The sequence below is a fragment of the Muntiacus reevesi genome, chromosome 9 (genome assembly GCF_963930625.1).
Source record: "Muntiacus reevesi chromosome 9, mMunRee1.1, whole genome shotgun sequence".
NCBI classification, from domain to species: domain Eukaryota; kingdom Metazoa; phylum Chordata; class Mammalia; order Artiodactyla; family Cervidae; genus Muntiacus; species Muntiacus reevesi.
In genome coordinates, this window is record NC_089257.1 from 6,847,719 (window position 1) to 6,906,259 (window position 58,541).

At 37.1% G+C, this 58,541-nt stretch overlaps 2 protein-coding genes and 4 pseudogenes across 2 annotated transcripts; all 6 read left to right on the top strand.

Annotated features, from left to right (window-relative positions):
• Positions 1–3,221: 3,221 nt before the first annotated feature.
• Positions 3,222–6,334, top strand: LOC136174480 (olfactory receptor 5D13-like). The gene is made up of 2 exons (XM_065944669.1): positions 3,222–3,250; positions 5,380–6,334. Exons 1-2 carry the CDS (start codon positions 3,222–3,224, stop codon positions 6,332–6,334), a joined length of 984 nt encoding a protein of 327 aa, XP_065800741.1.
• Positions 6,335–11,476: 5,142 nt separating this feature from the next.
• LOC136174481 (olfactory receptor 5D13-like) lies at positions 11,477–12,915 on the top strand (annotated as a pseudogene).
• Positions 12,916–19,413: 6,498 nt separating this feature from the next.
• LOC136174964 (olfactory receptor 1165-like) lies at positions 19,414–20,362 on the top strand (annotated as a pseudogene).
• Positions 20,363–24,412: 4,050 nt separating this feature from the next.
• LOC136174483 (olfactory receptor 1165-like) lies at positions 24,413–33,406 on the top strand (annotated as a pseudogene).
• A 10,792-nt stretch (positions 33,407–44,198) lies between these two features.
• LOC136174484 (olfactory receptor 5D13-like) lies at positions 44,199–45,149 on the top strand. Its single transcript, XM_065944670.1, has one exon. The coding sequence runs from the start codon at positions 44,199–44,201 to the stop codon at positions 45,147–45,149; it is 951 nt and encodes a 316-aa protein (XP_065800742.1).
• A 6,190-nt stretch (positions 45,150–51,339) lies between these two features.
• Positions 51,340–52,279, top strand: LOC136174485 (olfactory receptor 5D13-like; annotated as a pseudogene).
• The last annotated feature ends 6,262 nt before the right edge of the window (positions 52,280–58,541 follow it).

The following is a 58,541-nucleotide window of genomic DNA, read 5'->3' on the forward strand; positions in this document are numbered from 1 at the left end:
GGAAGCCTAAATTTAAAGGATACATTTTGCAAAGAAGTCATGTCTCTGCCCCCACAAAGTCCTGAATATGATTTGGTAAAATTCTATTTGTTAATATAAAATGTATTTGTTTTTTATACATAAATCATCAAAAATAAAATTAAGAAATGCACACTTCAGAAATAGTTCTGGCTAAATCTAAAATAGTCTTTCATGTCAGTCAAATTACATATAAAATGGTTATTGATGTACAATGATAAAATAACAGAGAACTTCATCAGTAAGTAACATTAATGGTAGATTGAATGGGGGCCCTGTTAACGTCAGTTAGAGCATCTTGGTTAACCTGATTTAATTTTGCCCAACTGGCAAACTCACAGACTTCCCTTGTGGCTCAGATGATAAAGACTCCGCTTGCATTGCAGGAGACCTGGGTTCTATCCCTGGGTGGGGAAGATCCTCTGGAGGAGGGCATGGCAACCCACTCCAGTATCCTTGCCTGGAGAATCCCATGACAGAGGAGCCTGGTGGGCTTCAGTCCATGGAGTCACAAAGATTCAGACAGGACTGAGCAACTAACACACGTCGCGGTAAACTCACGTCCAGTCTATAGAGTGGATCTATTTGACATAAGCTGTGGTGCTTCCCAGCTGGCACTGGTGGTAAAGAACCTGCCTACCAGTGCGGGAGACATAGGAGACATGGGTTCAGTCCCTGGGTTGGGAGGATCCCCTGGAGGAGGGCATGGCAACCCACTCCAGTACTCTTGCCTGGAGAATTCCATAGACAGTGAAGCCTGGTGGGCTACAGTCCATCGAGTGGCAAGGAATCAAACACCACTGAAGCGACTTAGCATGCACAAGCCTTGATATCAGGTATACCAGCCCATCTCCCTAAGTAGACTCTACTATCACATAAGATATATGTTATCTGTCAGAAATTGGGGGAAAACCTAACACCTCTTTGTGAAAGACTATTTTTTTTCCCTGCTAAGCATTTTGCCTAAGAGTAATTCTATGTTCATTCATGTGACAGGAACCACCAACTTATTCTACAGTGTCTGTAGCATTTTAGATTCCCAGGCACAATATATAACTTCTGGTTGCTTCATATCCTTGCCAATCATTGCTATTATATACATTTATTATAGCAAATCCAGTGGATATAAATTGATATCTCATCATGATATTGATTTGCATTTTCCTACTAACCAAATAAGTTGAGAATATTTTCACATGCTTGATGGACATTTGTAAATTTTGTGTTGTATCTGATTTAACTTTTTGTCTTTATTGTTTCTTTTCTGTAGCTTTTCTTTTCACTTTATTGATAATGTTTTTAATATACAAATATTTTAAATTTTGAGGAAGTTCAATTTAGCAATTTATTTATTTATTTATTGTCACTTATGTTTTTGTTTCCCTAAGAATCTACTGCCAAATTCAAGGCCATGAAATTTAAGGCCTATGTTTTTCTTGTAAGAGTTTTATAGTTTATGCTCTTTCATTCAAGTCCTTGTTCACTTTCTGAGTTAATTGTTGTATATAATATGATGTGAGTGTCCAATCCCATAATTTTACTTGTGAACACCCAATTGTCATGGCGTCATTTATTTGAAGAAGAGTGTATGCTTTCTTCAATGAATATTAAGAGATCCATAACCTCAGAAGCACCATGATGATGTGAGGTACCATTTGGGAGAAATCAGAACCCGTATAGGACACAGCTGCACAGTCAAAGTGTATCTTGAGTCTTCCACTAGTGAGAAATGAGCGTGTTGTTATTGCTGTTCAGTCACTAAGTCGCGTCCGAGTCTTTGCCGCCCCATGGGCTGCAGCACGCCAGGCTTCCCTGCCCTTTGCTGTCTCCTGGAGTTTGCTCACACTCACGTGCATTGAGCCGGTGATGCCATCCAACCATCTCATCCTCTGCTGCCCTCTTCTCCACTGGCCTTCTCTCTTTCCCAGCATCAGGGTCTTTTCCAGTGAGTCAGCTCTTCACATCAGGTGGCCAAGGCACTGGAGCTTCAGCTTCAGCATCAGTCCTTCCAGTAAATATTCAGGGTTGATTTCCTTCAGGATGGACTGGTTGGATCTTGCTGGATGAAGGACTCTCAGGAGTCTTCCCCAGCACCACAGTTTGAAAGGACAATTCTTCAGCACTTTGTCTTCTTTATGGTCCAACTCTCACATCCGCACCTGACTACTGGAAAAACCATGGCTTTGACTATATGGACTTTTATTGGCAAAGTGATGTCTCTGGTTTTGTATATGCTCCCTAGTTTTGTCATAACTTTCCTCCCACGGAGCAAGTGCATTTTAATTTCATGGGTGCAGTCACCATAATGCAGTGATTTTGGAGTCCAAGAAAGTAAACTTACTGCTTCCACTTCAGCTCCTTCTGCATCACGTTATTATTATTGCTAACCTGTGTCTTTAAAGCCAAAATGGGTAGTTACCAAAATTAGTGAAAATATCACCCTTTTCATAAACAGATATTTTTAGAAAACATATCATCCAAAATTTCTTTTTAGATTCAGTAATAAACATCTGAGAACATTCTATATTTGAAAAGCCAATGGAAGCTGTTTTCTATCAATAGAATCAATAGTGTAAATATAAAATAAAGTTTATAATACAAATATTGTAAAGTACAAAATAAACAGTATAATTATAGTTTAGCAGCCATACGTTTAGAAACATAAGAATATATATATATGTACCTTCATAAGAAAATTAAAAAAATTAAATATGGATAATAAAAGATAAATCTATTGTGGTATAATTTCCCCTTGTGGATTTATGTATTTTATATCCACATAAAATTTTTTAAAATGGTGTTGTTTATTTTTTAAGATTAAATGAATAAAGTTGATAATACAGCTGCCCTAAGGCTTTAGGGAAAGAATATACAACCAATATACCACCTGAGACAGTGTTAACACGTGATTAGTTGAATTGCAGTCATCAAGGCAGTACTTCAGTTATATTCTCTAGTTTTCACATCCCTAAGGTCATGATGGCATATATTTGTGATACAGCGTGGTGCCAGGATTTACTTTTCAGGCTTCATCTTATCTTTGGTATCTCTGAGTTTTCGTAACAGGTTGGAAAATCATAAGATATGAAATAATTAATGAAAAATGCTGGGCACTTTTACTGCCCTTTTCATGTGTGTTTCTATCAAGTAGCAAGCAGCAGCATTACTGGAGTTCGTTAATCTTGGCTAAGAGGTCTTCACTAATGACTCATTCAAGTTCTTCTGTATTTAGGTGAGTTGACTCATGTCTCCTTTGTTTTACTTAAAAAATAAAACACAAGGATCCAGTAATCTTTGTAGGAGACAAACACATGTATAGAACAAAGTGTCCACAAAGAACCACTTTTTGACTGAGAAGGTTTATGGAGTTATATTCCAATTCTTTCTTTCAAATAGTTTTTATCATAGTTTTCTCATTGGGTATTCATCATAAAGTCAGAAATGGAGAATTCTCCTTTTGGTAAAAGGGAGAATTATAACAAAGTGGGCCTTGTCTTCAAGATTTTCCTGTAATTTTCTAGAAACAAAGTGACAGTAACAACCATATTTGTAAATAATAGGAAAATAACCTACAGCAATTGTGAGTGATAAATATGAAAGTTTGTCTGTATACAGAGGGGATGAAACAAAGAGTCATGTCTATAAAAGTAGGTGGCAAAATAAAGCAAACGTCATAAGAAAGAATAAAATGGAGAAATAAATTATAAAGAAATAGGCGTGTACTACATAGCAGAAGTTGATAAATCCACCTTCACTAAAGAAGGGTGTATTAAGTGATAATGAGGTTGAATATAGATCTAAACAGTTTTTGGAAAAGTCATACTGAATAATGCTAATGTTATGCATTTGCTTAACATTTATTTGGAACCTTAAAGTCACTGTTATATTAAACAATCATGGGAAATTTTTCTCATAGTCTTTCACAGAGTATTTTAAATGGAAGGAATGTGGCTGGAATAATATAGTCATAATCAATCTTTGCAGAGCTGAGAGCTTACAGAGTATTTTCACAGAGGATCTGTTGTGGACATGGTCTTTGGAAGATATCTTTCTTACAAGTTCATCATGTGGGAATCAGAGAAAGCTATAGTGTGGTGAGAAAACCTAGAGGAAAATAAGGAAGTATGCATCTTAAACCAGGCGTCCTAATGAAATTCTACAGTGCTTCTATCGTGGGGCTTCTAGAAGAAGGGATTCCGACATTTTATTCCCCAATGTCACCTCCAGTTGATAGATGTCCATGTTTCTGCAGGATTTTCACAAACATGTCAGGTGTTTGATCTAACAATTATTCATAATTCTAATATATGAAAAGGTAAATATCTGTTCTACCATGTCTTACAGCATTTGAATTCATTATTGAAGTATCTAGTTCCATCCTAGTGATTGAAAGTTTATATTAATATTCTTATCTTGCTGTTGAGGAAATGCCTTGTGATCAGTAATAATCAAGAAACATTCTGGTGTCCCATTTGAAATAGGTGTTTTCCAGCCACTTTTCTTTGGAATTCAAATTCAAATTCTTCTTAATTCAAAATGGCAGAGTATATATTTGATCCATTCTGAAGCCTATTTGCTTTCTCCAGTACTTTTGCAGTTCTTATTTTTGTCACCCAAACTCCAAAGTCTGCTACAATGGAAAAAAAATAACAGTTTTCTGTTCAATACTATTTCAACTATTATCACAGGAAGCATAGCACATATTTTGTTTTGAAACTTCTGATGAATAATACAATTGGCTATGAAGAATACATTTAAATATTTTCAAAATTAATTCAACATAAGTGAAAAAATTCAGTATGTTTTATAGCATAGCTCCAGAAAGGGTTGAGAATTTGGAATAACTAGGAATAAAAAAGGAATTGAACGGAGATAGAACAACCAAGAAAATATTATATTAACTGTTTTGCAGAGATGTTACCATTCTACAAATTAACATATAAGTTAATTTTCTCATATCTCAGGAGGTGAGGCAGGTAAGAAACTGGAACCTAACGATATGTTTTTCTCCAATGCATGTAATTGAATTGTCATATCAGGTGTTTTCACAAAGCTGAGAGTCATGCAAAGACAATGTCTTTTGAAAGCAGCTGATAATAATGAATTTTATTATTTGAAATAAAGCTGGATCTAATCTGTATTAGTTCTTTGTTTCCGAAGATGATACACAATGAAAATTATTATTGGCTATTTAATTGACATATAAGTGGGCATTAGCATCTGAAATAAGGCAGAAGTATATAGCATTTACAGAAACACTGTAAACAGAGACCCACTGAGCTTCTCAACACATTTTCTGTTCTCTCACCTATTTCAAAGTTTAGTTTTTACTTCTGGATCACATTAATATTTTGTCCACAGAAACCAAGCGAACCAGAGTGCTGAGGTCGCTTTCATTCTCTTGGGCTTCTCAGAATATCCTCAGCTCCAGCTGCCCCTGTTCCTGGTCTTCCCGACCATCTACACAGTCACTGTGCTGGGGAACCTGGGCATGATCCTGATCATCAAGTCCAGCTCCAGGCTCCGCACGCCCATGTGCTTCTTTCTCAGCCACTTATCCTTTGTGGATTTCTGTTACTCAACAGTAGTTACACCCAAGCTACTAGAAAACCTGATTGTAGAAGACAGAAGCGTCTCCTTCACAGGATGCCTCATGCAGTTCTTCTTTGTCTGCATATTTGTGGTGACAGAGACATTCCTGTTGGCAGTGATGGCATGTGACCGACTTGTGGCCATTTGCAACCCTCTTCTCTACACAGTTGTGATGTCCCAGAGGTTTAGCTTTGTGTTGGTGATTGCTACATACTCTTGGGGCATAACCTGTTCCCTAATATACACATTACTGTTTTTGACTTTATCCTTCTGTGGGACTAAGTTCATAAATAACTGTGTCTGTGAGCACGCGGCCGTAGTTGCTGTTTCCTGCTCTGACCCTTACGTTAACCAGGAGATCACTTTAGCCTCTGCCACATTCAATGAAGCAAGCAGCCTGATGATTATTCTTACCTCCTATGTTTGCATTTTTATCACTGTCCTGAAGATGCCTTCAACTGGGGGTCGCCACAGAGCCTTCTCCACCTGTGCCTCCCACCTGACTGCCATCACCATCTTCCATGGGAGCATCCTTTTCCTCTATTGTGTTCCTAACTCCAAAAGCTCGTGGCTTATGCTCAAGGTGGGTTCTATGTTTTACGCAGTGGTCATCCCCATGCTGAACCCACTGATCTACAGCCTCAGGAACAAAGATGTGAAGGCAGCTGTCAGGAAGTTAATCAACACCAACTTAAAATGTCAATTAATGATTAATGTAAAATGACTAAGATTTAGTGTGCACTTTCAAGAGGATAGTTGTCCAAGTCTTCCAGAATTTACAGTACTTTCAAACTATTTTTTTTTTCAGAAAAGAAAACAGTACACACTTTTGAAGTGTGAGAGGCCCTGGCTAATACAACATGCAACAACTTTAGTAAACTTCAGAGAATTACCTATAAAATAACAAACAACACATAATTAAAGCCTGGACCATTTAAATTAAGTCTCTAGGTGGTTTTTCATATAAAGATTTCTGAGTAAGCTCACATTATCATTTGGCTGCCAAGGTACAGTCATCGAGCAATGGATTTATAGAGTTGCTCTGAAAATATATAGCTAAAAGTTAAAGTAATTTATAGCTAAATTTATAGAAAATTTATGAGAGAGTTGCATCAACAGAAATATAGTAAACTGAGAGTTGTTCAACACTAAGACACTAAATTGAAAAGACATTTTTATTTAATCCCACACAAGAAATATTGGTACATTATAAGTTCAAAGAAGTCATATTTCCGTCCCCACAAAGTCCTGAATATAATTTGGTCAAATTGTACTTGTTAATATAAAATTTATTTGCTTCTTGTAAATAAAACATCAAAAATAAAATAAGAACTGCACACTTCAGAAATAGTTCCAGCTAAATCTAAAGTAGTCTTCACATCAATCTTAAATTGTGTATGATATAGCTATTGCTATATAAAGATAAAATAACAGAGAACTTCATTGGTAAGTAACATTATTGGTGGACTGAATGGGAACCCTGCTAATATCAGCTAGAGCATCTTGGCTAACCTGATTTAATTTTGCCCAACTAGCAAACTTACCTGCAGTTTATACAATGAACTATCTTTGAATATGTTACACATCTTGTATTTAAGATCCTAATCTTAAAAAATTAGATGACAGATTTTAGGCAAAGAATAATTTTGAAGCTATAATTAGGTTTCTGTCTTTCAAGAAAAGCCAGAACAAATTATAAAGAAAAAAAAAGTCTGGATGGCTGCAGAATCCTTTAGAATACAATGTCTGTTACTTCAGAAAATACTGTGAATAGTCATTTATTTACATGTATTTAAAGCAGAAATTCTCCATAAATTTTGACAGTACAATTTTACAATGAATGTAATGATTTTAAGATTGAAAATCTGTTAATATAAATGATTTTATTGTCTGTTCTACAAAGTTCTAATGATGAGCTCTTTATTTCCAGAAATAAATTATACTCTTTTAACTTTAAAGTCTTCTTGGTGGTTTGCATAGGTGCAGCTTTTTGTTTTGTTTCTAAAGTGTTGTGGAAATATTTTTAATGAAATTGTTCACAAGATAAAGAAAGAATGTACAGAATAGTCTCTTAATGGAGAAAATGTTATAAGTTCAGTGTAAACCTCATTGTGTTAGGTTCTCAGTCTTCTCCGACTCTTTGCGACCCCGTGGATATAGCCCACAAGCTATTCTGTCCATGGAATTCATCAGGGAAGAATACTGGAGTGGATAGCCATTCCCTACTCCAGGGGATCATCCTTACCCAGGGATCAAAACCTGTCCTCCTGCATTGCGGGCAGATTCTTTACTGTCTGAGCCTCCAGGAAAGCCCATAAGCCTCATTGGTAATACTAATTTTCATATCATGTATATTAATAAGTAAGATTTCAGCAAATTTGCTGATGCTGGGCAACTGTCATATGATACACCAACTCCATAGATGGTGGGTTAAATTCTTTATTGCACAGCTGGCCTTCATTACTATTCATCATCCTAAAAAAATATTTTGCCTGAAAGAGATAAAGAAAAACTTAGATGAGCTAGTAGGGGAACAGACTATGGAACACTCTTTCCATGCTATTCTTCCTGGGTACGACTGCCTAGATAAATAGTTCATTCAAGTTCAAGAACAGTCTTGTAGATGAAAAACAGTTTCATTCTAAGCACAAAGATAATACTCAACAGAAAGTAAATAAAAATAACCCTGAGTTTGAAAGAAGGGCCTGAAAGAAGAAACATCTAGGAGTAATTTTCTAGTTATATTTGGTGTTTATTTCCTACTGTTATTATCAAAACTCCAGAAAATTCTTTATAAATATCATAGTCTTATCTTCAAGGAAGATTCCACATTAAGAAGATATAATTGTCAATCTTGCATAAACTTTGCCTCTCTGTAAAATAAGTAGGGAGTGTTTTATAGCTTATTGTCTGATGACGGTATCACCAGACAAGAAATGTACAGAATAATATATCATAAATAAATATGGGCAACCAGTTCAAATAGCAAATCAGTTCATTGATATATAAAATAAGATAATACATCATATCTAAGAGGGATTTAGTACAAAAAAGTGTGCATTTGGCATGCTGCTGTTGTTCAGTGGCTAAGTCCTGTCCGGCTCTCTGCTACCCCATGGAATGTAGCACGCCAGGCTTCCCTGTCCTCTGCTATCTCCCGGAGCTTGCTCAAATTCACGTCCACTGAGTTGTTTTTTAAGATTCAATAGTAAATTTAAACATCTGAGAACACTGTATTTACATTTGAAAAACAACAATGAAAGTAATTTCCTCTTGATAAAATCAGTAATGTAAATATAACATGAAGTTTACAATATAAATGGTGTAATATACCAAATAAACAATATAAGTTACTGTTTAGGTCCTCTATTTTGAAAAACATAAGAAAATATGAGTATTTACTGTCATAAGAAAATAGAAAAATAAATTAAACATAGTTTAATAAAAGCTATTTCTGCAATACTGTCAAATAGATTATTTTTCTCTTGAATAGTTTTATATTTTGCATCCATATAAAATCAAGAAACAGATGCAATTTCTTTTACGTTTTAAGATTAAACAAGCTGATAATTCAAATGCCCTAAGGTTTTAGGGAAATAATATACAATCAAGACACCACCTGGGACAGTGCTAACATCTAATTACTGAACTGCAGTCATCAAGGCAACACTTTAGTGATAATGTCTGTCTCCACATCCCTAAGATCTTGATGGCATATATTTGTGATGCAGTTTTGTGTCAGGATTTAGTTTCCAGTTTGATCTTACCTTTGGTATCTGGGAGTTTTCTCAATAGTAATATATGTAAAATAGTAGTGATATATGTAGAATATATATGAAAATAGCAATATATGAAATAGCTCATAAATTTACTGGTGGGTTGCACTCCCGTTTTCAGGTCTGTTTCTATTAAATAGTAAGCAGCGGCATTCCAGGTGTTTAATTCTTAGCAAGGAGTTCTTTAGCAGACTCATTCAAGGGTTTTTGTATTCAGGTGAGCTGACTCATAACCCTTGTTTTATTTTAAAAAGAAAATGCAGAGTCCCAACAATCTTTGCAGGAGACACATATGTTTAGAGCAAAGTACCCACAAAATGATTTAATTTGATTTTAAAGGTTTGTGGTATTGTGTTCTGATTCTTTCTTTCTTTCAAATACTATTCATCCTGGTTTTCTTGTTGGGTTTCCACTATATAGCTGGAAATGAAATAAACATTTTGGAAAACGAAGAATAATAAAAAAAGCAAGCACTGTCTTCACTTTTTCCTGTAATCTTCAAGAAGCAAAGTGACAGACAGCAACAATCATATTTATAAATAAAACAATACGGCATATCATACCTGTGAGTAATAAACAGGAGTGTTTGTATGTATACAAAGGGGGCAAAAAAGGAGTACTATCTATTACAGTAGGTGGCAAAATAAAACGTCAGAAGCAAGAATAAAGTGGGGAAATAAGCTGCTAATATAAGGAAATGGGCATGTGCTATGCAACACAGTTTGATAGACTCACTTTCACTAAACAAGAATGCGTTAAGTGATATACACATTTTGATAGATACAAGCAGTTTTGAAAAAGTCAAACTGAATGATAGAAATGCCATGCATTCACTAATAACATTTGTTTGGAATCTTAAAGTCACGGAAAGTCAGGTTAAAGTAATCATGGACAATTATTCTGATCTTGCACAGAGTATTTTAAACTGAAGGAAGGACTGAGAACTTACACTATTGTTACAGAGGGTCTATTGTGGGGATGGTGTTTGGAAGATATCTTTCCTACAGGGTCAGAACGTGGCAATCCGAGAAAGCTGTAATGGAGTAAGAAAATCTGTAGGACATTAGAAATATAATTATGCATTGTAGACTAAGTGTTCAAACAAAATACTATAGTGTATCTATTGTGTGGGCTCTAGAGAAAAGGAGGTCTACACTGTCTTCCCAAATGTGTGCTCCAGTTGACAACAATCCATTTTGTGCCTGATTTTCACAACTCATAAGTTTTTAAAAATCATAGCCGTTACTCATAATTCCAATGAACAAGAAAGCTAAATATCTACTATGCATCACACCTTGTCGTATAACCTTTGGATTCATTATTGAAATATCTAGTTCCATTCTCGTGATTCAAAGTTTATACTAATATTCTCATCTTATTAAGGAAGATATGCCTTGTGATAGCAGTAATAACAAGGAAATGTTCCGATATCCCTTTTAAAATGGTTTTTTTCTTGATATTTTTCTTTGAAAAAGCTAAAAACTTAATTAAAATGCAGTAATACATGTTTTTTCTGTATCTTGAAATTTATAGGCTTTGTCCAGTAGCTTCATAGTTTTTATTTTTGTCAACCAAATTCTACAATGTGCTATGCTGGAAAAAGAAAAGCTTTTTGTCCAAGATACTTTCAGCTATTATCACAGCAGGTATGGCACTTATTTTGTTGTTAACCTCCTGATGAATAATAAAATAGGCTATAAAGAATAGCATTTAAACATTTTCAAAATTAATTCAATGTAAGTGAAAAAGTTTAGTGTACTTTCACAGCACGATTCCAGAATGGGTTGAAAATTTTGGGTTACTAGGAGTTCAAGGGCAGAACATCAAAGTAAACTTTAACTATTTTTCAGGGATGTTATCATTTAAAAAATTAATAGTTGTAAGTAATTTGTCTCAGAGCTAAAGAAGTGAGTCAGGTAAGAAATTGTAGAATCTCATATGCTTTTCCTCCAACTGAACTGTTTCACTAAGCTCAAATTCATGCAAAGAGAGTGTTCCAGGAAGTCAGCTGATAATACTGAATTTTATTATTTGATGGACTTCCCTGGTGGTCCAGCGGTTGGAAGGTTGCCTACCAGTGAGTGACACCCATGGGTTCAGTCCCTGGTCCAGGAGGGGTCCACACAGCACGGCAGCGGGGCCCGTCTCCACTGAGCCTGCACTGGAGAGCCGCCGCTGCTGAATTCTGCTTTCCTCTGCAGCAAGGGTGGGGAGTCGTCATCTCAGTGAGAGACCCAGAACCACAGCTGGCGGAGGCCCTTGCTTACTGCAACTGGGGGAACCCTGTGAGCAGCAGCCAGGACCCAGCACAGTGAAAAATAAATAAATAAATACTGAATTTTATTATCTGAGATAGAGCAGGGTTCAGCCTGTTTTAATTCTTTGTTTTCAATGGTTACATTGATATAAAATTATCATTCACTGTGGAATCACTATGTAAGCAAATACCAGCATTTCAAATAAAGTGGGAATCTGGTATTTTTCAACAACACTCTTAACAGAGACCCATTGAACTTCTCAACACATTTTCTTTTCTGGTCTCTTACTATTTCAAATTTTGGTTTTTACTTCTGGATCAGCATTCATATTTTGTCCACAAGAACCAAGCGAACCAGAGTGCTGAGGTCGCTTTCATTCTCTTGGGCTTCTAGGAATATCCTCAGCTCCAGCTGCCCCTGTTCCTGGTCTTCCCGACCATCTACACAGTCACTGTGCCGGGGAACCTGGGCATGATCCTGATCATCAAGTCCAGCTCCAGGCTCCGCACGCCCATGTGCTTCTTTCTCAGCCACTTATCCTTTGTGGATTTCTGTTACTCAACAGTAGTTACACCCAAGCTACTAGAAAACCTGATTGTAGAAGACGGAACCATCTCCTTCACAGGATGCCTCATGCAGTTCTTCTTTGTCTGCATATTTGTGGTGACAGAGACATTCCTGTTGGCAGTGATGGCATGTGATCGAGTTGTGGCCGTTAGAAACCCTCTTCTCTAGATGTCCCAGAAGCTTTGTTTCTTGTTGGTGTCTGCATCATACTCTTGGAGTGTAGCCTGTTTTTTAATATACACACACGTTTTGTCAACGTTATCCGTTTGTGGGACTAAGATCATAAATAGCTTTGTCTGTGAGCATGCTGGCACTGTTGCTGTTTCCTGCTGACCCCCACATTAGCCAGGAGATCATTTTAGTCTCTGCTACAGTCAATGAAGTAAGCAGCCTGATGATTATCCTTACCTGCTATGTTTGCATTTTTATCACTGTCTTAAGGATGCCTTCGACAGGGGGTGGGGGGGTGCGCCACAAACCCTTCTCCAGCTGTGCCCCCCACGTGACTGCCGTTACCATCTTCCACGGGACCATCCTTTTCCTCTACTGTGTTCCTAACTCCAGAAGCTCATGGCTCATGGTCTGTCTTTTACATAGTGGTCATCCCCATGCTGGACCCAGTGATCTACAGCCTCAGCAACAAAGATGTGAAAGAATTGGTGAAGAAATCACTGAATATTAAATTGCTCTGTGATAAAATGTAAAGCTAGAAAGATTTTTAGAGAGTAAGAGTTTCTCAATAGCAAATTGAATCATGAACCTATTTTAACCTTGCAATTGACAGGCCAATTTCTGTTCACTTTTTTATTTTATGAAAGTAACTTTAAAATTACAAATTAAAATAGAAATAAAGGACTACTTAAATTTTTTATACAGATACTGAGCTGTAATTGTTTTGTGTGTATAATATCTGACCTTGTAGTTGCCCTGGTTATATTTCAGTCTAATTCAAGTCAAGTGAACTGTAGGAATTTTGAAAGGATCTGAAGAGCTATAGTCTACAATAAGGAAATTTTACTTCTTAATATAAAAGTAGTATGTTAAAAGCTGCTTAGAGTAAAACTCTAACTATCTTAAAAAAGACTTTATTAATTCAATAAGAAACATTGTGATTTTGGAAGTTTCCCAGGCAAATAAAGACAGATAACAAATGAATTTATCTTAAATAGTTCTGAATATGGCATAAACTATAATTGGTAATATAACCATATTATAAACCATATAAAATATTTCCTATGTACTAGTTCAAGAAAATGATACAAATGTTGGAGATATAATATATACCTATCACCTAAGTTTTTCCACTTGCATCATTGTGGTTGTACATTTTAAAACTTATTCATCTACTTATTTGACTGGAAATTTTACTGAGGTAACTTTCAATTCATTTTAAGTTACAGTATCTTTAAACCAGTTCTCCAATGACAGTACAATATACCAATCAACAAATTGCTTATGATTTAATATACAGATTTCAATAAAGCCTTAGCTATTCCATGATGAAAAAGAAACATTTATGAACTCCAGTAGGTTGTAACAAGAGCTATTTTTGAAAAAGTGACTTTCCTGAGGTAGCTCTGCTGATATGAGGCAGGTCCACTGGAGCTTCAAGGCTGGGCTAATCGGACCAACAAATCAGTCTCCAGACCTGTCTGTATATCATCCTCCTTGGATCATTCTTATGTTGGAAGCAATTAAGCTCCTGTTTGGGTCTCATCTATTAACTTTTTACAAGTCAAAGGAAAAAAAAATGGCTAAGCTAAAAGTCAAAGTTTGAAAAATTTTGCTTCTTGTAGAGCTTTTATGTGTCAGGTCAGGGGTATGGGGTGACATGAAGAATGTGGCTCAATATTTGTGCATGGGTGATGCGTGCCTTCTCAGTCATGTCTGACATTGTGGTGCCATGGACTGTGGCCTATCAGGCTCCTCTGTCCATGGAATTCTCCAGGGAAGAATGCTGGAGTGGGTTGCCATTTCCTCCTCCAGGGAAACTTCCCAGTGCAGGAATCAAATCCAGGCCTCTCAGGGATTGAACCAGAGCCTCTGGCGGCTCCTTCATTGGCAGGCAGATTCTTTACCACTACCACCCCCACCTGGAAAGCCCTGGCTCAATATTCACCAAAGATTAATTAAAACATTTATCTCTTTAAAGATATTCAACCTTGATAATTTCAGGTAATTCTATATCAAATAACAGATAATCAATGACTATGACTGGTTTTACCAAAGGTTTTAATAATTGATGGGTCATTGGACTGCTTTAAGCAAATGGCTGTTTGAGACTAAGAATATGAACTTGACTTTCCTATTTGGGTCTCACGAAGCATTACTAATGTTTATAAGCAGAGGGCAGGGAGGGACCGTGTGTTGTAGTTACAACTCAACATATTAAATATTGTTTGTTTCCTCACATGACTTAGTTTTCCATGAAAATTAAATGTTTACCATAACGCTTTACACTAATCACATGTCTTTAATTGTTTAGGGTGCACAACAAAATTCCCGACCCTCTTGTGTATGGCAATAGTGATAATAATTTAGCGTTTGCTTGTCATCCAAGGGTCATAACCGAATGTTCCTTTCCAGTACAGGGAGCCCACTCTGGTGTTCTGTGATGACCTGAAGAATGCAATGAGGAGAGGGGAGGGAGCCTAGGATGGGAGTGGGTCGCTGTTCTCTTCTCCAGGTGATCTTTCCCCATCCAGGGATCAAACCCACATCTCCAGAACTGTAGGTAGCTTCTTTACCATCTGAGCCACCAGGAAGCCCTCACATAAGGGAAATTCAGAACCAAAAGTTGTAAAACGTTTAAAATATAAAATCTACTAGATTTAGTAGGAAATTAGTAAAAGAGCTCTTGATTCAAGTTGATAAAAAATAGTTTTTTGATCTATGATACCTATCTTCATTTTTCCATATTCTACTAACCATAGCATCCTCCACTCTTAAAGATGGCACATTTCCAGTGTGATCGTTACTGTGCAATATCGTGATTAATTTTTTCAATACTTAAAAAAGAAACCTAATTTCCTAGTATAACCTTCTAGTGAGGTTTATGTTTTCCCAAAGAAATTCAGGTGGTAATTTTGGGGAAGGCTTTCAAAGATGAGTATTTGGACAATATCTTTAGCCTTAAACACAGAACAAGCATCATGTGAATAAAAAAAAAAAAATAGATTCCAATAATCAATGGTCTGTAGTAATATTATAGTTTATAAATTACCCTTTGTGGATACTGTAATGTAACGTCCACTGAACCAAATGTTTTGAAAAATTGGGTGTCTGGTGGAGAATGCTATCATGAAAGTTGTGGTGGCCACAGGAAATGGGAGAAAATGAGGTATGGGTTCTTTTGATTGTCCTGGGGAACTTACAGTAGGAAACTACAAAATTCTGGGCATCAACACTTTGGCAAAATTTACTTTGAAATAAGTTGAAATATGGTAGCCCTAAAAGAATCTTCTTTTTTTATTAAGCCACTAGTAAACTTCCCTAAATTTCTCAGTGGGAAAACTGTGTGTCAGAGACTATATAGTCCTCCACATAATAAAATAATTTTCTTTATCACATGCTCTGTGACATTTTGCAATATTGATGGCATTCCAGTATATTTTGATATTTCCCCCCAATTGCCTGTTTGTGTCTGTTAGGATACAGTCTGATTTTGCATTAGACCAAAAAAAAAAAAATACTTCTTCCTTTGAAAAAGTTTCTTCAACAATCTGTCTGGGTCTATTTACAGTTTATTTTAATATCTCTCTAGTCTAGACTCTAGAACCTCCATATTTCTCCTGACAAATATTTTCCTGTAGTTTAACTTGCCTTTATTTTAATTTCTCTTTTTTTTCCTCACTCTACTTGTTTAAAAAATAGCAAGTTCTGTAAATAAAACCATTTAGTCATTTATTATTTAAATGAGCATTTGGCACTTACTTCTCTCACACATCTTTTCATCTGAATTTGAAATAATTCTGTTTTTTAACACAAAAGATCCCATATCACATATAATTAAAATATTCATTTTTGAAAACATATTTATATAATGCAATCCCCAACCTCTCTGTGGGAGCATTCACAATCTGGGCTTCTCTATTTAGAAGCACTGTCAAATTATGGAATTAAGGCCCTAAAGCTTTAATTAAAACTCCATATTGAAGGATAAAAGCACCATTTGGATCCCTGGTCTGGGAAGATCCCAAATGTCATGGCGCGACTCAGCCTGTCCCCATGAAGACCGAGCCTGTGTTCTAGAGCCCGTGAGCCAAAGATCAATGAATAAATAGTTTTAAAAAGAAACAAGTTCATATCATATACACAGTGCTTGCTTTAACTAAAACTAGCATGCAATTCTGAACAAAATTTGGAAGAAAGGAATTTAGAATTTTAGAGTAATGCTTTATAGAATTAATAAAATTAAAAGTAGAACTTGTTGAACTAATTATCTTTGGTCTACATGAACTTCAGCTATCTTTATCATTTATATTTGACTTACTAATAAAAAGCATACTAAGAAATCTATAAAATAGCAAAGAAGTAAAAAACCAAAAACCTATTTCAAGTGATTCTCTTTTAAAAGGCTCCTTTGGTTGGAATTACAAGTATATTTGGTGATTCAATCTCTGCCCTAACAAACCTTCAGTTGAAATATCAGGCCAACTGCTTTGATGTGGCTTACAATAGATGCTCAAACAAGTAAGCAGATATTTTCTTTATTTCTTCATCATCACATATTAAAAATAGCTTACACTTGTAAATGTCAACTTCAATTAGCTGCTGAGTTGTAGGTTACCCATTTGGCTAAATCTTCCAAAATTAGCTGCACTAGAATTGTCAAACACTTTGAATAACTTGTGTAATCTTTGTTTTCCAATGCCTCTACATATGTGTATATCAAAATTTACTATACAGGAAACTACATGCGTATGTATGTATGAAAGTGTGTATGTGTTTGGTTGTGTCTGACTTTTTGAGACCCCCTGGACTGTAACCCACCAGCCTCCACTGTCCATGGAATTTTCCAGGCAAGAATACTGGGGGGGTTGCAATTTCCTCTTTCAAAGAAACTATGTAGTAACATCTTATTGGGTCAATATTTTACACAACCTTCTTTCTTTCTTGATATGTGACATAAAGGAGTAGGTGTTGGGATCACATGGATGAACTTAAAATATTAGTGCTATGACCTCTATGACTGTAGTACAAAAATATAGCTGAATCTATCACCAGGATCATCAGTCAGTCAGTCAGTCAGTTCAATCGCTCAGTCATGTCTGACTCTCTATGACCTGATGGACTGCGGCACGCTAGTCCATCCTGTCCATCACCAACTCCCAGAGTTTACTCAACCTCATGACCATCGAGTTGGTGATGCCATCCAACCATCTCACCCTCTGTGGCCCTCTTCTCCTCCTGCTTTAATCTTTCCCAGCATCAGGGTCTTTTCCAATGAGTCAGGTCTTTGCATCATGTGGCCAAAGTATTGGAATTCCAGCTTCAGCATCAATTCTTCCAATCAACATTCAGGACTGCTTTCCTTTAGGATTGACTGGTTGGGCCTCCTTGCACTCTAAGCCAGTATCATGACACCTAATAAATCTCCACTCTACCAACCCTTAGCTGATGGCACTCATATTCAGGGCATGACAAATAATAAGCCTAACTGGCTAAGTGCAAAAATATGTATAGTATAATGTTGTGTGTTTTGTGTAGTGTATTGTTAAGTGTGTTTTCATATTAATATATGTAGAGATATATAAGACTAAAAAGCGTATCTTATCAGCCATAATTTGGGTTAGGGTCATTGGAAAATACGTTAATATAATTTTTATGATAAGAAGTATAGCCTCTGTATGGTCTTCCCAAGTGGCGCTAGTGGCAAAGAACTCTCCTGCCAATGCAAGAGACATAAGAGATATAAGAGGGATTGAATTCCTGAGTCAGGGAGATCCCCTGGAGGAGGGCATGGCAACCCACTCCAGTATTACTGCCTGGAGAATCCCACGGCCAGAGGTGCCTGGCAGGCTACAGTCCATGGGGTCGCAAAGAGTCCAACACAGCTGAAGCGACTTAGCATGCATGAACACAGCCTCTGTATAGAGGTGAATTATTTTTAAAAACATCAGCAATAGGTCAATGACAAAAGAAATCATACTGTAAATTACAGAAGAGGAAGTTTCCTTTCGTTATTCTGTTTGTAGCTCATGACAATAAACTCTGTAAGAATTCTTCAGGGTTTGAGTCCCCAGGGTTAGGTGGTTAGATATAAAGCAAATTAAAACACCATCATGAAGTATAATTTCTAAGTCTGTCTATTCCTCAAGGGTGTGTTCATTCTCCTTCTGCAATTTCTTGACTGTTGCAAAAATGATAGGTGATATTTCTTGCTATCTTTATTAACTATATTATGCAGGAATCATCAGCTTTCTGATTAAAGGACTGGAAATATTTAAACCAAAATTTCAATTTTGATACAAAACGTGTATGCAGCATATTAGTGTTAGCAAGGAATCCATCATAAAAACACACCAAGGATATCTGGCATTTGGTGAGTTGATTCAACCTAGGATCATCCTTTCATTCTGAGGGATATAGAATCCAGAAGGTTTTTGGCAGAGGAAACCTATATGAGCTGAAAACAGCAATATACAGGCTAACTTCTATTTTTATTAGTCCCAGGACCATCATGCATGTGCAGTTATATGTTTAATCCAACAGAAATTTACTATTATATTTTTCTTTATGTATTAAAAGTGTTTAATCTTTCCCAAGTCAATTCTGCTTTTATCATGTGACTCCCATAATCCAACCAATGATTTGTTTAGTTCTTTTTCTTTTTTTTCTGATTTCCTTCTCTGCAACCTGCATTTTCACAGAATTATATTCTGTCTTGGGGATATTTAATGCTCTAAGCATCACATTCATTTAAGAATCATTTATGTATAATACTACTATTGATAAATACTATTCTTTCTTATTGAGAAACTAAAATTCTAAAGGATAAAACTAATTTCCCATAATCACATTCACTTAAGTTGTCAAGTAAGGACTTCAACCTGACACTTCAGAGCATTCCTGAGTATACGCTGATCACACTGCCTTCACTAGCTTAGGTTGAGCTATCTTCAGTTTCTTTCACTCCACCTTCTCATGTTCCACTGCTCAATTTTAATTCTTCTTCATTTTTATTTTTTAAATCAAGAGCCATGGTACTGAATGGAGGAAATCAGAGCTCTGTGACCATATTCATCCTCTCGGGCTTCTCAGAATACCCACGCCTCCAGGTACCCATTTTCCTGGTGTTCTTGACCATTTACACAGTCACTCTGGTGGGGAACCTTGGCATAATTGTGATCATAAGGACCAGTCCCAAACTACACACACCCATGTACTTTTTTCTCAGCCATCTATCCTTTTTGGATATTTGTTCTTCCAGTGTATTTACACCCAAACTTCTAGGTGTCTTGGTTGTGGAAGACAGTTATCTCTTTCAAAGGATGCATGGCACAGTTTTTCTTTGGCTGCGCATTTGTGATTACGGAGATGTCCATGCTAGCAGTGATGGCCTATGGCCGGTTTGTGGCTGTTTGTAACCCCCTGCTCTACACAGTTGCTATGTCCCCTAAGCTCTGCAGCTTTCTGGTCGCTGGGACTTACACGTGGGGTGGAATGTGTTCCTTGACAATCACATGTTCTCTTTTGGGGCTGTCCTTCTGCGGTTCTAATGTCATACATCACTTTGGCTGTGAGTATTCTGCCCTCATCTCTACTTCCTGTTCTGACACCCGTTTCAGTCATCTGACATGTTTCATCATTTCTACACTCAATGAGGTGTGTAGCCTCCTGATTATCCTCGCCTCCTATGTTTTCATAGCTGTCACAATCATCAAGATGCCTTCAGCCGGTGGACTCCAAAAAACCTTCTCCACCTGTGCCTCACACTTGACCACCATCACCATTTTCCATGGGACTGTCCTGTTCCTTTATTGTGTCCCCAACTCCAAAAGCTCATGGCTCCTGGTCAAAGTAGCCACCGTGTTTTTTACTGTCATGATTCCTATGCTGAACCCTCTTATCTATAGCCTTAGGAATAAAGATGTGAAAGAGACAGTCAGGAGTTTGATAACTATGAAACTGCTTTCCCCTTCAATATAATTCAGAAGTCCAATGGAACTGAAAAGTCACTTGAATTAAAGTCAAGTTGTGTATAACTCAAATATGTTTATGTTCATATTATGCCTAATAATTTTCATATATATTTCTGATGCTAGCTTATCTTTATTTTAAGTAAATATATGGTTATGTTTCAAATAAATTGTATGTTGCATTTTGCATTTTTTATTTGGTGATCAGGATGAGCTACAATTATTTCTGAATTAATATAGAAATAATACATTGTGGAAGTCACAGTGACAAAAAGAGATATATTGTTAGGGACTCATTCCTTATGCTACAGTTTATGTTGTGATTTGTAACACTGCTGCAAACACAGATGATAACTATGTTTAGTGTCAGGGTTAAGGTTAGGGTTAGTGTTAGGGTTAGGGTTAAATTTGCACTCAGGTTCTCATAACTAACTCTTTTGATTCAGTTCTATAAAATGCAACTTTTAGCTTTTCTCAAAACTTTATTTTACTCCAGGTAAAATGAAGACTTTTGAGTTTGCATGATAAAAATATTACCTGATTTTAAGCAAGAAGATCCTGAAAATAATAGCTAGTATCTGTAGGCATCACTCATTTTTTGAATACCAGTATAATATAGTTCAACAAAAGGTATTTAAGATGATACTGAATGTTGAGAAAAAGTTAAATGTATGTCTAAGGAGTTATGATGATTACTCAGTGATAAAGCCCAAGTTAAGAACTGCTTTATTTTCTCTTCTTCTGACATATACTCATTCACGTCTCAGGTTTGCACTCATAATCCAAATGAAAAGAAATGCTCTTTGTCAATAATGAAGTATGAAAAAATTATAATGAGATTAACAGAAATGCTTCTGAATAACTGGACTTAATCATGAATCTACCTCATTCAGTATAATAAGTCTTTCTTTTATTCCTTTGAAGTACCTGCCATTACCATGTATTCTTTATGATAACTTTGAAGTAAAGCTCACTATCTATTAGAGCAACTTCTGACAGCTTTTCTTCCCTATAAGTGGATCCCATTTATCCTTGACTGTTTCATTTTCATACAGACTTCAGTATTTATTTTGTTCATTCTTTTAAACCCTGAGACTCTTAGGGGCTCTAAAATCTACGTCACTTTTTCTTTAGCTCTGCACGTTAACACATTCTCGGCTGTAGCCAGGCCCTCTCGGCTTCATTCGTCTATACTCCTTCATAATTATAAGATTATATTAGCTGGTTTTATTTTACCATTGTTTAAATGTATTGATTTTTAGTTTTAGTTTTGGCTGTGCTGCACGGCATGAGAGATCTTAGCTTCCCAACCAGAGATAAAGCCCGTGCTCCCTGCAGTGGAAGCAAAGAATCTTAGCCCCTGGACCACCAGGGAAATCCCACCATTGTTTTCATTGATGGGACTTTGCCATTTGATTTATTTCTCATTATTATTACTTTGATTGATTTGGTTTCTGAGGGAAAAGAGACAACAAAGGCATGTTATATATTGAGTTTGACATGCTGAGTTAAAAACAATCCAAACTTTATCTCTTTCTTTACTGATTAGGGGAAAAAATGGGCATAGGTAAAATTCTACAGGCATGGCAGATAAGAATATATTGTGAAGAATCATTGTTAAGAAATTGCAAATCTTAGTGAAATGAACACCTTCCTTGGGAAAACATAGCATTCAATCTTATACAATAAAAATAGAAAATCTAAGTAAAGTCTTATCTATTAAAGTAATGGATGTCTGTGTGTGCTCAGTCATGTCTGACTCTTTGTGACCCCATGGACTTTAGCCTGCCAGGCTTCTCTGTCCATGGGATTTTGCGGGCAAGAATACTGGCGTGGGTGGCCATGCCCTTCTCCAAGAGATATCCCTGATGCAGGATCGAACCCCCATCTCCTGTGTCTTCTGTGTTGCAGGTGGATTCTTTATGACTGAATCATGGGGGAAGCCCAAAGTAATGGAATTTGTTTTCAAAAACTTCCTAACAAAGAAATCCTATGCCCCTTTTATTATGTTATGAATTTCTCCAAACATTTAAGAAATATTTTCAATCATGCACAAATCTTTCTAGAGTATAGATTAAGAGGATACTTAATAATACATTATATTCACTGAGTTTTTAACAATCAATTCGAACAAAGCTATTATAAGAATAAATTTATAGATCAATGTTTCTAATGTGGTTATATAATGAATATTCAAGACAGAATATTAACACACTGGATTTTATTCCAGAAACTGAAAAGTGGTTTAACCATCATGAATTAATAACCACAAATCAACATATTGAAACAAAAGGGAAGATATATCATTCTTGCAATTTATAATTCTAGAAAAATTATTTCATTAAATACAAAACTCATTGCACTTTGAATGGATGATTTTTCTCAACTTGCATTTAATAAAATTGTTATTAGTTACAAGAAACTTTAAGTAATACTTATATTAACTATTGAAATTACAGTGATTAATTTTAAAATACTTTGGCTGTAATACTATGTATATACCTAGCTAACATTTTCCCAAGAATGTACAAATCCAAAGGCAGTCCCCTAGAGTTGTAATTGAAAAGTTCATACTTCCTAGATGGCTGTGACAAATATTTCTAGTATTCATGTGTTGAGTAGAAATTAACCTCTTCCTGATAAGAGAGCAGTCTTCTCTGGTGGCTCAAATGATAAAGAATCCACCTGCAGTGCAGGAGACCCGGGTTCAGTCCCTAGATTGGGAAGACTCCCTGGAGAAGGGAATGGTCAGCCATTCCAGCCGTCTTGCCTGGAGAATTCCATGGACAGAGGAGCCTGGCGGACTATAGTCCATGGGGTCCCAAAGAGTCAGGCATGACTGAGTGACACACTTTCACTTTCTTGTTAGAGTATAGAATGTCAGAAATAGGTTATCATTGTGAAAAGCATGACCTGCTGACCATGAATACTAGAAAAGGCTTGCCTTTGGTGTAATTAAGGTACTCAGGGATTACAGTTTAGCTATCAACAGTTTATTGATAATCCATATGCTTGCAGACTTGCGTTGGATCCCTGGGTCGGGAAGATCCCCTGGAGAAGGAAATGGCAACCCAGTATTCTTGACTGGAGAATTCCATGGACAGAGGAGCCTGGCAGGCTACAGCCCATGGGGTCGCATAGAGTCGGACATGACCGAGAGACTAGCGCACACACACACATGCATGCATGAATAAGTCTTGCAAATTATACTTTTAAAAGTCATTTCTACTTGCTCACCATTATAATACAATGATGCAATTGATATTTTTAGATATACTCATTTATGCAGCACTACTGCATTCTGTTATTATTTTCCTGTATTTTGGTTGCAGATTCCTTAGAGCTTTCTATATACAGACTCTAGCTGGCAAATAAAGACAGTTTTACTTTCTACTTTTCAGTAATTACAATTTTCTTTCCTTATTCAGCAAAAGTCTAAAATAAGATGTTGAATAAAAGTGGTTGAGGACATTATTTTTTTGGTTGTTGTTATACCCAGGGTTAGGAGAAAATCAAGTTATTTTACTTGGTGTAGGATTTTTTTTTCTGTTTTCTGTTTTTATATTAAACATAATGCTAGCTAGAGGTATTTTTGTAGATGATCTTTATCAGATTGAAGGAATTTTCTTATATATCTTGTTTGCTGCTCTGCAGGCAATTGTTTTGGTTCCTCCCCCTCACGTGAGTCATTAATTATTTTTCTATCATATACTGTGATATTTTATTTTCTAATATTTTTTTCAGTATTTCTGTAATGAAGTGCATTAGTTATCTTGATTTTTTTTTTACAACATCTTTGTCTGGTTTTGTTGTTCATGGTTGTTGGTTAGTTACTAAGTCTTAGCTCTTTTACAACCCCACGGATGGTAACCTGCCAAACTCCTCCATCCATGGGATTCTTCAGGCAAGTATGCTGGAGTGGATTGCCATTTCCTTCTCCAGGGGATCTTCCTGATCCAGGGATAGAGCATGTGTCCTCTGCCTGGCAGATGGGTTCTTTACCTCTGAACCACCAGGGAAACCCATGAAACACCAGAGGTGTCCCAAAGCTCAGAAAACGATGAGAAATACTGGCGGTGGCTCCTCCTCCCCCTCGGAGACCCTGCGCCCTCTCTCCTGGTGTGCCTCTCTGCCTTGCTCCGACCTTAACGCTTTCTCTGTGCGCTCGCCCGCTTGCTGTGCTGTGTCTCTAAAAGTAAGCTTCGTAGCTCATTTACAATTTCTGCCTCACTGGGAAATGCATTTTTTACTGGGGACAATATATATATACGTATACTGATGGCTGCCAGTAACCCGCATCTCAGCTATCAGTTTTTAAACTGTGGAGCTATGATTCACACATTCTAAACTAATCATTTTCAGGTTTTGCACATTGCTGATTGAGTTGTCGTTGCCTCTTCAACCGAATCCTGGGCTCCTGAAGGTCAGGAAGAGGCCAAGGAATTCTGTCATTGTCCTTGCACAGCGCTGGATTCTAGATATTTGTGCCTGAAAATCAAACCCAGAAATCTTTGGTTTCTATCATAGAGGTTTCTTAGAACCGCTGTCAGAATCACCTGGAAAATCAGTTGAACTCCCGGATATTTGGCTGAGAAACGCAGGAATGCTCATTTTAAACAAGTCTCTTGGAATATTCTTATGTACACGGATGTTTGGGAATCAGAGAGCTGTCACATACAAATAAACACAATCCTAAGTACATGTTTCACACAAGGTATAGGTAAGACAGTAACAGCATCAAGTTTAAATAACATTCCCAGTCTCATTTCCTCCTCTAGTCCCTCCTCCCCCTCCCATCTGAATCGTCTTCCTGGAGTAAAATTCCGATCAAGCCCTTCCTTCAACCAAAACCTTCCCAACTATGAGAATATAAAACCCATGATCATAAGCTTATCCTTTAAGAATCTTTATGGCCCAGTTGCAACCAAATGACATAACTTTTTAACTAAGAGCACAAACTCTAGGGTCAGACTGACTGAATTCAAATCCCAATGCCTCCAGTTTGAGAATGAGCTATATTAATAGGTGAAGAAAAAGTGTTGCATATACGTCTTATTGCTCTGTTTGTTCAAATATCCATGCACGTTTTTTTGTGCTGTTTATTAGTTAAAAGCTTGACAGAATTTACCATTTAATAGTATGGGCCTGGGGTTCTGCTCATGGGAAGATTTTTAACTGAAAATTCAATTTTATAAAAAGATAGAGGCTATTCATATTTTGTATTTCATCTTTAGTAACTTTATTTGTATGGTTCAAATGATTTTTCAACATCAACTAAATAGTTAAATTTTTTGGAAAAAAATTATACATAATACTGCCTAATTATTTTTTCTACATTGACAACGTTTGTAATGAAGCTCCATTTTTTTTCCCTTGAGTAGCAATTGCGTTATGATCTCTTATTTTTAATCAATTTATCTAACATGATTGATTTTATGTATTATTTTAGACATCAGAATTTTAGTTTTGTTCAATCCCTTATTTCTGTTTCACAGTCCATTTTCTATTTTGCTGATCACCATTCTCATCTTTTCCTCCTTCTATTTATATATTAAAAATTTTTTTTCATTTATTTTCATTAGTTGGAGGCTAATTACTTTACAATATTGTAGTGGTTTTTGCCATACATTGACATGAATCAGCCACGGATTTACATGGGTTCCCCATCCTGATCCCCCCTCCCACCTCCATCCCCATCCCATCCCTCTGGGTCTTCCCAGTGCCCCAGCCCTGAGCACTTGTCTCATGCATCCAACCTGGGCTGGTGATCTGTTTCACCCTTGATAGTATACTTTTTCCAATGCTATTCTCGCAGAACATCCCACCATCACCTTCTCCCACAGAGTCCAAAAGTCTGTTCTGTACATCTGTGTCTCTTTTTCTGTATTGCATATAGGGTTAGCGTTACCATCTTTTTAAATTCCATATATATGCACTAGTGTACTATATTGGTGTTTGTCTTTCTGGCTTACTTCACTCTGTATAATGGGCTCCAGTTTCATCCATCTCATTAGAACTGATTCAAATGAACTCTTTTTAATGGCTGAGTAATATTCCATGGTGTATATGTGCCACAGCTTCCTTATCCATTCGTCTGCTGATGGGCATCTAGGCTGCTTCCATGTCCTGGCTATTATAAGCAGTGCTGCAATGAACACTGGGGTGCACATGTCTCTTTCAGATCTGGTTTCCTCAGTGTGTATGCCCAGGAGTGGGACCATATGATTATCTCAACAGATGCAGAAAAAGCCTTTGACAAAATTCAGCATCCATTTATGATAAAAACTCTCTAAAAGGCAGGAATAGAAGGAACATAACTCAACATAATAAAAGCCATATATGACAAACCCACAGCAAACATTATCCTCAGTGGTGAAAAATTGAAAGCATTTCCCCTAAAATCAGGAACAAGACAAGGGTGCCCAATCTCACCACTACTATTCAACATAGTTTTGGAAGTTTTGGCCACAGCAATCAGAGCAGAAAAAGAAATAAAAGGAATCCATATAGGAAAAGAAGAAGTAAAACTCACTGTTTGCAGATGACATGATGTTCTACATAGAAAACCCTAAACACTCTACCAGAAAATTACTAGACCTAATCAATGAATATAGTAAATTTGCAGGATATAAAATTAGCACACAGAAATCCCTTGCATTCCTATACACTAACAATGAGAAAACAGAAAGAGAAATTAAGGAAACAATACCATTCACCATTACAACAAAAAGAATAAAATACTTAGGAGTATATCTACCTAAAGAAACAAAAGACCCATACACAGGAAACTAAAACACTGATGAAAGAAATCAAAGAGGACACAAACAGATGGAGAAATATACCATGTTCATGGATTGGAAGAATCAATATTGTGAAAATGAGTATAGTATCCAAAGCAATCTATAGATTCAGTGCAATTCCTATCAAGCTACCAATGGTATTCTTCACAGAACTAGAACAAATAATTTCACAATTTGTATGGAAATACAAAAAACCTTGAATAGCCAAAGTAATCTTGAGAAAGAAGAAGGGAACTGGAGGAATCAACCTGGCTGACTTCAGTCTCTACTACAAAGCCACAGTCATCAAGACAGTATGGTACTGGCACAAAGACAGAAATATAGATCAACGGAACAGAATAGAAAGCCCAGAGATAAATCCATGAACCTATGGACACCTTATCTTTGACAAAGGAGGCAAGGATATACAATGGAAAAAAGACAACCTCTTTAACAAGTGGTGCTGGGAAAACTGGTCAACCACTTGCAAAAGAATGAAACTAGAACACTCTCTAACACCATACACAGAAATAAACTCAAAATGGATTAAAGATCTGAATGTAAGACCAGAAGCTATAAAACTCCTAGAGGAGAACATAAGCAAAACAATCTCTGACATAAATCACAGCAGGATCCTCTATGACTCACCTCCCAGAATATTGGAAATAAAACCAAAAATAAACAAATGGGACCTAATGAAACTTAAAAGCTTTTGCACAACAAAGGAAACTATAAGCAAGGTGAAAAGACAGCCCTCAGATTGGGAGAAAATAATAGCAAACGAAGCAACAGACAAAGGATTAATCTCAAAAATATACAAGCAACCCATGCAGTTCAATTCCAGAAAAATAAATGACCCAATCAAAAAATGAGTCAAAGAACTAAACAGACATTTCTCTAAAGAAGACATACAGATGGCTAACAAGCACATGAAAAGATGCTCAACATCACCAATTATCAGAGAAATGCAAATCAAAACCACAATGAGGTACCATTACACGCCAGTCAGGATGGCTGCTATCCAAAAGTCTACAAGCAATAAATGCTGGAGTGGGTGTGGAGAAAAGGGAACCCTCTTATACTGTTGGTGGGAATGCAAACTAGTACAGCTGCTATGGAAAACAGTGTGGAGATTTTTTAAAAAACTGGAAATAGAACTGCCATATGACCCTCCTTCTATTTATTGTGAGATTAAAAACTATGTTTTCTTTTTTATCTTCTTAAGATGGAATCACAGGTCATCAAGTTTCTTCTCTTAAGTAAAACATTCAAGCAAGTAGGTGCTATGTTAGAGCGAATGAGTTATAAATCGAGAGAGTACAAAAATGTTGACCTCGTAAGTGACAAGTAGAAGTCTAAACTAGTCCTTACGATTCCCCACCATTTGGTGTACACATATCTTCAACTAGCCATTCAATTAAACATTAAACTGGGAGCTAATGACAAATAATTTTAAATTATAACTAGTTTTAAATCAGTTGATAAGAAAAGAAAACTATCCTGATTGGTGGCCTCATATAATCCAATGATTTGTTAAAAATGCTTGAATCCCTCTTTAAAGAGATGTATGAATTATAAGAGGGTATTGAAAGAGAAATTTGAAGTGCAAGAGTGACTTGAGTGGAGAAAATAAAGTGGATGCCTAGGAGTGATTTTTAGGAACTGTGAATAACCCCAAAACAGATGTCAAGGAAACAAGACCCTATTCCTACATCTTCAAGGAACTGAATTATTCCAACAATATGAATGAGCTTGGAAGAGAACCAATTTCTAGATGAGAAACTTGATGACACTTTGATTTCAGCCTTGTGAAAACATGAATAGAGGGACGAGGTGTATTGTGCCTAACTTCAGGCATATGAAATTGTGAACTAATAAATGAGTGTTTTTCAAGTCACTGAATCTGCAGCAGTTTATTATGATGAAATAGACCATTAATATACAGCATAATTGATAGGTTTTATCAATTGCATTATCAAAAATTGTATACTCAACAAAGTTTAATAAAACAGGGAAACATTGGGATATGATAATAACTGCAAATGTCATAATATCATATTTGTATTAAGTGTGATATTGAATGTGTTTTTTTTTATGAAAATGTAGATGTCCAAATAAGAAAACTTAGAGGAAAGACTGAAATAAACATAACACAGAAACAACATCATGTGTGCTCTATTGAACAGTAATTGTGATTTTCTCTTTCTGAATTTTGGAATTCACGTCTTCCATGATGAATATAAACAGTTTTATTTCTAGTGTTATTTTTCTAAGATGAGAAGATAAATGTGCTCAAGCTTCCTATATGATTTAATGATTTAAAATAAATTATACTCTAGATGAGGAGTATGGGATTTTCTTTAAATTGTCTTGTTTGTAGATGGAAAACACCCCAATCAAAATTATCTGGGGTGTGAATCCCCAAAGTCCCTCAGGTAGACATAAATATACAGCATGATCCATAAGTTTAGCTTACAAGTATTGCTTACCCTTAAGAGTGCCTCTATTTTTTAATGAGAAAAAAATGTAATTTTCTTGATGACTTTACTGAAATATACTTCAGAAGAGGTTACAATACTCATTACAAACTACAATAATTTTAATTAAATGTAAGTATTTTTGTTGAATACTTTTTAAGATTCTTATTTAAATTAAAGAAGTCTTCAGTAAATCAATCTATATAGACTATATGGCTTCTGGTGAGTTGTTTAAATTAAGTGACTTACTTTAATTCTGATGTGGGAAACTCTGAAGTTAACAATACTTTTGGCAGAGAAACACCTATGCAACCCTAGTAGCAGTGAAATGATATTCATTTAATTCATTTAAGGGTAAGAATACAAGATATTGAATTTATTTCATATATCTTTAATATTCACAGATGCATTTAGTTTTGAACTTTGCTTATATAGCTGAGTGATGCCCTTGGTGGGCACTCAAGTAGTAGTATTTGTTTTCAATTAAAATTTTTTAAAAAATTTTGGGAAATATTAAAAAGAAATCTATAAAACTGTAGAGAAATATGCCAGACTTTGCATTAATTTTTTTTTTGAGTTTAAAGTCATGCAGGTGAAAGCAAGTTGGAGCAGCACAGCAAATTTGACTTCTGAATTAAACCCCAAAGTAGTCTGAAATATGTTGCCTGGTATTTGATATTAAAAGGTAATAATGCTTTTATATACCAAAATGTGTGTATTTTGTACACAAAAATCAAAATTGCTGCAGTGAGCAAAACAAAAGAAGTAGCTATCAAACAGTCTGGATGATGCAGCAATACAGTGCATGCTAAGTTGCTTCAGTCCTTTCTGCCTCTTTATAAACAACCCCACGGACTATAGCCCTCCAGGCTCCTCTGTCCATGGGATCCTCCAAGCAAGAACTCTGGAGTGGGTTGCCATGCCCTCCTCCAGGGGATTTCCCCGACCCAGGGATAGAACCCTTGTCTCTTATGCCTGCTGCATTGGTAGTTTAGTTCTTTTAGAGATCACAGAAATCCAGACAGAAGTATTCAGATTGCAGGCAGGTAATTTGTATGGAGATGATTTTGAATATGGGTAAGCATTTGAGCATGATTTTAAACTAATATTGAAACAAAATTGGTTCTGAAGAATGGCTGTAGAAAATTTAAATAAAGATAGCTGCTAAGTAGATGGGTGGTAGCTAGTAATAAAGATGGGAGTGTATTTTGAAGAATATGTTCATTTTGCCCTAATTACATTTTTCACAGCCTTAAACTTGAATGGAAAGGAAATCATAGAGATACAGACAAGGACAGGGAAAAATGGACAAAACAAAGCTTATGCCTTGATGGCTTGAGACATTAATGGAAAAGTGCACCTAAGAAGGAAACATTAGGAAAGAATTAAGTAAGAAAAAGATTTCCTCCATGTATGCATTTTTTCTACTTGTTAGTTACTATTTGCACCATTTTAGACTTTGTAAAATTATAGGTGGTGCTACATTGTAGAATGTTTTGAGGTCATATATTTCGAATTCAAAGTAAACATGAAAAACAGCATTAGAAATACAAGAGAAGAAACTAAATTTGGTGAGGGACATTCATCACATGTGAAGTTAAAGTCTTAAATGTTTTAGAAAATAATTAAAGTTGGACTTCCCTGATAGCTCAGCTGGTAAAGAATCCGCCTGCAATGCATGGGACCCTGGTTCAATTCCTGGGTCGGGAAGATCTGCTAGAGAGGGGATAGGCTACCCTCTCCAGTATTTCTGGTCTTCCCTTGTGACTCAGTTGGTAAAGAATCTGCCTGTAATGTGGGAGACCTGGGTTCAATCCCTGGGTTGGGAAGATCCCCTGGAGAAGGGAATGGCTACCCACTCTGGTATTCTAAACTAAATTCGGTGGGGGGGCAATTATTACATGTGAAATTAAAGTCTTAAACATTTTAGAAAATAATTCACTAGTTTAACTTATATTTTATACATAATTGTGTAGTAAAAACAAATTCTTATAATAGAATTATATTCTATAGGTAAGGTTTCAGAGAGTTTAACTTGTCAGAGATATATTAATAAGTGGCTGAGGTTAAATTTGAAGGCAAGTTGACTTGATTAAAGAGTCTAGATTATTAACAAGACATCATTCATATTCTCAAGGAGATACGATATGTGACGTTTTACCAAGGTTTGGCCAGTTGGCGAGATCATTAAGGGAATGTAAACCTGAGGCTTCAGTTGTGTGACTTGTCAGGCTCCTCCGTCCATCAGATTTCACCAGCAAGGATACTGGGCTGGGTTGCCAGTTTTTTCCCCTGGGGATCTGCCTGACCCAGGGATTGAACTCATGTCTCTTGCATCTCCTGCACTATCGGGAGGTTTCTTTACCACTGCATTACCTGGGAAGCCCTCTGTGATCGGAGAGCACTAAGGAAAAGTGAGAGAAAAACAGAAGACATCCTGAGCAGTTAGAATGGCCTGAGCAAACATAAGAATTTGAAGTGTAATCAACAATTTCAATTAAATGAAGCTAAAGAAAGGAATTATCCACGTGGAGAAAAGGGAGACATAGCTGAGGAGGCTGAGAAAATCCAAACAAGGACATTTTCTGAGTCACCTTGACACTCAGTTCTTCCCGGTCCATCCTCTCCTTGCCCCTCCATCAGCAGCTGCCTTGCACTCTCCACACCTTTAGACATGTGGTGTACCATTTGGGCTCCAACTGTGTCTTATTCGCCTTCCTGGGAAATCCCAGACTTCACCACTGCAGACCAGTCCCCTGTCCAGGCTGGGAAAAAAATACCCTCTATTTCTGTCCTGTCTTGTTGCTTAGGGTGAACTGTGATTTTCTCTGCAGGAACCATAGTGATGGATGAGAGAAATCGGAGTGCTGGAATCACCTTCGTCCTCTCGGGCTTCTCAGAATACCCACAGCTGCAGATGCCCCTCTTCTTGGTCTTCTTCGCCGTATATACAGTCTCTGTGGTGGGGAACCTGGGTATGATTGTGATCATCAGAATCAGTCCCAAGCTTCACACCCCCATGTACTTCTTTCTCAGCCATCTCTCCTTTCTTGATTTTTGTTACTCTTCTATAACTACACCCAAACTCTTACAGATCTTGGTTGTGGACGTAAGGACCATCTCCTACGTGGGTTGCATGATGCAATTCTTCCTTGGCTGCACACTTGTGATTACGGAGATGTCCATGCTAGCAGTGATGGCCTATGACCGGTTTGTGGCTGTTTGTAGCCCCCTGCTCTACACAGTTGCTGTGTCTCCTAAGCTCTGCAGCCTCCTGGTCGCTGCAGCCTACACGTGGGGCGGAATGAGCTCCTGACAATCACGTGTTCTCTTTGGGGGCGGTCCCTCTGCGGTCCTAGCATCATCCATCACTTGGGCTGCGAGTGTTCTGCTATCGTCTCTGCCTCCTGCTCTGAGTCTCACCTCAGTCAGATGACATGTTTCACCATTTCTACTCTCAGTGAGGTGTGTAGCCTCCTGATTATCCGCGCCTCCTATGTTTTCATAATTGTCACAATCGTCAGGATGCCTTCAGCCGGTGGACTCCAAAAAGCCTTCTCCACCTGTGCCTCCCACCTGACCGCCGTCACCATTTTCCACGGGGTCCTCCTTCTTCTCTACTGTGTACCCAACTCCAGAAGCTCACGGCTCTTCGTCAAAGTAGCCACTGTGCTTTACGCAGTAGTGATCCCCATGCTAAATCCCCTTATCTACAGCCTTAGAAATAATCATGTGAAGGAGACCATCAGAAAATCAGTCACACCAAAATGTTTTCTCACCCAATGTAATTTTGAGTGAGAAGAGAGATGGAGGAAAGCACTTTCTTAAATGCGCTTTATACAGTGTGTTGGTGGTTATTACATTTTTCTTCAAGTGTGTGCTTATTCACTGATTAATGTCCTACTCTTTGTGACCCCTTCTCTCTCCGTGGGGTGGAACTCGTGTCTCCCAGAAGTCATGTTGATTCTTTAGTGACTGGGACACAATGGGATACAATCTCTCGAGAAAACTATATCTACACATATACATATACATATATATCATATATATATAATATGAATATAATGTGATTTTTAAACTGCACTGTGATTTTAAGAAATCACCTTCAGTTTAAAAGAATAAAAGAAATAAAATTATGTTTATGTCTCACCTTCAGAGTGTTATAAGCAAAATAATGATCATCGAATGTTGTCCATGGGCTTCCCTTGTGGCTCAGATGGTAAAGAATCTATCTGCAATACGGGAGACCTGGGTTCTTTCCCTGGGTAGGGAAGATCCCCTAGAGGAGGGCATGACAACCCAACTCAGTATTCTTGCCTGGAAAATCCCCATGGACAGAGGAGCCGGGTGAACTAGAGTCCATGGGGTCGCAAAGAGTCGGATAAGCCTGAGCGGCTAAGCACAGCCCAGCACAAGGCTGTCCACATCCTAACGTCCTCAGAATTTGAAAATAACTTCTGTTCCATGTCTTCTTTCTTTCTTTTTTTTTTTCTTCTCTTCCTTTCCTTTCTCTTTTTCTCACTCTCAAATTATGAAATGTGATAAATAGGTAGACAAGTAATTTTGTATCATCATCTTGTATGTTAGTTTCTCCAAGAAATTAAAGACATTATCTGCTCTTTATAGCATTTCTGTAAGCATTTTTCTAGTCGCTGTGCCTCTCTGATGCCCCTAGGAGCAAACTCCATTGCGGTGTTCAAAACTTTTTCTTCAAAACAGAGAATAGGTTATGAGAGTTAAAACTTAGCTTTGTAGCTTTTGAAATTTGTATTATTAGAAATCTTAGAGTATATTCCCTTATGTCTGGCTTATTTGGCTCAGAATTTTGTTTCAAAAGAATTTTTAAGTGATTGACTGTAACAGTAGTTCCATTTTTGTTGCTGAAGAATGTTCCACAAAATAAATATATTGATATGATAATGTTTATTCATACTACTATTGCAAGTGGAGTTTGGCTATTTCCTCTTCTTTAATGAAGTATTATTTATTTACAGTGTTATAATAATTTTAGATGCATAGCATAGCGATTCATTATGTTTTTAGATTATACACTGTTAAAACTTTGTGGCTCAGTGGGTGAAGAACCTGCCTGCAATGCAGGCGATGCCGGAGATATGGGTTTGATTCCTGGGTGGGGAAGATCCCCTGGAGGAGGGCACAGCAAGCCGATCCCAGGGGCAGAGGAGCTTGTGGGCTACAGTCCACGGGGTCGCATGGAAGCCTTGTAGCTTACCTGTTTTATACAGAGTATTTTGTATGCTTTACACTCCTGAATTGCCCCGCCTGCTTTCCTCTATGAAGCCTGCAGATAGCGATTGTTGGAGAGAATTAGAGTAAAGAGAAAGCTTGGGCATTGAGAGTGAGGATGTAAATTGGTGTAGCCAATGCTGGAAAGCAGTATGCGGTTTTGCACACACACACACACAAGCTAAAAATAGAACTACCACGTGAGCCAGTGGCTTCACTCCTGGATGTTTCACCTTTTTCGTCTTTAATGGAAATGCTGCGTGAACACGCTTACACAAGTGTGTGCCGCATTGCACGTGAGCACTCACTGTGTGACGTGTGCCCTATCTCTGAATGTTCTGGATTGAAGGGAGCTTGTTTCTGATCTTTTGCTAGATACCATCAAATAATTTTCCAAAATAGAGGGATTAGTTTAAATTCCAACTTTATTGTGTGTGCGTTCTAATTATTGTCCATTCTTGCCCATGTTTAATATTGTCATAGCAGACACTTTAATATTTTCAGGTTGGTGGGTGAGTAGGGGTGCTTCATTTTGGTTATGAATTCAATTCCAATTTATTAATGTGCTTGAATTCCTATAATTTAGTTATTAGTCATTTGACTTGTCTTACTTCTTTGTGACGGGCCTATTCAGAGTTTTTTTTAACCTATTTTTCTATTAGGTTGTTAATATTTACTATGAAATATGTATTTCATTATGCATTCTAAATAAAAGTCCTTTGATATATGTATCATGAATATTTTCTCCTAGATTGTGGCTTGTCTATTCACTCGGTTGGTGATGTATTTAGAGGCACACATTTCCTTATGTTTAATGAATTAATGTTTATCAAACTGTTTCTTTACACAGTGAAGGTGTTTAATGTCTTATTTAAGATCCACTTTTTACCTCCAAAATAATAAACATATTCTCATATTTTATGTGCTAAATTATCACAAATTTCATACAGCATTATATTTTATATTCTACTTCCTCTGTTTTCAATTCGGGGTTTTATTTTCTCTTTTTACGTTGATTTTTAAATTTATTTCAAATTGAAAGTAAATTTTGATAGGGCATGATTATAAGCTAATTTTATATTTTGACTTATTGGTATATATTTACCCCAGAAATACTTATTGAAAAATTCACTCATTTTAACACTGCTCTGTGGTGCCAGGATATTCATAAAGCAAACATCAGTATATCTATAGTTAGTTTCTAGACTTTCTGTATGCTTCTAGGGGTTTTATAACCAGAACTACCCTTTACTAGTAGGCTTTGGCATCAAGTTGAGCAACTCCTATAAAGTTACTCTTTATCTTGCAGAGTGTTTAAGATATTCTTTATCTTTACCTTTTAAAACAAACTTTAGAATTATTCTTGTTTAGATTTAGCATAGAAAAACAGTGGAATTATAGATCTATCTGCAGACAATGATAAATTTGCATCCTCAAGTCTTCCAAATCATAAGCACTCTACATTGTTATGTTTATTTAGATCTATTTCATGTTTTACAATATAAGATATATCACATTTTTATAAAGTTCTTACATATATTTTAAAATTAATCTGGATGTGTGATTATTTTTTCATACTATTTTAAATGTCATTTGCAAAATGTTTATTGTTTTTTAATTAGGATTCAATGCATTTTGGCAACTTTAACAATATCTCAATAATTTTATAATTTATTTGTAGATTATATTGGATTTTCAACATGCATATCATACAATCTCTAATTAAACATTTTCTGGATGTTGTTTCCAATGCTATTCCTTTTATTTTTTCTTGTGTTTGGTTAACTAACTGAAAACATTAGTACAATTTTGAATAAACAGTAAAAGTGGGTATCCTTGACTTCCTCATCTAGCAAGGAAAGTATCAATACTTAACATTTCATGCTTAAAGTATTAAGCAAAGTTATCTCATGTATTTTTTGTATGTGTTTGCTTGTTATATTTCATTTCTTAGTGAGTGAATGTTGAATTTATCAAGCTAATTTTCCTCATTTTATCTCCTTTAATATTTTGATATGGTAAATTATATTTTAAAAAATTATCTAATGTCAAAATATGTGTTTTTTCCTGAGAAAATTATTGTAAACATTATATATTTACATTTTTATTAGTTGATTGGTTTAATGTGTCAATATTTGTGTATAGTTTAAAATTCTATGATCATTGGTAAGATTGCTCTGTAATTTTCTTTTATTGTCCTTTACTTGTTAGTTTTTGCTATCAAAATTATATTTTTCTCTTAAAAAAAAATGGTAAGAGAGTCTTCTTATTCAATTCAGTGAATATTATGTAGAAATGAAAAAGAGTGTGATAGGGAGAAACACATATTAAAAAAAACTATAAGTTAAATGCTCTTCAGTTCAGTTCAATTGCTCAGTCGTGTCCGACTCTTTGTGACCCCATGGACTGCAGCACAACAGGCCTCCCTGTCCATCACCAACTCCCAGAGTTCACTCAAACTCATGTTCACTGAGTCGGTGCTGCCATCCAACCACCTCATCCTCTGTCGTCCCCTTCTCCTCCACCTTCAATCTTTCCCAGCATCAGGGTCTTTTCAAATGAGTCAGCTCTTCGCATCAGGTAGCCAAAGTATTGGAGTTTCAGCTTCAACACCAGTACCTCCAATGAATATTCGGGATTGATTTCCTTTAGGATGGGTTGGTTGAATCTCCTTGCAGCCCAAGGAACTCTCAAGAGTCTTATCCAACACCACAGTTCAAAAGCATCAGTTCTTCAATGCTCAGCTTTCTTTGCAGTCCAACTCTCACATCCATACATGACTACTGGAAAAACCATAGCTTTGACTAGACCGACCTGTGTTGACAATGTCTCTGCTTTTGAATACACTGTTTAGGTTGGTCATAACTTTTCCTCCAAGGATAGGATCTTTTAATTTCATGGCTGCAGTCACCATCTGTAGTGACTTTGGAGACACCTCCCCCCTCAAAAAAAAAAGTCTGCCACTGTTTCCCCATCTATTTGCCATGAAGTGATGGGACTGGATGACATGATCTTAGTTTTCTGAGTGTTGAGCTTTAAGCCAACATGTTCACTCTCCTCTTTTACTTTCATCAAGAGGCTCTTTAGTTCTTCTTCACTTTCTGCCCTAAGAGTGGTGTCATCTGTATATCTGAGGCTACTGATTTTCCCGGCAATCTTGATTCCAGCTTGTGTTTCATCCAACCCAGCTTTTCTCATGATGTACTCTGCATATAAGTTAAATAAGCAGGGTGACAATATACAGCCTTGACATGCTCCTTTTCCTATTTGGAACCAGTCTGTTGGTCCATGTCCACTTCTAACTGTTGCTTCCTGACCTGCATACAGATTTCTCAAGAGGCAGGTCAGGTGGCCTGGTATTCCCATCTCTTTCATAATTTTCCACAGTTTTTTGTGATCCATACAGTCAAAGGCTTTGGCATAGTCAATAAAGCAGAAAGAGATGTTTTTCTGAAGCTCTCTTACTTTTTTGATGATCCAGGGGATGTTGGCAATTTGATCTCTGGTTCCTCTGTCTTTTCTAAAACCAGCTTGAACATTAAGTTCACAGTTCATGTATTGTTGAAGTCTGGCTTGGAGAATTTTTAACATTACTTTGCTAGCGTGTGAGATGAGTGCAATTGTCCAGTAGTTTGAGCATTCTTTGGCATTGCCTTTCTTTGGGAGTGGAATGAAAACTGATCTTTTCCAGTCCTGTGGCCTCTGCGGAGTTTTCCAAATTTCCTGGCATGTTGAGTGCAGCCCTTTCTCAGCATCATCTTTTATGATTTGAAATAGCTCAACAGGAATCCCATCACCTTCACTAGCTTTGTTTGTAGTGGTGCTTCCTAAGACCCACTTGACTTTGCATTCCAGGATGTCTGGCTCTAGATGAGTGATCACACCATTGTGATTATCTGGGTTGTGAAGGTCTTTTTTGTACAGTTCTGTATATTCTTGCCACCTCTTAATAGCTTCTGCTTCTGTTAGGTCCATACAATTTCTGTCCTTTTTTGAGACCATCTTTGCATGAAATGTTCCCTTGGTATCTCTAATTTTCTTGAAGAGATCTCTAGTCTTTCCCATTCTGTTGTTTTCCTCTATTTCTTTGCACTGATCATTGAGGAAGGCTTTCTTATCTCTCCTTGCTTTTCTTTGGAACTCTGCATTCAAATGAGTATGTCTTTCCTTTTCTCCTTTGCTTTTGTCTTCTTTTCACAGCTCTTTGTAAGGCCTCCTCAGAGAGCCATTTTGCCTTTTTGCATATTTTTTTTCTCGGGGATGGTCTTGATCCCTGTCTCCTGTACAATGTATGAACCTCTGTCCATAGTTCATCAGGCACTCTGTCTATCAGATCTAGTCCCTTAAATCTATTTCTCACTTCTACTGTATAATCATAAGGGATTTGATTTAGGCCATACCTGAATGGTGTAGTGGTTTTCTCTACTTTTCTCAATTTAAGTCTGAATTTGGCAATAAGGAGTTCATGATCTGAGCCACAGTCAGCTCCTGGTCTTGTTTTTGCTGACTGTATAGAGCTTCTGCATCTTTGGATGCAAAGAATATAATCAGTCTGATTTCGGTGTTGACCATCTGTTGATGTCCATGTGTAGATTCTTCTCTTGTGTTGTGGGAAGAGGGTGTTTGCTATGACCAGGCGTTCTCTGGGCAGAACTCTTAGCCTTTGCCCTGCTTCATTCCGCACTCCAAGGCCAGTTACTGCACTCCAAGCAGTCACTCCAGTAATTACAGCTGTGCTTAGCCATCCAGTTGTGTCTGACTCTTTGTGACCCCAGAGACTGTAGCCCACCAGGATCCTTTGTCCACGGCATTCTCAGGCAAGAACACTGCAGGGGGTTGCAAAGCCCTCCTCCATGGGGTCTTCCTAGCCCAGGGATTGGACCCAGTTCTTCCACCTCGCAGGCAAGTTCTTTACTGTCTGAGCCACCACGGAACCTATTAGTGGAGGAGGCCCTCAAGAAACTGTGATTTTTATTATCTATTTATGTGAAGAAAATAGTGTTTGAACCCTGGCTTCACATACCAATTTTCTGGCCCAGGAAATTAGGTTTGTTGTGTCTTGTTTACTTCTTTGTGAAATGTGTATATTGGGTTAGCCAGAAAGTTTGTTCTGGTTTTTCTGTAACATGTTATGGAAAAACTGGAATGAACTTTTATGGCCAGCCCTACATTATTAGGAAATTGTAAGTTTGTAGTCACTAAATTAGTTGCTATTTAGTTAATAATAAGTTAAAAAAATATTGCTTACTACTCCCAAAAACTACCCCTCAACCAGGATCCAACACACTGACAGTCACAGAAACTAAAAATAAAGTCTGGCAAATGTTGTACCAAAATAATGTAAAGTGGTGATACTGACAGCTATATACTACATTTACACATTTTCAGTTCAGAATTGATAGCATGTTGGCATAAAGTAGAGCTGGTTGTAGTATTGAAGATACAATAAAATGGGACTACTAATGTGAATGATGGCATTTAAAAAATAGATTATATAATTTTTAATTTAAAAAATAAGTTGCAAGGATATTTCAGAGTTTTCATCACACCTCACTGTACATTGTTAGTAGGAATTTGAAATGTTGTAGCTGCTTTGGAAAATAGTATAGAGGTTCTCTATTAAGTTGAAAATTAAGTTCTAAATGATCCAGAAATCCTTCTTATGGGTATTATCCTATAAATTTGAGGTCAAGCTTTCAAAAATATTTTAGCATTCCCACACTCACTGTAGAACCATTCACAATAGCCAGGGTGTGGAAACAACTGAAATGTCTATGGACAGATAGTTGGATAAAAGAAAAGAGTGGTGCATATGTAAACAGAGGAATACAATCTGACCTTTAAAAAGATGGAAATTGTGTAATATGTGACTACTTGGATGAAACTTGAAGACATTATGCTAAATGAAAATGTCAGTCATAGAAAGACAAATACTGCAGGATTCCACTTATATGATATATCATAATCAAGGAGTGGAATAATAGTTATCAGAGGCTAGTGGAGAGAGAAGCGGGAATTTACGAATCAATGGTCAAGAAGTTTCAATTTAGCAAGACACACACAGTGTACTGTACAAAATTATATGTGTTGTCAACAGTAGTGTATTGTACGCTTAAAAATATCTTAAGAGGGTAGATCTCATATTGTGCTCTTATGCAATAAAATAAAATTTAAGAAAGAATTAATGGTATATTATGATGACTAAAATTTAAATTTTATTTAGATTCCATCTGGTTTGTTTTTTCCCGCTAATACACTCTTTCCTTTCTGAGATGTAATCCGGGGTGCCATATTGGATTAATTTTCACATCTCCTCAGTATCCTCTGGTCTGAAACAGTGTTTCACTCCTTTCTTATTTTTTCTTGACTTTGACAATTCTAAGGAATATTGGTGAGGTATTCTGAAGAATGTTTCCGGATATGGGTTTACCTAATGATTCTCTCACGTTAAACTGGTATTGTAGATTTTCAGTATGGTTTTACCACAGAGGTGAAGCTTTTCTCATGACATCATATCAGGGTGAATGATATCCATATTACATCACTGGAGAAGACCACCTTTATCTTTTGCTTAAGGCAGAGCTGGTCAAGTTTCTCTACTATAAACTTGAATGCTGGATTTGACATGCAGTTAATAACAATTATTTCTATATCTTTTTTTCATATTTCAAAGTCTACATTTCATGTTTATTTGATGAATACCTGTTGTTTCAAAAGTTCAATATCAAAAAAAGTAATTAATGGGATAGATGTGGTGGTGTAATTATCTTTAATGATTTAGAAGAAAATGCATCCACTAAAATGACACAAGAGACAGTGTCTCACCTAATTAAATGGTTTGTGGTCCACTGGGTATTACTCCAATTACAATTCTGTGTACTTCATATATTCATGGTCATGGGGGGAAATATAAGACCCAGGGTTTGGCAGAATTTAGACTGTGAGTTCAGCTTTTAACTTTTTCTTTGTATTTTTTGATATTTCTAATGTCCCTAGAAATAAAATGCCATTTTACTGCCATGCTCATTGAAATATACTACCATTTTGGCAAGCCTGAAGTCTTTTAATATCTTAAAGAATGTTTGAATACTGAGAAGAAATATACCTGAGATTCATTAATCCTAAAAAGAAATTCTCAGTAAATTAATCAAGAACATCTGGTTTCAGGTCAGTTCATGTTTCTTTCTGTATCTTTCAAATTAAGTGGAAAAGATGGAGCTACAGCTCATATAGACTACTCCACAAGCTATAGATGATCCCTTTCTATGATCAGAAACATTTTAATTTGCACTAACATGGCATGAAGTGGTTTTGACAATTAAGATTTGTATTACTGAAACTGGAAGCAATGAGCAATAGGGAAATTGCAAAAATACACAGAATTCTGTAATTCTATAAACCTAGTTCCAATTTGAGTACAAACCTACCATTAATCCACTGACTTTCTCCAAAATCATTTGAAATTGCTAAGGTTGAACACTAAATCAAGTTTTCAGTCTGTTTCGTTATTGATGTGAGTATTGCATCAGTAAACTAAAACAGTGGTTCCAGTCTTCCTAATATACCGGGGTGTTGCTAATATTTTCAAATGTTGAAGGAAAGCCATTTATTAAAGTAGTCTGAATAATAATGGATATTTGCAGTGTATCTGCCCTGTCCCTCCTGCGATTGGAAAAAATATTCTGATGACATATTATTTATGCCTAGGGTTGTTTGTATCAAGTAGGCCTTCATGGAGCTGAGTTCGTAGCCTGACACTTGATCTGGACAAAACTAAGATGAAACAGACCATCCATCTAATTTTACTGAAGTTTTATGTTCGTATCTTGGGGTCATTCATTTTAAGGCATTGCAGCTCTTGCTTCCCCATCTTCTCCAAGTTTGCCTTGTAACAGAGGTTTACTCATTGGTAGAGAAAATTTGTAGTTTTCACTGCATCTTGAATGCATTTAGTATAAAATTATTGTTGGCAAGTATAATAATCAATTATATATAATTTATAAATATGTTATATCCTTTTGTTTCTCATAACATCATATATATTTTTTATATTATATATTTAATTATATATTGGTGGCTGAGACTGTAAAGAATCTGTCTGCAGTAGACCTGGGTTTGATCTCTGAGTTGGGAAGATCCCCTGGAGAACGGAATGGAAATCCACTCCAGTATTCTTACCTGGAGAATCACAGGTACAGAGAAACCTGGTGGGCTAGAACCCGTTGTTTTTCAAAGAGTCAGACACAAGAGAGCAACTAACACTCATTTATAATTTTAGATATATATCAAAAAGGTTTAGCTGCTAAGTCATACTGGAGTGGGTTGCCATCTCCTTCTCCAGGGGATCTTCCCGACCTAGGGATTGAATTCAGGTCTCCTGCATTGCAGGTGGATTATTTACTGACTCAGGCATCAGGGAGGCCCGCAGCAAAACTGGGGTGGGTTGCCATTTTCTTCTCCAGGGAATCTTCCCCACCCAGGAATTAAACCTGTGTCTCCTACATTGAAGGTGGATTCTTTACCATTAAGTCACTGTGGAAGCCTTATATATTAAAATAGATTATCTAAAATCACATTTACAAATAATTAATATAAGTTAATTAGATTCAATTAATGACTGAATCAATGTTAAGCAAAATGTCAATATAAAAACCTGAAAATTATCCCAGGAGGCAGTATAACCTTAATGTAGGTTCTTATGGAAGGTGCATGATTATTTCATGAATAAGATTCTATAATAAATTTAAGCACAAGATGGAAGGCATAAACTAGTTACAACTTAAGATTTATGCCAATTCACAAACTTTATGGGTGCTTAATTCTTAATATGACTAGAATATAAAGAAAATTATACTAAGATTTATATGGCACCTTTTACACATCATGTGATCTCCTTGATCCTTAGAACCATAACAAAGTACTCTGCTTCTTTTTGGCATCTCAAAATCTTGTGATTTACAATTTATCTTGTGTTCCAAATTTATATTTTAGTTGTATATTAAACATACTAATGAAGGGCTAAATTTTAAACGATAGGATGAATAGTCTGTATTTTAGTGGTTCTCATAATTTATCATGCATCTTAAATCACCTGGAGGGCTGGATAAATCACAAATTGTGGGCTCCATTCCAGGGGTTTTGATTCAGGATGTTGGAGACGGGGCTTGAGAATTTGCATCCCTAACGTAGTCTAAGGTGTCCCTGCTGCTGGTGGTTTGAGGACCATACTCGGAGAATATATACCAACTCCATAGAAACATGAAGCTTCTGCCTTCTCTGTTTCTCTTTTCTATTCATTTCTGTTTTTAAGGAATAATGTTTGGTCCTTTGTTCAACAGGAATCATGCTGCTATCAGAAGGAAATCAGAGTATCATACCCACATTTATTCTCCTGGGCTTTTCAGAATATCCAGAACTCCGGGTCCCACTTTTCCTTGTTTTCTTGTCTATCTACACAGTCACTGTGGTGGGGAATTTAGGCATGATCATAATTATCAAGGTCAATTCAAAACTCCACACGGTCATGTACTTTTTCCTTAGTCACTTGTCCTTTGTCGATTTCTGTTTTTCTACTGTAGTTACACCCAAACTGTTGGAGAATTTGATTGCGGAGGACAGAACTATCTCTTTCTCTGGTTGCATAGCGCAATTTTGTTTCACTTGCCTATTTGGAGTAGCAGAAACGTTCATGTTAGCAGCGATGGCCTATGACCGCTTCGTGGCAGTCTGCAGCCCCTTGCTCTATGCTGCTGCGATGTCCCCGAAGCGCTGTGCTCTCTTGGTGGCTGGCTCTTACTCCTGGGGTGTAGTGTGCTCCATGACACTTACACACTTTCTTCTCGCGTTATCCTATTGCAAGTCTAGCACCATAAATAATTTTATCTGTGACCACTCTGTAATTGTTTCCATCTCCTGCTCAGATCCCTATATCAGTCAGATGTTATGCTCTATTATTGCCATATTCAATGAGGCGAGCAGCCTGGTGATTATTCTGATGTCCTATATGTTCATTTTTATCACTGTTATGGGGATGCCTTCTGCAAGTGGGCGCTGGAAAACCTTCTCCACCTGTGCTTCCCACCTGACAGCCATCAGCATCTTCCATGGAACCATCCTTTTCCTTTTCTGCATCCCTAACCCCAAAACTTCTTGGCTCACAGTCAAAGTGACTTCTGTGTTCTACACAGTACTGACTCCTATGCTGAACCCCTTGATCTACAGCTTGAGGAACAAAGAAGTAAAAAATACATTCACAAGATTACTTTTCACAAAACCGCTTTGTCACTCCACATAACATTTTTAAAGTCATTATTTTATTTCTGAAAAAAAAATTGATATCCTATGCTACAGATTGTTCTATTCTTGCAGTGTAATTGATGATTCAAATCTTTTGATAAATACACTCTAAATTAATTTATCTATGGCAGGATAACATCTTATTGATGATTGTTGATTTTTGCATACATCAATGTTTAGTAAAATAGCTGTAAACCATATGTAAACCAAAATTTTAAAAAAATGACTGCTTTTTGTAGTATTTATAAATTATTTGAGTGAATTCAAATGTATTAAAAGTTTATGGGTATATGATGAAATAAGCTATTTTTTTCTGCTTTGGCCAAGTTGGCATGTACAACATAAGAAAAATGATTAAGGAGAAAGTTCAAGCTTCATACAAAGAATGAATAAAACTGTTTATGACATCCTCTTCAAAACACAAGTCTGGGAAAATTAAAGACAGGAGGGCAACATAGACTCTAAGAACTAATCAATCAAATACACAATAACAATAAAATATGACTAACCAACCAACAACACAATTATTCCAATCATACAATGACCAAATGCTGTCTTAGACTAAAGTGTTTAGGCATGCATGACAGCAATCTGTCTTTCACTATATCACAGAGTTTGCTCATACTCATGTCCATTAAGTCAGTGAAGTTATCCAACTGTCTCATCCTCTGTTGCCCACTTCTCTGCCTGCCCTCAACATTTCCCAGCATCAGGGTCTTTTCCAATGAGTCAAGTCTTCTCATCTGGTGGCCAAAGTGTTGGAGCTTCAGCTTCAGCCTCAGTCCTTCCAATGAGAATTCAGGGTTGATCTCCTGTAGGATTGACCTGGTTTGATCTCCTTGCTGTTCAAGGGACTCTCAAGAGTTTTCTCCAGCACCACAATTTGAAAGCAACAATTTGGTACTCAGCCTTCTTTACGGTCCAACACACACACATCTATACATGATTACTGGAAAAACCATAACTTGGACTATATGGACCTTTGACAACAAAGTGATGGCTCTGTGCTTTTTAAAAAATTATTTTATTTTTTCATTTATTTTGATTAGTTGGAGGCTAATTACTTTACAATATTGTAGTGGTTTTTGCCATACATTGACATGAATCAGCCATGGATTTACATGTGTTCCCCATCCTGATCCCCCCTCCCACCTGCCTCCCCATCCCATCCCTCTGGGTCTTCCCAGTGCACCAGCCCTGAGCACTTGTCTCATGCATCCAACCTGGGCTGGTGATCTGTTTCACACTTGATAATATACATGTTTCGATGCTATTCTCTCAGATCATCCCACCCTCGCCTTCTCCCATAGAGTCCAAAAGTCTGTTCTGTACATCTGTGTCTCTTTTTCTGTCCTGCATATAGGGTTATCATTATCATCTTTTTAAATGCCATATATATGCGTTAGTATACTGTATCGGTGTTTATCTGCTTTCTAATACACTGTCTAGGATTGTCATAGCTTTCCTTCCAAGGAATCATAGATGAATGAATCATAGATGTAGACATAAAAATGAAAACTAAAAAATATTTAGCATAAAACAGAAGAAATCTTTCATAAGTTAGGATGATAGTTTTTTTGAATGAACATAAAAAGGATGGATTTTTAAAAAACAATAAAAAGCGCTTCATTGCCATTAAAATATTTGGTTAAAGTTTCTTAAGCATAAATGACACCATTAATAAAGTGAAAATACAAGCCATAGATTGTGAGTAAGTATTTGCAAAACTTATATTTGATAAATGATTTCAGTGTAAAACCTACAGAGGAAGTCTTTATACTCAATACAAGAAGAAAACCTACTTAAAGTTTTGATGAACTGTCTGAGCACACATTTGACAAAACAGAACACACAAATAAACACATGAAAAAATACTAAGCATAGCTAGTCATCAATGACATTCTTATTAAAATTAAAACTTAAACCACAAGGAGAAACTACTCTACTCCATTTAGAATATTTAAAATGAATAAGAGATTCAAATACTGCTGAAAATGTGGAGCAAGTTAAATGCTTATGCATTTCAGGTAAGAGTACGGGGTTAAATAACTTTGAGAATAGTTCACCAGTATCTTGTGAAGCTGCACAAGCACTTCCCGACTATGATGCTGCAGAAACCGTGATAGCAGTTTCAGCCTCAAAGTTGGTGGCAGTTTGTTGTGCAGCATGGAAAACTAATATCCAACAAGGTTGCTAGCTCTGGGTGACTAGGGTGTAGATACTGGCTCCAAAGTAGTCCAGGGTACAGAGGGGTCAGCAATGGGGGGAAGATGCCTCATGGACTCAATCCTGTCTCAGTGAGAGAATAGCCATGCAGACCTGGGATTTTGGATCAAGACCACACTATGTACAATAATTCTGTGCCTGGTGGGAAACAGCCTCTGGTGTGTTATCCCTTCCTGGTAGAGCCTGGCAAGTGTTGGTCAGGTTGTCAGGAGCCTAGGGGAAGCATTTTTTGCTGCTGTTTAGTCGCTAAATTGTGTCCAAATCTTTTGCGTATCCATGGACTGCAGCCCACCAGGCTTCTCTGTCCACCAGATTTCCCAGGCAAGAATACTGGAGTGGGTGGCCATTTTCTGTACTAAGGGTTATTCCTGACTCCAGGCAGGGGTAGAACCTACATCTCCTGCACTGCAGGTGATTTTTTTTTTCTTTTTTTTACCACTGAGCCACCAGGCAAGACAGTGGATCTAACTGTGATATTTCAGTATAGTAGAACCAATGGATTGATTGACACTCAGAGGTTTTAGAGATTTAAACGTTTCCAAAATGCATTTTCCATTTTTAAGACACTGTATTATTTAATTGTATTAATATAAATTTGAAAGTGTGGATTGCTTATATTTAGAAGAAAACACAATTTAGTTTCAGTAAAGAACATCACTGTTTTTGAAGACAATAATATTTATTTAAGTTAAGCAACAAAATCAGAGACCAAGTTATATTGCTTATACATCTCAAAACACATGCACTTCAGACACAGAATGGGAAAGAAAAATCACACAGTAAATATATATAATAGCAGTTAATATGTCTGAACAGTTTCATTTTTGCTTGTTTATCTTTCATTTTGGGTTTTATTGTAGTCATCAAGTTTTCTTATTCAGCTCACATATTTTTTTATATAATTATTTTTAAAGAAATTCATGAAATGGACTATTTGAGGTGCCATCTCCAGTGATTCAGAAGGAACTACCTTCTTGCAAATTGCCACATGAAAAAAATATTCAAGCTAATTTATTGATGTGTGATATAAAAATAAATAACTCAAGAAATACTGTCTACGGTCTAAATCCCCAAGGTCACAGAAGCACACATAAGCCCTACGTTTTGTTCATAGGAATCAGATTCAGCTTCCAAATCTCTCTCTCTCTCTGTTTCTTCTTTTCTCTGAGTTTTCCTGGATACTAAGAAAGAAGTATATTCCAGTCACATTAAATTTTTGTGGGCTCCTCCTATATTGATTAACTCCTTAATGTTTTACATGATGTTTGAATTCTGAGTGGGAACTCCCCTGGAGACAATTAATAGTAGAAACGGGATCTTCAGGTGAGTTGCTTTCAGGTGGGACGATCCATCTTGTTCCTTTTCTCTCCTTTGGGAAACACTGAGATCCTGAAACCTCTAAAGCAGTGGACACGCTGTCAGTCTTTGTGCAATAATGTCTTCCAAGTCCATTTTCCGGAAGGCTGAGCTTTGATCTCCTCCCCCATCACTGGGGTATCATCCTGGATTTTGCTTTGAGAGTATCCACACTGTGCTTCTCAGAGTAGTCACAGTGAAATTTTTTAAAAGAATATTATAATGCCTGGGAATTCCTCAATGCCTCAAAATTGAGCCGAAAGAAGGTAAGAATCATATGTATAAAATAATAATGAACCCCATAATATACAATTCCATTTTTCTGACAGTAATGTCTGCAGGTATGTCAAGGGTATGGAAAATACGGCTGAAGTGAAAAGGAAAGTGTCCTGGTGATAGTGATTTGCATGAAATGCTTTATATATTGTTCAAGTGCTGCATCAGTATGCAAGAAAAGAGGAAATTACAGGCATCATATTCTGAGAATACTGACTTGATTAAAGAAGGTTGAAATTTGAAGAATATAGCTAGGATAAGGGTTTAGGTAAAACCAAGCAGAGAAATTTAGACTTGATAAATTAGTTAATATGGAGAAATTAAAGTTTAAAGAGTCAGAAATTGCCATAACAGCCACAGTAACCAAGAGATGGAGAAACTGATTTTCTCACAGTGCAGGGCAGCAGCAGCTCAGGGAAGCTGGCTGAGCCTAGGTGACCACGAGATTAAAAAGGGATGACTAATAAGGGTCAGATGATAATGAGAAAGCAGGGGAAACAGAGACAATTTATTGAAGGATAGTGATCGATGGATTAGCATGGACTGGGCCGAGAGGAAGTTCAGATAAAGAGCTGAGCTACTCTTCGACATCACAGACTGTTCCTGCACTATTGTTGCTGCCAGCTTTGAACCTTGATCTGTTTCTTAGATTGTTTAAATTAATATGTGTTTAAAAATAATACCAGTTATTCAGCGTATTAAGAATTAAAATGGATGAGGGTGGGAAAACCTATATATTTTAAACTGCACGACAGTCAGACTTTGTGCTAATTATATTAATGTCATTTCCTAACTTAATACTTATACACATATAAAATATATATGATCATGTCATTATTACTGATAAAGAAGTTGAGGCTCATAAAATTTGAGTGATTCACCAAAGATCATACAGTGAATGCCAAAGCTTGGAACTGAATCTAAATCTGAGTTTCCAGCTCCTTGCTTCTTTCATTGTGCCAGTGTGTCTGTCATTAGCTCTTTTCCACTTCCCACCGATTCCCTTTTCTGCATATAGCAAAAACATTTTTTGAGTCTCAAAAGTGCCATAAAGCTATTCAAGAAATAATGAATAATTTCTCCCTTCACATGGTCAGACAAAACTAAAATTGCATCTGTGTTTATGAGAGTTGAACTGATAGTCCCTTTAATAATGAATATTTCAGATGTGTGCTTGTTATTGGTTAACTTATTTTAAAATCTTTGCTAAATAAATATACTTCTATTGTTACAAACTGCTTACCAGTACAAGATGCTTTTGCTTTCTCAAAATAATGCATACAAATAATGATTGTATGACTCAAAGCAAGATTATTTTAATCAAACTCAATATTCCTGTCACCAGAAGTGTTGAGGGTGATCATGTAACCACTTGTGTTTATTACTGTATTCTCTGATTTTCTTGAGAAACAGTATAGAATGTGAAAGAGTTGAGCAAAATATATTTTAAGCTACTCTGTAATTCAGATATTCTATAAGCACTGAATGCTATAATATTCCTAATAAATTGATTAGATTAAAAATATTGATAGCAAGTTAAGAGATATTGATCAAAGAATTTAAAAGACTGCATTGAGAGCATCAGTGAGACAATGAGTGACATCAATGGCACTATGTGAGACAAACGATAAATAGTCAAATGGGAAAGAAAGCAGACGTGAGGGCACCACGAATTATAATAAACTTCATTACTTTACCAGATTGCTGCACTGAACACAAAGCCAATAATTTTACCATCAGACTGGAATCATTGGAAAATCTGAAGTTAGGGCTTTATTTCCTTCATTGTGCATTTATGTTTTCCAAAATGTGAAAATTACTGTGGTGACTCATGACCTCTGCCTTTTCAATGATCTTCTGTTTAAACATAAGAATAGAAGTACTACGGCCTCTAAAACTATTACTCCTCCTGCTTTTTAAAATGAATTTGAGTGCTATGTTTTCATTTATTGTTATGTTACTCCCACTAAACAGCACAGACCTTCAGATTGGTGGAACTGAGAAAAACATGTTTTTTTACAACACTAAAGAAATATGTCTAACTCTAAACTAAATTCAATTTCTGTCACTCATGATCACCTTCAAACCTAACTCATCACGAGCAGGCTGTGTTAATTCAAACACGTGTCTTAAATCATATACGCTTCCATTTCCCTTTGTAAAATATGAGACTGCTTGTTTTGAAATTCAAAGTCTTATTTAGTGGTCAAAACGAAGGTACCAATATTTTAACACAATGTCTGCTGCACGATAAATGTGATATCCATGCACCGTCATCATTATCATTGTTATTATTTTATTATCACTGTCTCAGATTTTCTCCAACAATTATGTGGTTTGCTGAAGGAAATCAGAGTGCCGGAGCCACACTCCCCCTCTCGGGCTTCTCAGAGCACCCCGACCTCCAGGTTCCCTTGTTCTTGGTTTTGCTCACCGTCTATGCATTCACCGCGGTGGGGGACCTGGGCATGATCGCCATCAGGATCAGTCCCAGACTCCACGCCCCCATGCACTTTCTTCTCGGTCACTTGTCCTTTGTTGATTCCTGCTATTCCACCACAGTTACACCCAAACTCTTGGAGAATTTGGCTGTGGAAGACAGAACCATCTCTTTCACGGGATGCATCTCGCAGCTCTTCTCGGTTGTATGTTCGCAGTGGCAGAGGCGTTCATGTTGGCAGTGATGGCCCATGACCGATTTGTGGCCGTTTTAAGCCTCTACTCTATCCAGGGGTCATGTCCCCAAAGCTCTGTGCATCGCTAGTGGCCGGCCCCTACACGTGGGGTGCGGTCTCCTCCCTGACACTCACCTGCTCTCTCCTGGCGACATCCTTCTGTGGGTCTAGCATCATAAATAATTTCCTCTGTGAGCACTCTGTCACTGTCTCCGTCTCCTGCTCTGACTCCTTCATCAGCCAAGTGCTCTGTTGTGCCATCGCCATATTCAATGAGGTGGCCAGCCTGGCAATTATCCTCACTATTTTTATTTCCATCTTTGCCACTATCAGAAAAATGCCCTCTGCTGGGGGGTGCCAAAAAGCCTTCTCTACTTGTGCCTCCCATCTGACCGCCCTCACCGTGTTCCATGGGACTATCCTGTTCCTTTATTGTGTACCCGGGTCCAAAAACTCGTGGCTCATGGTCAAAGTAGGTTCTGTATTTTATACAGTGGTGAGTCCCATGCTGAACCCTCTGATCTATAGCCTCAGGAACAAAGATGTAAAAGAGAGTGGCAGGAAATTAATGAATCACTTAATACAATTTGGTTGAAGATATATATTTCCAAAAGAAATTTGATCTATTACATAGCGTTAATTAAATCTTCTTGTAGAGATGATGACTCAAATTATGCAGTCAACTCACTAGATCATAAATTTAGAGTCATAAATTGTCCATTTGATCTCTTAGGTTCTGTTCAGTTCAATGTCAAATAAAATAGCTGTATATCATGTGTAAAATGATATGTGTTGTGAGTGTATGCAAAGTGAAGCTGTGAGTTGTTCAGTCATGTCTGACTCTTTGCCACCCCATGAACTGTAGCCTGCCAGGTTCTTCTGTCCGTGGAAGTCTCCAGGCAAGAATACTGGAGTGGGTAGCCATTGCCTTCTCCAGGGGATCTTCCTGACCCAGGGACTGAACTTGGGTTTCCTGCATTTCAGGGAGATTCTTCACCTTCTGAGCCAACATTGAAGCACTGTGGGTGAATAGTGTCTCCCAAATATCCATGTCACCCAAAACTCAGAATGTCACCTTATTTGGAAATAAGATCTTTGCAGATGTAATTAAGGTAAGAGTCAAGATGAGCTTAAAGTGAACCCAAAATCCAATGAGAGTGTCCTTATAAGACAGAAAAAGATACACAGAGACACACAGGGAAGGAGGGTGTGTGACTTCTGTTTCTCTCTCTTTCCTCCTAAACCACACACAATTCTTAAAAAAAAAAAAAAAAAAAAAGGGAGGTGGGAGGGGGGATCGGGGTGGGGAACACATGTAAATCCATGGCTGATTCATGTCAGTGTATGGCCAAAATCACTACAATATTGTAAAGTAATTAGCCTCCAACTAATAAAAATAAATGAGAAAACAACACCTCATTTTTAGTATTGTTGGTACTTAACTGCTTCCTGGTTGTCGGTAAGCCTGTGCTTTACACAGCTGTTGTGCCCCAGAAGCTGTGTTCCATCCTTCTGGCTGATTCTAGAGCTGAGCATAGACTGTTTCTTGCACTCATCCTTTCAGTTGTATTGCCTACTGTGAGTCCACCATAGTTAACACATTTTGTATGAATATTCTGCTGCCCTTTTGGATCTTGTTTTACTTTTGCTAATTCAATGAACTAAGAAAGTTCACAGTCATCATTTCCTAGCTTTCACTTCTGTCACTATTTTAAAGATACTTTCTACCTGTGGGCATCACAGAGTCCTGTCTCCCCGTGTCTCCCACATATCATCATCCTTTCTCTCTATAGCACATGCATGCTGTGTGCTAAGTCATTTCACTCATGTCTGACTCTTTTGAGACCCTGGACTGTAGCCCGCCAGGATCCTCTACCCATGGGATTCTCCAGGCAAGAATATTGGAGTTGGTTGCCATGGCTTCCTCCAGGGGATCTTCCAGACGCAGGGACTGAGCCGGAATCGCTTATGTCTCCTGCAGCTACCTTATCACTAGGGCCACCTGGAAGCCCTCTATAGATGCTCAGTTCCAAATCTCATAAGTGATTGTTCAAGTAGAGTCTGTTTCATACCAGGCCAATCCTCACACTGAACTCAGTGACATACACTATATATACTGACATCCCCACTGACATAATAGCTTGAAATATAAAAACATGAAACACCTTGTAAGGAAGTTAATAGGCTCCAAAATATTTTAGCGCTCAATCCACTGTTAATAAATATATTCCTATTAAATCATGTATGTGCCTATTCAAATATCACCTTACAAGAAGATTCTTTTCTGAAAAATCTAATATAATGAGATAATCATGGATAAAGAGTGATCTTTATCCCCTTAACAATACTTTTTTTCTTAGAAACAGATGATATGTTTAATACATGCAATAATTTATTTGTCTCATTTCCTTCTCCCTCTATACACTCCAAGAGAGTAGAAATTTCTGGTATTATTATTGTATCTTATATCTCTAACGCCTAGAAAATTACCTAGAAAACACTTTTGGCCTTCAATGAATACTTGCTGGATGAGTAAAAGATGAAAAGAAATGAAAATTTCTGACTAAATTCATAATATTTAGTACTGTGCTCACCTAGGTAAGATATCTTACCTGGTGGCTCAGATGGTAAAGAATCCCTCTGCAATGCAGGAGACCCAGGTTCGATTCCTGGGTCAGGAAGATGCCCTGGAGAAGGAATGGCAAACCACTCCAGTGTTCTTTTCTGGAGAATCCCATGGACAGAGCAGCCTGGCTACTGTCCATGGAATCACAAAGAGATGGGCACGATTAGGTGGCTAACTCTTCACCTGGATAAGACTTTAGATGATGTCTCCTTAATGAATATAGTTGTCACATGAAATTTAAAAAGCTATAATGACAAAAGTAATACACTCAAAGGCTTATATGAGTGCTCCTCTTACTGAGTACTGTACATTGGAATATATTTCTTTGTTTAATTTTAAGTCTTTAGCTGTAGCTGCATATTCTATAAACATTTGACTCTCTTGCAGTTTTCAGAACCACAGAAATGACACTTCCATTATCAAAAGGGTCTCTCACAAATAGTCCTTGGATGTAGTTTATTAACACTGGTCATGTTCAATTTAGAGATCCTGCCCTCTCTAAGCTAATACAGATTTCAAAAAATCTGAAGAGTTTATCCAAAATTCTCTAAGCCAGGCTTCAACAATATGTGAACCATGAGCTTCCAGATATTCGAGCTGGTTTTAGAAAAGGCAGAGGAACCAGAGATCAAATTGCCAACATCCACTGGATCATCAAAAAAGCAAGACAGTTCCAGAAAAGCATCTATTTTTGCTTTATTTACTATGCCAAAGCATTTGATTGTGTGGATCACAATAAATTGTGGAAAACTCTGAAGGAGATGGGAATACCAGACCACCTGACCTGCCTCTTGAGAAACCTGTATTCAGGTCAGGAAGCAACAGTTAGAACTGGACATGGAAAAACAGACTGGTTCCAAATAGGAAAAGGAGCATGTCAAGGCTGTATATTGTCACCCTGCTTATTTAACTTATATGCAGAGTACATCATGAGATATGCAGACTGGAGGAATCACAAGCTGGACTCAAGATTGCCTGGAGAAATATCAATAACCTCAGATATGCAGATGATACCACCCTTATGGGAGAAAGTGAAGAACTAAAGAGCCTCTTGATGAAAGTGAAAGAGGAGAGTGAAAAAGTTGGCTTAACGCTCAACATTCAGAAAACTAAGATCATGTCATCTGGTCCCATTACTTCGTGGAAATAGATGGGGAACAGTGGCAACAGTGGCTGACTTTATTATTATTATTTTTTTTTGGCTCCAAAGTCACTGCAGATGGTGATTGATTAGAAGCCCCTTACTCCTTGGAAGGAAAGTTATGACCAACCTAGACAGTATATTAAAAAGCAGAGACATTACTTTGTCAACAAGGGTCCATCTAGTCAAGGCTATGGTTTTTCCAGTGATCATGTATGGATGTGAGAGTTGGACTATAAAGAAATTTGCTGCTGCAGCTGCTAAGTCACTCAGTCATGTCCGACTCTGTGCGACCTGATAGATGGCAGCCCACCAGGCTCCCCCGTCCCTGGGATTCTCCAGGCAAGAACACTGGAGTGGGTTGCCATTTCCTTCTCCAGTGCATGAAAGTGAAAAGTGAAAGTGAAGTCACTCAGTCGTGTCCGACTCTTAGCCACCCCATGGACTGCAGCCTACCACTTTCCTCCATCCATGGGATTTTCCAGGCAAGAGTACTGGAGTGGGTTGCCATTACCTTCTCTTAAAGAAAGCTGAGCACCGAAGAATTTATGTCTTTGAATTATGGTGTTGGAGGAGACTCTTGAGAGTTCCTTGGACTGCAAGGAGATCCAACCAGTCCATCCTAAAGGAGATCAGTTCTGGGTTCATTGGAAGGACTGATGTTGAAGCTGAGATTCCAATACTTTGGCCATCTGATGAGAAGAGCTGACTGATTTGAAAAGACCCTGATGCTTGAGGGCAGGAGAAGAAGGGGATGACAGAGGGTGAGATGGCATCACCAACTCAATGGACGTGAGTTTGGGTGACCTCCAGGAATTGGTGATGGGCAGGGAGGCCTGGTGTGCTGTGATTCATGGGGTTGCAAATAGTTGGACACTACTGAGTGACTGAGCTGAACTGAATTAAGATTTTTCCAAAATACATGATGCAACTTTGTTTACTAGAGGTGAACACTCTTATTTTAGTGAAAAGAAAAACAAAACAAAACCTGAGAACAAGTAAAATACATCTAAGAAAGTCATACTGCAAAATATTAGTACCTGTGACTAAACTCGTGATGTTTTCTTGGGTGTGGTTCTATCTTCTGGTACATTCAGTGTTGTCTCTGGAATAATTTAAGGTGTATTTCTATGTCTGCCTGAGCTCTGGATTTTTCAATTATTTTGTTCTCAGAAATATGTGACAAATACGCTAGTGGTAAAGAATCCACCTGCCAATACAGAAGGCACAGGAGATGTGGGAAAGATCCCTGGGTGGGAAAGATCCCCTGGAGGAGGAAATGGCAACCACTCCAGTATTCTTGCCTGAAAAATTCCATGGATGGAGGAGCCTGGTGGGTTACAGTCCGTGGGGTCACACAGAGTTGGACATGACTGAGCAACCGAGTACAACATGGTTTCACATGTGGGATTATCCAGACAGAGATATAGATTTTTCCTATTATTCTTTTGTCCCTATCTCTTCAGAGCTCAGTCCTATACTTGATTAAATTTTCCCACTCATCCAACATTTATCACATATGCTTAACAAACTCCAATAAAGGTGCACTGTTTTAATTCCACAATAGTGCAAACACAGAGATGCACAATACACACATATGCACATCCATTAAATTTATTGCAGCAATTAAAAATTCCATATAAAGATAGGAAAACCCAACTTGACTCACGCTGCTCAGAGAGCACCATGTATTCTTGTATAAACTCAGATTTTAAACATAAAAAAGACCTTAATCAACACAGTTGCATGTAAAATATTCTGAACAGAAGCATTGTATTCCTTTCCTCTGATGTATATTCATTCATTTCATTCATCTACTAGTTTACATACAGTTATTCATGCTTATGTTGCTATTTTCAATGTTAATTTAGTGGAAAGAAGCACTCTTTATATGCAAAAATATATATTCAATTATTTATATCATAAACTCTAAAATGAATGATTGCATGCTTACATGATTTCTCATGTTCAGGGTCTCTTTATGGAAATCTTTAGAAGTGGACTTGAGGGACAACAAGAAAACGTTTTGGAATTGTTATATACTATCTATTTTACTAGTATAAAATGCCACATATCTAGTGTGTTATCTAATTAATTGTAGAGGATGTTAAGCAAGATGTGTCAGGCATATACTAGATTATGCTTGAAAGACTTCAGGTACTTTCCTATTTATTCAGAAACCTCACCTGGCAATTTGGGGGTGCACAGGATTTCTTTACATTTGTTTGCTTTCATTGTCTCTTTGTTCTGCTTGCTGGTTTGCTGTCTTCCTCCACTGCTTTCCATAAAGATAGAGTGCTCATCAGACTAAAACCACTGAAATTGGAATATTTCTAAATTTGAAAAAAGGGATTCCTACTGATGAATTTTGACAGATTCTATATTTCGTTTGTGTGATGATCCCAATACTAAGACACCAAAGTTCTTTCTTGTGGGGGATATTCTTAAGGCAAAGCTCAAACCATGTAACTAATTGCTAATAACTGTGCACTAATTAAATTCAAGAAACAAGCATTCCTGGTACTCAAGTTCTTTAACACCACTGTTGGCTTCTCTGGTACACATTTTGAGGATATAGCGTTTTCCTTGTTCCTGTCTTCTGATTCCTTTCAAATTAGTTATTCTGTCAGGTTTTTCTGAGTCTTCAGGGATTCAAAAGTCCCTCCAGTTACATTTTGTTTAACCAAGACATAATTTTAGCTTCTTAAGCAAGGCTTCTCCTTCAGATCATGTAGACTATCTTCCCTTCAATGATTTAAAACTGAGTTTGTGAAGCTAGACTATTATTACAAATTATGTAATCTAGTTTAGCTCTCAATGGATTTCTGGTCTCATTGAGAATGTGTTCTTTAATAACTAGAAAAAAATGTTTTAGGAGAAATTCTATGCAACAGATTCAAGCAAGCAACAATAATTCTTCTATATTTATGGGTTTCTAGGTATCCCTGATGTCTTCTGTGGTAGTTAAGGGAATAAAGAATACCTGTGTGATGCAGGAGACTAGAGTTTGATTCCTGGGTTGGAAAAACCTCCTGGAGAAGAGAATGGCTACCCACTCCAGTATTCTTACCTGGAGAATTCCATGGATAG

Coding starts and splice junctions, on each gene's coding strand:
- LOC136174480 (XM_065944669.1), top strand. CDS start 3,222: ATGACTCATTCAAGTTCTTCTGTATTTAG. Junction 3,251..5,379: donor TCAAGTTCTTCTGTATTTAG/GTGAGTTGACTC, acceptor TTTTGTCCACAG/AAACCAAGCGAACCAGAGTG.
- LOC136174484 (XM_065944670.1), top strand. CDS start 44,199: ATGCTGCTATCAGAAGGAAATCAGAGTATCATACCCACATTTATTCTC.